Below are 66,649 nucleotides of genomic sequence, written 5' to 3'. Positions count from 1 at the left end.
ATTGTATGTTTACCCTAAAGCATTCATTCGTTTCAATAATGATTTTCAATATTCCATTAAAAAAATCTAAATCATGATTTTAAGGAAAAACTCTCTTTCAAAACATGCTCCAAATTTCTGTCATTGTACCAATAATGATTTAGAATTCCTAAACCTTTAGAAAACTTAAAATTGAAGTTTTGAGGTTTAAAATTCAACTTTAAAACTAAACCTCCTCCTAAACTCCAAGTTAGTCTTCCTTAACCATTCTATTCTTATTTTCATCAAGAAAACTTTACTTATAAATGTATTTCAAAGGGTTCGGAATGGTTAACTTGACTAAACGTGGCTTAATGGACTGAAATAAGATAATTTCAGCCAAAATCAACATTCTTAATCGATTGGTTTCAGCTACCAATCGATTACAACTCTCTGAATCAATTAAAGTTGAGTTTCAATCGATTATCGCAGTGCTAATCGATTAGTACCTTTTAATTGATCACTTGATCGATTATGTGAGTCTCTGTGCTCGCAAAAATTCACTCCAATCAATTGGAGTGTGGTAATCAATTGATCCCCATAATTGAATTTATGATTTTGATTTCAGATCAAATTTTAAAAATGCATAAATAATTTTACAAAATTTTAAAAATCATGAAACTTTAGGTAAACATTATTTATGTCATATACTATCAGGAAATAATAATTTTCTATGAAAATAAACTTTATTTTCAAAGATTGACACGTAATTGAAAACCATTGAAAACTTCAATGTTTCTCTCAAGTTTGTGTTTAACTATTCAATTATGATTGCTATCAAAAAATAGTCTTCACCAAGATTTTCAAAAATATTTTTAAAATTATTTTTCAAAATCAATTTCCAACCATGATCTTTGGGTTAAATGTACATGACTTGTACACTTACTTTCCCCATAATTGGATAATACATAATCTATGTGTTTTGATGAAACTAAAACTCAAATAGATGCACTAAATCAACATCTTGAGTTTTGTTCAACCTCCTAACATCTCACTTGTATCTATATGTATCAAAACACATACAAGCCAACTTATAGTTCTTGTGAGATGTAGATATTGGTTTTTAATCTAAGGGATCATGCATTACTAACTAGGTATTTTAAATTTTGATCATCCACCTAGGATGTCATTTAATAATTAATGTCATTGTCCTTAATTACAAGAAATTAAAACAATACATGAATATGATCATGACTTATATCACATGCATACTTTCGACAAATGCACTCTAAATGCATCATAAATGAAATGATGCATGTATGAGATGTATCAAAAATATGATGGTATTTTTCATAATAAAATATGAATATCAAATATGATGTTATGATAGCATGACATGTGATAGGGCAAATAAAGCATAAAAATTTAGCATAAATAAGAATACCTAGATTTTCATCTAAGTTTTGCCCTTGATCTATTTTTGCTAAGTTAAACCTAATTTGGCCTAAAAGCCTCCTTTTTCTTTAAATGTGCCAAAATCCCAACTTAGCACATTTTGCCTTCTATCCTAGTTGTGTCAATTTAATTAACCTCAATTCATCAAATATTTTAATTGACACATTTACTCTTCAAAAGTAAAAATATTAAAATTTTACTTTCAAAGTGTCACAATATCTTGAAAATGTCCTAAGATGTCAACTTTTTCATGGTTATATTAACTACTCTTACAATTAGTGTTGACATCCTCTAAACACATCCAGGGTGTAGAGAACATACTCTTATGAACCCAAAATCTATTGGTGTTCCTTGGACGTTCTAGATACTCATTAAAGATAACTTCCCTAGACACTTTCCTAATGACTCTCCTAAGCTTCTTAGAAGTCTTAGTCACACTAGTCTCCTCAAAGTCAATTCCAGGGATATTTTCCCTTATATAACTTTGACTTGAATTCTATACCTAGGCTTAGTTCCATAGCTAAATGAAACTCTATGATAAGTAGACACATCCTTCTTGGCATTAGATTTGTATCTCAAACCCCTACAACCATTGGATGAATCTTATCTATTTTAACCTAGGTTTTTGTTCTTTGACCTTTTTTCTTCATTTGTCATTTTCTTAAGAGTCCTCTCTAACTTATCAAGTCTTGACATTAAGACTTGATTTTCTCTCCTTAAGTCTTCAAATTTAGATTTTTCTTTAAATCCTTAGACATTTTCTTTTTAAGCAAATATCTATTTTTCTTAGATTTCTTGCCTAAGTCATTTTGTACCTTTCTATCCTTAGGTAGAGTTATTCTAGTATGATACGCTACATAATTTTTCTTAACCTTATCATTCTTCCTATTTTCATGATAAATAACATTGAAATGATAAATATTATTTTTAGTATGCTTTTTATCATTTCTTAAAGGCATTATATCAATAAATGATACATTGGGTTTGCTCTTAAGAGCTCCCCCTTAAATTGAGCTTTCTCCTTGGCTCTTGATTGAAATCCTTCCCCTTAGATTGATTCTGGTAGTGACCCTTTTGATTGTAAGAGAATAATCCAATATGCTCATTGTCTTTACACACCAATGCTTGTGTCTTCTTTGACTTCTCCTTTGCCTTGGGTGTCACTTGAGCCTTCTTCTTAGCCAATTTAGGACACTTACTCTTGTAATGTCCTTTTTCCCTACACTCAAAGTAATAATATGATTTTTATTATTATAATTTGAAATTTTTAAACCTTCACATGTAGGGGTTGCACTTTCTTCATTCGATTCGGATGTAGAGGCTTCTTCTTACTCCAATACCAATGATCTACACTCCCTCTCAATCTTTGAAGTGGATATCTCTTTATCTTCATCCTCATATGTTGAGCATCTCTAATCCTCCGAATCTTCATGTAGATGAAACAAAGAGTTTCTCTCTTTGCCTTTGTCATTGCTCTCAATTGAGGATGGATCTTCATGGAGCTTCTGTTGGAACCTCATGGTAGTTCTGATGTGATCAATTAGGTTAAGTTAGGTTCTGTTGTGTTTGACTTTTGTGTCTAAGTGTGCAGGAGCTTAGGAACACAGGAAGTCGAGAGAAAGACGCAGTTAGTGAGAAGGATGACACGGGAAGGGAGTCGACGGACTCGGTGCATCCGAGGGACGAGGTGTTGCGGAAGAGTACACTGATGGACGAGAAGGTCATGCGTGATGTTTCGAGGGACGAAAAGCCAGAGCGGAAGCTTTCTCGAGGAGAAGGCTAGAAAATGGGTCCAGGTGAACCCTACTTCGGATGGTCGCGATCACCCAAACAATCGGAGCAGTAGAAGAGCGAAAGGAAGCTGAAATTGTTGCTAGAGGCGCCTTCAAAGTGAATTGAAGGCGCCTCTGCACCTTCACTATGGAAAGCTTCTTCGATGAACAATATGAAGGCGCCTTCTAATCCTATGGAAGGTGCCTTCGACTAGGCTAATTTTATTATTGCCAAGGGATAAAGCTTTATCCTTTGGCGCCTCGCTGGAAGCGCCTTCTAGCCTATTGGAGGCACCTTCCGCCCACGAATAGAGTTTCTTAGGAGCTATAAAAAGGCTTTTGGAGCAAGGAAATAAAAAAAACAACTTTGGCATCAATTCTTGTAATCATTTCTTAGCAATTGTCTGAGCTTTTCAACGAGTTTAAGAGGCTTTTCCGCCTTCAACGAAAGAGATTTTTATTGTGCTTTCACTTGCCTTAGATTAACAACCATCTAGGTTGTAACTGAGTAAACCTTGTGCCTCTTCTTTCTAGTCGCTATTTTAATTTATCATTATTGTTGCTTTTAATTAGAGTTGAAAGAACGGAAAAGGTATTATTTTCTTTTTCAAGTAATCCACTCCTTCAAGCCGGTCGCCAAGGGTCCCAATAAGTGGTATCAGAGCCCAACCGCTTCAAAAGAACTAACCACTGACTGAAGTACTGAAACGATGACCGGAATGACAATCTACCCGCCAAAATTGGAGGGAGAATTTACGTCTTGGAAGAAACACAGGGAGGTATTTTTTAAAATTGATTTTGATTTATCGTTAATATTAAAATATGGATTTGTAGCACCGAAAGATAAAGAGGAGTAATAATGGACCAAAAAGGAGCAAGCAAATTTCATGGCAAATGGACGAGCCAAATTTCATCTACTGAGCGTGCTACCTCCACAAGAAGTCAACAGAATCAGCGCCTACGAATCAGCAAAGGAACTTTGAGAGAAGTTCCTAGAACTACATGAAAGTACGTCCGAAGACAAACTCGTAAAACGAGATCTACTCCTGAACTAAATCAGCAATCTCCGAATGGAAGAAGGCGAATCGGTTGCTCAACTACACGGAATAATCAAGGAGCTAATCACCAGCCTAACAAACCTTAGAGAAATGGTAACCAATCAGGACACACTAATGTATGCTTTAAATGTGTTCCCGAGAACACCGGAATGGACATCTATAATAGACTCTTACTATATCTCCAAAGATCTCGAGGTGAGTACTTTAGAAAATCTTTTCTTCACTTTCGAATTACATGAATCTCGGTATGCAAGACAAAGAAAAGGATCGAGCTAGAACATTGCTCTAAAGGCAAAAATGGACGATCTAGACTCCGGCGAGTCAATTCATGGAGACGAAGCCACTCCAATGGTAAGAAAATTTAGTAAATACATTAAATCTAATAAATTTAATAAGTCACAGCAAAGAAGCACCTTCCGAGTACAAGAAAGGTCCGAGGCTACAACTGCCAAGGGGAAGGGCACATCAAAGATGAATGCCCTAAGCTAAAGAAGAAGAAGAAAGACAAGGGCAACAGACCAAAGCACAAGAACTTGAAGGCTACATAGGATGAATCATCATCCTCTGAGTCCGAGATCGAGGCATTCTCCGGACTAGCCCTACTGGCCAACCACTAAGAAGAAGATGAAAGTAGTTCAAAAATGAGTATCAATGAAGGGGGAGAATTATCAGAAGAAAGCTGTGATGAAGGGGAAGCATCAGAACATGAGGTAAGTGAGGTACGTGTACTATCTCCCAAGTAGTCATTTAATTGCATTAAGATTTTTTCCAAGGATTTGATAAAATTAGAAAAAGAGAACATTGATTTAAAAAGGCAATTAGATAGTTTAAAATTAGAAAATGATAAATTGAAAATACAAATGGAAACTTTGGAAAAAGAACATGCATGTTTGAAATTAAGTAACTTTCAAAAATAAAAAATAAGAAATCATGATAGGATAAATTGATATTTACGATTTCACAGGGGTCAAATTATAAAGATCCCCAGAAGTTATATACCTCCAAAATTTTTTATTAATCCAGTAGATAGGACCCTATATTGGGTTCCAAAATCATGCTTAGACTAAAATTTTAAAAACAGGGTTATAATATCAGAAAGAAAATTAAATATTAATTTCTTTAAAAAGGTTTTGTCTAAGAAAGTTGTTGTTATTTCAATATCCAAAAATGCCTAATGTCTCGTCACAGCCTGGAAGCCAATTATTGAATTTAATATTTAATTGACTAACTGTTAAACGATTTACTATATAATTTAACAAGTTAAAAAAAAAAATTGAATTAGTCAAGTTTTTATAATTGACAAAATATTTTCTTTAAAATTCTTTCTTGTTAAATACAAAGTATGACTTTATTAAAATCTTTTTAAGCCCCCTAAAATTTATTCAAACTTTCTAACTTTTTATGTTTTTTTTTTCTATTTTTTTTATGTGATCAAAGAGGGAGGAATAGGTACAAGTTTAGGGGGAGATTTTGAATTTTGCAACATTATAAAATTTTGAATTTTACAACATTATACTTAATGTTCCTAAAATGTTATTATTGCAATTTCTTTACAATACTTTTATTGCATTGTTTTTACTCTAACTTTGTTAGGGTCGAAATATGCTAGGGGAATGAGGGGAGTGAATAGCTCGTCGTTGCTTGCTTGCTTCTTGGTGATGAAATGCAGCGGAAAATACAAGAAACAAAAATACAACGCTAACACGAAGAATTTACTTGATATTCACCTCAAGAAGAGGTGACTAATCCAAGAATTCACATACTCTCCACTATGAAGACATTCTTTTACGGTAACTACCGAAGGCGGAGAAGCCTGTACAAGATTCACACACAAAGCTACACAAGAAGAACAAAATGCAAGATGATAAAATAGTAAACCTTACAAGATTTACACGGTAGAACCCTAGCTTGCCTTTCTTCTTGCTTGTTGTTGCTGTAGGATCGAAAAGAATTTAGATATCTCCACAATGACATGATATTGTCCACTTTAGGCCTAAGCCCTCATGGTTTTGTTCTTGGGCTCTACCCAAAAGGCCTCATGTCAAATGGAGATATCTTTCTCTTATAAACTCATGATCTTTCCCATATGTTTTCAATGTGGGACTATGTTTGCAATCTTGCAACCCCAACAATCCCCCCCTCAAACAAAGAACCACAGACTTCCCATGTCCGATCCTCGACCCACCAGGTCTTCCTGCCCCTCAGTCCACCCGACCTACTAGGACTTCATGCCTGATGTCTGGTCCTCTTGATCCAAACATAGGAGCCCCTACTTTCTTTGTTCGAGGTCAATATTGTACCCACATGGCTCAATCAAATCATAGCTCTTGTACACAGTCGGCGGTTAAACCTTCTGGCAGCCCGGGCTCTGATACCAATTGTAGGATTGAAAAGAATTTAGATATCTCTACAATTGTATGATATTGTCCACTTTGGGCCTAAGCCCTCATGGTTTTGCTCTTGGGTTCTACCCAAAAGGTCTCATACCAATGGAGATATCTTTTCTCTTATAAGCCCATGATCTTTTCCATGTGTTTCAATATGGGACTATGTTTGCAACCTTGCAACCCCAACAATCCCCCCTCAAACAAAGGACCATAGGCTTCCCACGTCCGATCCTCGACCCACCAGGTCTTCCTGCCCCTCGACCCACCCGACCTACTAGGACTTCCTTGCCTAGTCGCAACTATGACTTCCTACCTGGTATCTGGTCTTCTTGATCCGAATATAGGAGCCCCCACTTTCTTTATTTGAGGTCAATATTGTACCCACATGGCTCAATCAGATCATAGCTCTTGTGCACAGTCGGCGGTTAAACCTTCTGACAGTCCGGGCTCTGATACCAATTGTAGGATTGAAAAGAATTTAGATATCTCCACAATGACATGATATTATCTACTTTAGGCCTAAGCCCTCATGGTTTTTCTCTTGGGCTCTACCCAAAAGGCCTCATGCCAAATGGAGATATTTTTCTCTTATAAACCCATGATCTTTCCATGTGTTTTCAATATGGGACTATGTTTGCAACCTTGCAACTCTAACAGTTGCCTCTTGAACCTTGGAAGTGAACTAACAATTATTTCCAAGAGCCTCCAAGAATTGGTTGTGAGCTATGGAGAAATCGCTGTGAAGATCGGAGAAGAATCGCAGCGCTGTGAAATGAAGCCGTGCAAGAACGCTCGCTAACGGATATAACCTGCACCAATGGTCGAATCTCATCGATTAAATTGCTCTCAATCAATTGGGGAGGCTTTGGATTGATCAACCAGTTGATCGATCCAGAGCGCCTCTGTGCTCTCTGGAACTCGCTTGAATCGATTACCCGATCGATTCACTAACCCTCGCGTGATTCATGCTTCCCAATCGATCACCCTATCGATTGGGAGCCTCCAATCGATCAGGTGATCGATTTGGAGGTGTTCTGTGCGCCAGCAATTCTTCCCTAATCGATCACCCAATCGATTAGGAGAAGCTTTTATCGCGGGACTCACCCAATCGATCAACCGATCGATTGGGCATGGTTCAATCGATCGATTGATCGATTCAGCTCACACATGACTTGTCAAATCAAGTCCAAAGTCCCTAAAACTAACATATGGTCAACCATGACCTGTTGGAACATTAAACCTAACATCTAGTCACCCTCGACCTGTTAGGACTGTTGGACCTCATGGTTGTTTTGATGTGATCAACCAAGTTAGTTAGGTCATGCTTGTTATTGATCCCTGTGTCTAAGTGTGCAGGAGCTTAGGAACGTAGGAAGTCGAGCGGAAGACGCAGCTAGCGAGAAGGACGACACGGGAGGGAGTCGACAGGCTCGGTGCATCCGAAGGACGAGAGAGCTGTGGAAGAGTACACCGGTGGGCGAGAAGAACGTGTGAGATGTTCGAGGGACGTAAAGTTAGGACAGAAGACTGCTCGAGGAGAAGGCCAAAAATTGGGTTCGGGTGAGCCCTATTCCGGTTGGCCGAAATCACCCAAGTAAATGGACCTTCGGAAGTCAAAGCAAAGGATAAAGCAAGCTGGAAATGCAGCTTAAGGCGCCTTCATCAAGATTGGAGGCGCCTCCACCTTTGAGGCACCTCAATCAAGCATTGGAGGCACCTCAAACCTTTGAGGCGCCTTCACGCTTGTTTAAGGCGCCTCAGCCCGGGTCAACTCGACCGTTTGTGCGCGGATAGAACTTTATCCGCTTGACTTGGTTGGAGGCGCCTTGAACCTTGTTGGAGGCACCTTGGACCCTCGGGATAGACTTTTCAGGAGCTATATAAAGGCCCCTGGAACTAGGAAATATACATTCATTCAAGCATTCAATTCCTAGCAACTTGTGAACTCGTTTAGTGTGTAAAAAGGCTTCTCCGCTTACAGTGAAGGAGACATTCTAGTAGAGTTGTTCAACCGCCTTGGATTAACAACCGTCTTGGTTGTAACCAAGTTAATTTCTTGTATCTTATTTTTATTCTGCCTTTACTTTAATAGTTGCTATTTATTTTGAGTTGAAAATCTGAGGAGGGTATACTTTTATTTTGGCAGGCAATTCACCCCCCCTCTTGCCGACCCCGCTTCACCAACAAGGACTTCCTCACCAAGTGTCTGGTCAAACCCTTTGACCCGCTTGGACTTTTTCTCCTCGTGTCAAGTGTCCAGTCAACTTTGACCCACTTGGACTTATCAACACCAGATGTCCGATCAGCCTTGACCCACCTGGATTTCCCGTTCCTGGCTTCACTCACCAGGACTTTAAATTCTGCCTAGCTTCACTCACTAGAACTTCCCATCTGCCTGGTTTCACTCACTAGGACTTTCTCCTAGCTTCACTCACTAGGATTTTCATATTACCTAGCTTCACTCACTAGGTCATTCACCTGGCTTCACTCACTAGGATTTCATGCTGCCTAGCTTCACTCACTAGGTCTTTCACCTGGCTTCACTCACCAAGATTTCCCTTCTGCCTGGCTTCACTCACCAGGACTTCCCAGTCAAGTATCCGGTCAATCTTGACTTACTTGACTCTTCTTCACATCAATCTGGTCAAACCCTAACCAGAAGAGAATTGCTCCAGCAATCTCCTCAATCGGATGATTGCACCTGCAATCTCCACATACTGTCAGTCTCTATGTATTGTCAAACATCGAAACCCAAACAACAAGACTCAAACTTGAGTCAATTCAAGTTTGGTCAACCTGATCAACCTTGACCCAAGGGATACTGTACCAACAATCTTCCCCTTTTTGATGTTTGACAATACCTTTAAGTTAGGCTAATCTCATAGTCTCAACTTCCTTCATGTCAACGTATGAATGAGAGTTCCCTTCATTCTCCCCCTTGCCTAGAGGGCAAACTCTCTCTTTAGGTAATGAAGACCTAACTTACCACACATTCTCCCCCTATTGGTATACATCAAAAACTCTCTCCCTGAAGAGTTACTCACCGTCATTCACAACTCCACTTGTTGTGTTCAATATGATAATGAAAGTCTCACACCCTTCATTATCCTTCAATGCTCACCCTTGAGCAGCAACCAATTCAACAATGAAGGTCTCATGCCCTTCATTGTGCTTCGATGTTCACCCTTGAGCATGAACAACCAAACAATGAAGATATATACTCCTCATTGTATTTGAAATGCTCAACCTTGAGCATTTACGCTAAAGAAGGTTGACCACCTTCCAAGGTGTATGAAAAATAGATTTTCATATCCTTAAGGAGTAACTCTCTCTAAAAACATGCCCATAACTTCTGTCATTGCACCAACAATGACTTGGAATCCCTAAATTTTTAGAAAACCCAACTTCTGAGGCTTTGAGGTTCAAAAATTTAACATTTAAGACAAACCTTAACTACTACTTAGTCTCCCTCAACCAATCTATCCTAGTTTTCATCACGAAAACTTTCCCTAAATATATACAAATGTATTTTGAGGGGTTAGGAATGGTTACATAGACTAAAAATAGTTTAAATCGCTGAAAGCAGGCTTTCCCAGCCAAAATTAGTGTGTCAATCGATCAATGGATCGATTCATACAGTGTGGATCGATCGGACGATCGATCCAGTGAGTTTCTGCTTGCGAGAAAACCCCTCTCAATCGATCACCCGATTGATTAAGGCACTCCAATCGATCGGGTGAATGATTGAATGCCTGCTTTTTTGAAGTTTGATTTCAGTGAACTTCAGAAACTCCCCAAAAATTTTACAAAATTCTAAAAATCATGAAAATTCATGTAGACATCACTTAAGGTATACACTATCAAATAAAAATAGTTTTCTAAGAAAATATCTCCTATTTTCAAAGATTGACACAAACTTGAAAACTTGTAAAAAACTTTAGTATTTTCTTCAAGTTTATGTCTAACTTTTCAATGACGATTACTATCAAAAGATAGTCTTCATTAAGGTTTTCCAAAAGTATTTTAAAATGATTTTCAAAACCAATATCCAACCATATTCTTTGAGCTCAATACACATGACTTGTACATTAGCTTTCCTAATAATTGGAATACACATAACTATATGTTTTGATAAACATAAAACTTAAAGAATGCACTAAATCAACATCTTGAGTTTTGTTCATCATCCTAATATCTCATTTGTATCTAATGTGCACTAAACCACATACAAGTCACCTTATAGGTCTTTGTGAGACGTAAGATTTGATTTTACCCTAAACTAGGGATCATGCATATCTACCTAGGCATTTTGAATTATGAGCATCCACCTAGGATATACTTGTTAATAAATGTCATTTGTTCTTAATTGCAAGGAAATTGAACTAATGAGTGATGATTTATGGCATACATCAAAATAAATAATTTTGAAAAGAAAATTTCCTATAACTACATGATGTATGTATGACATGACATGATATTTTTATGTTTTTCATATGTAAAACATGAATGCAATAATATGATGTTATAACATATGATGGACAAACAAAGCATTATAATTTAGCTTAAACAAAGTACCTAGATTATCTATCTAAGTATCTTTAAACCTTATCTAATCTTAAAATTAAATCCTAGATTGCCCAAAATGTCAAATTCCCAATTTTGATATTTCTTTTGCTTTTCCTAATTTGTGCCAATTTAAATTAAGCATAACTCCTCAAGAAAATGTCAAAATCCCAACTTGGCATTTCTTTACACTTGTTTCTTGTGTCAATTAAAATTATATCAAATTTCTCACCTTGTGGCACATTTTACTCTTTTTAAGAGTAAATGAAAATCTACTTCATTTTCAAAGGTTAATAATAATAACCTTGAAAATGTTCTCCGAGTATCAACTTCATCAAGGTTGAGTTAATTACCTTCCAATTTGAGTTGACACTCTCTAACTCATCTAAGGGGTAGAGAAAATGCTCCTAGGAACCCAAAACCTATTGGTGCTCCTTGGATGCTCTAGGTACTCACTAGGGATAACTTCCCTAGATACCTTCCTAATGACCTTGTTAGGCTTCTTAGAAGCCTTGGTCACCTTCTCTAGGTCAACTCTAGGGATTGCTTCCCTTGTGACCTTCTTAGTGACTTTCTTAGACTTCTTAGAAACCTTAGTCACATTTTTTGTTGCAAATTTACTTCTAGGGGCACTTCCCTTGTATCATTGACTTGACCCCTAGACCTAGGGTTAATTCCATAGCTATATGGAACCCTATGATAAAAAGTTACACCCTTCTTAGCCTTAGGTTTGTATCCCAAACCTCTATGGCCATTGGATGACTTTTGTGCTTCTAGACCTAGGTTATACTCTTTTTGCCCTTTTAGGATATTTTCCATCCTTTTAGGGTCTTCTCCATTTTATCAAGCCTTGACCTCAAACCCCTAGAGGTAAGAAATAAAAAATAACTTTAGTATCAACCCTTGTAATCATTTCCTAGCAACTGTCTGAGCTTTTCAACGAGTGTAAGAGGTTTCTCTGTCTTCAACGAAGGAGATTTTTATTGCACTTTCACTTATCTTAGATTAACAACTATCTACGTTGTAACCAAGTAAACCTTGTGCCTCTTCTTTCTAGTCGTTATTTTAATTTATCATTATTATAGCTTTGCACCCTCATCGGGCATATCCCAGCACGTATAAGCTCAAGAACAAGAATATAACTTGAAACAAGGGAACAAACGTAAATACCAATCAAAATATGACTTAGCATTTTGAACCTTGATTTGTTTGAGCTTTTCTTACTTTGGAATGCCTTTTGAAGGTGGGAAATGTAGCAACACTTGTCTCCCCTAAATCTCAAGAATTGGCATCGAAAGCTCTATGGAGAACAGTCATGAAAAACTCTTTTCTAGGGTTACATCAGGCACCTTAATCACTTAAGAATCGCTTAAGCAATCACTATGTCAACAACCTATTCAAAACGGCTATATTTTCAAAACATAATTGATTGGTAAGTCATCCTAATAGATTCAGAGAACCTTATTGATTATCCAATCGATTCCGCAACTCTCTGTTCACTTCTAAAAAGGTCTTAATTGATTAGCACAATTGATTAAGGCTTCTTAGTTGATTGCCTCAATCGATTCCCTCTTCTCGCGATAAAGCACTAACTCATCGATTACCCAATCAATTAAAAGTGGCTGAATCAATTAGGTTAATTGATTCAACCTTATTTTTCATAAATTCCTCTTCGCGAATCTCGTGGCACTAATCGATTGGTCCAATCGATTTGTCTCGGCCTAATAGATTCGAGCCCTTTTTGTGTTCTTGTAAGAACCTCTGAATTGATTTTCTTAGGGTCAATCGATTGCCCCAGTCGATTGCTTAACCCTAACTTGTTTAATCTAATTTTAGGGTTCCTTGCCCAACATTAAGTCAACCATGACTTGTTGGGACTTCTTCATCAAGTGTTCGATCAATCCTTTGACCCACTTTGAGTTTTCTCCTCATGCCAAGTATTCGGTCCTTCATGACCCACTTAGACTTCTTTTCTTATACCAAGTGTTCAGTCCTCCATGACCCACTTAGACTTCTAAACACTAGGTGGCCAGTCCTCCTTTGAGTCACTTGAATTTTCCAATGTCTAACTTCACTCATCAAGATTTTTCACCACCTAGCTTCACTTGCTAGGATTTCCTCACTGCCTAGCTTTACCCACTAAGACTTTCCGTTTGTCTAGCTTCACTCTCCAAGACTTTTCAACTGTCTGATTTTACTTACTAGGATTTTCCATCTGTTTGACTTCATTCACTAAGACTTTTCATCTGCTTGGATTCACTCACCAAGACTTTCCATCTATTTGAATTCATTTACCAGGACTTTCCTCACTGTCCAACTTACTCACCGGGACTTCTCATCTGATTAGCTTCACTCACCAGGACTTTACATTTACCTGACTTCACATACCAAGACTTTTCATCTGTTTGACTTTACTCATCAAGACTTTCCATCTGTCTGGCTTCACTCACTAGGACTTTCCTCACTGCTCGACTTCACTTACAGGACTTCTCATCTATCTAGCTTCACTCACTTGAACTTTTCATCTACTTAGCTTCACTCACTAAGACTTTCCTCACTGCCCGACTTCACTCATCGGGACTTCACACACCAAGTATCCGACCAATATTGACCCACTTGATTTTTCTTCTTCTGCCAATTATCCTATTGGTCTTACCCTTGCTTAACTTCCAGTTAAAACTTTTCCATTCAAATATCTAGTCAACTTTGACCAACTTAACTTCTCTCTCATATCAAACTAGTCAACTTTTGACTAGTGGAGAATTGTATCAACAATCTCTCAAATGGGTAATTACACCTACAATCTTCATATATTGTCAAATATCAAAACTCAACTTTGACCCAAGGACAATTACACCAATAATCTCCCAAATGGATAATTGCACCTACAATTTCTCAAGCATGAGTCAAACTGGTCAATTTTAACCCAGGGACAATTGCACCAACATTGGGCACCCCCATCAAGCTGACGTGGCGTAACCTCAGCAAAATTCTATCCACCAAAATTTATCCATCTCTAGGTGCATGGACTATGGCGTGTATTGGCCAATCAGTGAGTACCACCTCAGCTGCACTCGGGTGCCTGGGTTCAGCCTAGTCTGATCACTTGGACTCAATCCAAGTGCCTAGACGTCTAGGTACTTGGACCCAATTTGAGCAACTGGATGCCCATTTTCTAGCCAATCTTTCAATTTTAATTTCTTGTATCACAAAGTTAGCACAACAAGCAAAATATATTATTTTTAATAAATTTGATAGTCTCGGAACTGTCCGATTCTAACTTTTAGATTTCAACAAAATCTTAGATCGAACTGACGCCTACTGTTCCCTCAACGGGGACTGCATCCTCATCTACTCCTCTCAAAAGAGTTTACTTGATGTCAAACTAGTCCTCCAAACCATTTGGAATTTTACTCAACATTCAAGACTTAAGGATTTTCTGTTGGACGTTCTACAACCCGTCTATTCTTTCACCTGGTGTCCGCGACCTCTAGGACTTTCATTTACTATCCTCGATCTACTAAAACTTCTACCCAATCCCTCGAACCAGGACTTTCTTGTCTACCTGCAATTAGGGCTTTCAACCTGCCTAACATTCACTAGGACTTTTTCCTTACCTAAATTCACTTAGGACTTTCCTGCATACTCAGGCAGACTTATTAGAATCATAATAATCCTTAACTTTGAATCCTTTGCCATTATCAAAACTTGGGTTCGATCATCTGGTACTTTCTACACCGATAAATTATTGTCTGAGCTGCTATCGAAGGCTTGTTTTATATGTCATTCCAAGCACTAGACTAGCTCCAAGCACCTCCACAGAGGTCTATCTGATCCACCTTTGTCGCTGAGTTATCAAACTCTAGGCGCATGGACCATCCTCAAGCGCCTGTATCACTAGCATAGCTATTCTAGGGTGAAGCTCTATCTGAGTTGCATTTATCCCTTCCTAGATGTCTGGACTACTCTTGGGCACTTAGAAGCTATCGTGTGCTAGGATAGGCCATCGTAGTTGTATATATGGCTGAGTTCGAGCAATTCCGAGTGCTTAGATCCATCTAGTCACCCGGACCTTTGAGCGCTTGGATCTCTTCCAGGAGCTTGCATCACAAAATTAGCACAACATGTATAATAATAATGAATAGTTTTGAGAGTCTCGACACTCTCTGGTCTTAACTTTTAGATTTCAGGTGAAACCCTAGGTTGGACTGACGTCTACTATTCCATTCAAGGGAATGCATTTTAACCTATTTCTCTCAGAAGAAGTTATCTGATTTGTCAAACATCTAGTCCTCCAGACTTGTTTGGACTTCCTGCTCAGCTCTAATTCTCCGACCCCTAGGACTTGCTCTCGATGTTCGGTCCTTCAAACCCATCGACCTACTAGACGTCTAGTCCTCTAATCCAGTCTAGACTTCTCGTTTGGTATATTCAATCTGTCAAATCTTTAACTAGTATCCAGTCCAAGAGACCTACTAGGTCTTTGTCTTTGCCTAGTATCCAGTCAACTTGACATATTATAATTTTCTAATTGAACTAGCTACACACTTTATCAATCTCATTAGATCTTAACATAACTTAACTTTAAGGGTGCGTTTGGTTCGGGGTTATTCTTGATAACCTTGGTTATCCATCCAAGGTTATCAACAAAAACCTTGTTTGGTTTAGGTATTCAATGATTCCCAAATAATGTTTCATGCCCGACACGTCAGCAAAAGGGTCATGCAGCCCGGAATCGGAAAACCTCAGAAAACTAAGGTTTTTGTTGATTCCGGGGTTAACGAATTTTTTTTACCAAAAATACCCTCCGATAAGAAAAAACATTAAAAAAAGAGAAAAAATGTAAAAAAATATTAAAAAATGTAAAAAAAATAAAAAAAAAATGTTTTAAAAAATTTAAAAATTAAAATTTTTTTTTAATAAATAATTTTAAAAAAATAAAAATAAAAATAAAAAATAAAAATTTTAAAAATGTTAAAAAATTTTAAAAAAAAGTATAAAATTTTAAAATTTTTTAAAAATTTTAAAAAATTAAAAAAATATATAAAAATTTTAAAAATAAAAATAAAATAAATAAATAAAAATTAAAATTTTAAAAATGTAAAAAAATAAAAAAAATATAAATATAAATAATATAAAAATATAAAAACATTAAAACATTAAAAAATAAAAAAACACATAAAAAGTAAAAAAATATACAAGAAAAAGAAAAGTAAAAAAACATTAAAAAATAAATAAATAAATAATAATAAATAAATAAATAAATAATAATAATAATATTATTATTATTATGTATAGTTGGTTTTGTAACTGAGGGTAATACGGTAAAATATTAAACTAGGGTATTTATTAAAACATTCAAACAAACAAGTTTTTGTTGCATTATCTAAGTTGAACCAAACAATATTTGGTTATGTTTTATTCCCTATAATCTTGGTTATGTGATTACCTGATAATCACATAACCAAGATTATATATGATGACTTAAACCAAACACACCCTAAATATAATCCTTGCCAATATCAAAATTCAAATTTAATTATCTACTGTCAACACTTCAAAGGTCTTACCTCATCACTTCATCACATATAATCATATATTATTATGGAACTAAGAAATGAAAGATTAAAGACTTAATTAAAAATAATAAAATATAATAAAAATGATTTAAATAGGGATGATATATATAATTTAATTGTTATCAGTGTTTTGAGCAAAGAAGATAATATTACTCTCAATAAATAACTAAGTATTATCGGTTCCACGATAACATATCTATATATATCTAGAGTCGTTTTTATCTAGCACATGTGATTAGTATTGTTTCTGCTGGTTCCTCGTTAAATTAAACAAGATATTAATCTTTGCTTTTTTTATTAGTTTGTATATTTATACTAATTAATTTTCTATTCTTGATTTTTAAGTTAATTTAACAGCCATGCTCCCTGATTTAACATATTATTTATTTATTTATTGAATTTTGATAACTATGCCCATCAAATTGTTATCACTATCAATTTTTTGCTAAAAAAATTATGCTAAAATTTCATTTCCTTTCCTAATTCATTCATTAATTTAGTTATTTACTTTAAGAAAGTCAATAAAATTTCGACATAACCAAATAAAAACTCTCCCTAAAATAAAAAAGAGCTAAAAATTATTATTTTTAATTAATAAACAAAAATAAAAAATATTGAAGAATTACTCATAAAATTGATTATTGCACGCTCATTAACCTTCTACTAAAAGGGCTCTTCTTTCTTAAAATATTCTGAGTTTCTATAAAAATTTAAAAATAAAATAACGTATAAATAAAAAAACTCTTAAAATATTTTCCGGCGGATTGATTTTTGAACGTTAGCGGAGCTCCGCTTCGCGATCGTGCTCCGATAATAAACCAACGGGGATGTCGTCGTCACTAGGCGGCCACGACTATGGCTCGAGCGCCTCGTAGCGGCCTAGGCTTCGTCTATAAATATGCCGGTGCCGCAAAGGCCGTCCCCATCTCATTTGCTCCTCTGATTTCTCCTCTGCCTCACTCTGGTAGTGCCCGCGAGCGAAGGGCGGCGAGGGATTCGATCGATCTGGAATAGGGTTCCGGTGGTGTTGGTGCAGGGATCGGTCATTGATCGATCGCGAGAAGACATGGCTGGGGAGAGACCGCCGCCGTTGGAGCTCTGCAAGGCCGTCAATGACCTCGACAAGATCGTGCTCAGGGAACCCCGAGGCTGCTCCGCCGAGGTCCGCCCCCCCTCTCTCTCTCTAGATTCTGCTCTCCGTTTAGATGTGCGTTTATTGCTTGTTTGTAGAAGCGATCTCGATTTGTGTATCATTTTGCGTTGCTTGAATGCAAGTTCCATCCACTGTTGCATTGTTTCCTTGGTTTTTACTGGCAAATCTTCATCTGCCTTTCCTCCTTCCTTCCCCCCAATCCTTGATCTCTCAGTTTGTATGTGCGTTTGTTGCTTGTTCGTGGAAGCGATCCCGATTTGTGGATATTTGGCGTTGATTGAATATGTTCCATCCTCTGTTGCGTTGCTATTCCTTGGTTTTTAATGGCTGTCTTAATCCGCCTCTCCTGCCTCCTCCGCTCCGATTCTTCTCTCGGTTTAGATGCACGTTAATTGCGTTTTCATGGAAGCGATCTCGACTTGTTGATCACTTGTGTTGCTTTAATACGTGACATAAAGTGTTGCATACTTGCATTGTTATTCCAGTTCTTATTAGCAATCTTCCTCAGCTCTCATCCTTATCGCAGTTTAGATGTACGTTTATTGCGTGTTCGTGGAAGCCATCTCGATTTGAGGATCATTTGTGTTCCTTTAATACGCTCCGTACTATGTTACATTGTTATTCCTTTGTTTTTATTTGCAATTTCATCCGCCTCTTCTCCCTCCTCCTGATCCTCCTCTTAGTTTAGATGTACGTCAATTGTGTGTTCGACGAAGCGATCTCGATTTGAGGATCATTTGTGCTGCTTGAAACAGTCTCCAATTGTAATCATTTGGTTATCTGAATATATTCCATCCGCTGTGTCATTGATATATCTTTGTTTTTATTGACCATGTCCATCCTTTCTCTCCCTCTTGTCCATCTCTTAGTCTAGATTTACGCTTATTGCGTATTGGTAGAAGCTAACTTGATTTGTGAATCATTTGCGTTGCTTGAATCCGCTGCATCCGCTGTTGCATTGCTAATCCTTGTTTTTTATTGACCATCTGCCTCTCCTCCTTACTCCGATCCTTCTCTGGAAGCGATATCGATTTGTTTGGATCATTTTGCTTGAATACCTTGTGCCCACTGTTGCACTGCTATTTTTTATTTTTATTGCACTGGTAATACTCGATTCCTTCTAGCCGTCTTCGTTTCCCTCAGATCGTTTAGATGTTTGTGTAATCCCTGTTTGTTGAAGAGATCTTGGATCGTGTGCATTGCTTGAATACGTTCTATCAACTCTTGCATTGTCATTTCTTTGTTTTCGTTTCATTGGTAATTAATGCTCGAACTCTTACACTCCTATTCGTCTCTCTTCGATCCTTTTCTCCGTTTGATGCTTGTTTAATCCTTGTTTCGTCATTTGCATCCCTTGAATAGGTGTTTCCAGTTATTGCATCGTTATTTCTTGACTTCTATAGCATTGTTAATGATGGATCGATTTTAGCCCTCATCTCTCTTGGTAATGATACATGTAGTGTGCTGTTTTAAATTCCTATCTTTCGATTGTGGTTTATTTGACCAAGTGCCAGTTTGGAATAGATGGATCTTGTAGTCCTACAATAAAGAAGGATTAATTGTACAGCTGAAAAGTTTTTTTTTTCATTTTATGCCGACTCTTTCATGTTTTTGCAGTAGAAAAAGATAGTGATATGTGGTTAATTGGCTCTGAGATATTGCATTGCAACAGCCAGCTCGATTTCTAGATTAATCTGCTTGCCATGGTTTTCATTATATTGTTCTTTCTCATCTATCATTATTAATTACCATGTAATCGGTTTTCACATATATAAATATCGTTAAGTTGATCAATTACCACGAAAAGTTTCATGGTGTACACTTATACTCTGTTAATTCTTTTCTTTCGCTTCTTTATCTTGGTACACTGATAGTGTTGGAGTATTCTCAAGAACAGTTCATGTCGTTCTTTGAAGTACTACCTTCTCATTGAAACTATGAAGAGTTGGTGGCCTTCTCCACACCCATTGGCTTATCTAATTTCTTATAAGAAAAGCTAAATTGATTACTATTATAGTGTCTCGATATTTCTTGTACTTGTTCTGAACGAAAACTTGTTGAATCAATTATTCTATATATGGGATGGATGTTAATTGATGCTCTCATTCAATTGTTTTCCGGTTTATAGATATGTTTAAACCATTAATTTCCATCTCTCATTCAGATTGACCTTTTTCTGTTACATGTTTTGGTTACTTAACTTACCCCGATGCTTCAAGTTTATTGATTGTTGATTAATTAATTATGAAGGCACATTGCTAAACAGTTTGTTGCATCTAAGAGCCTAGTCACCCTTATTTTGGAGCCAGATTTGTCTTGTATTGATCAATCATTCTAGAGTCCTAGAAGACTTCTGAAATTAATCAATCATGGCTCTCACCTGACTATCAGTTTTGCCATGTAGTTAAAATGATCATTGTTGCTTTTTAGGCCTGGTTCTTCCATCATCATTTAACAAAGAAATTTACTGAAATTAGTCTTGTCACATATTACTCCCACAATTTACTGAAAGAGTTTTTCTTTGAGCAGAATTTCTTTTACCAACTGCATGCCTAATGCCTTTATCTCAATCTTCCGGAGAAACCTTCGACTGAATATCTCTGTTCTCCAATGGAAGTGAGTGTGAGAAGAAAGAACACATCTATATGAAAGTTGACTACAGTATGCTTTTGCAGGTGTACTTGTTTGGAGGTCAAGTGCTATCCTGGAAAAATAACCGTAGGGAGGAATTGCTTTTTGTTAGCAGTAAGGTAGGCACATTAACTTCTAACTATAAAACAGTTTGACCTATTAACATTTCTTGCTGCTTTTCTAAGAAGAGGCATCCCAACTATCTCTATCGTTATGCTGAGTTTTTGTCATCATACTCTGTCTTAACTAGTTCTTGGATATATTACACCTAAAATTGTTCTCTCCTTACAGGCCGCCTTTAAGCCTCCACAAGCTATCCGTGGCGGCATTCCAATATGTTTTCCTCAAGTATTGGTTCTATTTATTGACCATCAACATCTGTTTTACTTAAAACTTTGTTTCTGGCGCGATGTAATGGCTTTATTTCAATGCAGTTTTCAAGCTCTGGAAATCTGGAACAACATGGATTTGCCAGGAATAAGTTTTGGACTGTAGATACTAATCCACCACCTTTACCAACCAGCTCCTCCGTCAAGAGTTATGTCGACTTAATCCTGAAGCCGACCCAGGATGATCTCAAGAACTGGCCTCACAGGTTCCTTGCTGCTATCTAAACCTACTCATTTACAATTTTCATGTTCTGCCCTTTGGCTGAACAACTTCTCAATCTCCCACAGTTATGAGTTTCGTCTGAGAGTTGGCTTGGTACTCGGAGGCAATCTCCTGTTGACATCACGCATAAGAAACACGAATTCTGATGGAAAACCTTTCTCCTTTACCATTGCCTTCCACACTTACGTTTCACTCTCTGATATCAGGTCAGTTGCCACTTTTGCATTTGTTTCGTAGTCTCGTAGCTGATTCTCTTGTTCGGTTTGAGGATTCAGTGAAGTACGGGTTGAAGGTCTGGAGACATGGGACTACCTCGACAACCTGAAGGAAGGGCAGCGTTTCACTGAACAAGGAGACGCGCTCACATTCGAGTCCGAGGTAGGGAGACTTATCACCCTTGTAAGATTTGCTGAGATCTAACTCTTCCATTGCACTGAGACAAGATCGATAGAGTCTACGTGGGCACACCGACTAAGATTGCAATCATAGACCATGAAAAGAAAAGGACTTTGGTGATGCGTAAAGACGGATTACCTGACGCTGGTAAGAACATATCGTACGATACACTCTTCGCATTGATTCCTTTTCTGATCCGAATGATTCCTCCCACCGCCACTGTACTGTAGTGGTGTGGAACCCTTGGAACAAGAAGGCCAAGTCCATTCCAGACTTCGGAGACGACGACTACAAGCGCACGCTTTGCGTGGGTGCTGCCAACGTTGAGAAACCCATCACTTTGAAGCCCGGCGAGGAATGGACCGGAAGGCTCGAGCTTTCTCTCGTGGCCTCCAGTTACTGCAGCGGCCAGCTCGATCCCCAAAAGGTCCTTCGAGGATTATGATGATGATAATGAACGGCGGTGATTTATTTGTCTACCGACAGTCACATAAATGTACAGAGGTATTATTCTGATCTATATTCTTTTTATAAAAAATACGTGGTTCATGAAAAATCTTGAATTTTGAATTGATTTTAATAATTACTCTAGTTTATTTTATGTATTGTTAAATTTGTTAATAATCGATATTTGGTAAGAGTTTAATTAATGATATTATAATCTTTTCCAATTAGTGTCGATTGAGTTATCATGTTAGTGTAATAAAATGCTCATTTAATTTTCTTTGTTAATGTAATAATTGTTTTCTTTTGTTGTCTGACCTGTTCATATAAAAGATAAAATTATTGTGTTAGGATAAAATATTTTTATGATTTATCCGTATAAGCGATATTTCACTTTTGTGACCCTTTTTCAATTTTACTTTTGATCTGGTGCAGTGGCCTGGTTAAATTGTTCTATAGCTCTCATTAACCTATCATTACAACGATGATGATTTTTAAGTTATTAAAAAAACATAATCCTTTTTATAACTCTTATCATTTAACACAATTTATTTACAGTGATATTCATGGTCTAGTAGGGAACTTCAAGGCATTTTGCCATGAGCAGAGGGAGCAGAAGACACTGACTTCATCACTCCATCATTGAAAAATAGCATCACAAAAGTTTAGAATTGTAAAGGATAGACAACTTATTTGCTGGTCATTTTTGTTTCCCAATTCAATAATTTTACACTGAATTATGAATTTTTTTTAAAAAAATATTTTTTTCACTGGAGTTGATACAATTATTTGTATATTGTAATTGGATTTTACAAATTTATGTTTAGGGTTTAGGTAATAAGGCACTATGATATTTATTCTATATCAATATAAGGTTTCTGCCTAAAAGTTTATGAAATAAAATTAATATTAATAATATAGTATTATTTAATAATATCATTATTAATTTATCAATAAATTTATAGAATTTTAGGAAGAAGCCAAAAGGCCCCTTTTACTTTTATTAACCTTAATAAGGCACCCTATCATATTTTTTATCCTTAAAAAAATGATGATTTCAATTGGCTAACTAAATCATAAACTCTTATAGTAGGAAATCTTAAGTTGATTCTTATATAATACCAAATCCCTAAGAATAATTTTTAATAAAAAAAACTATTAGCTTATATTATTTGAAATAATTGGATTACTTTTTAAAGAAATATCCACAAGTATTTCCATAATAATAAAACAACATGAGTTCAAAAATCCTTTATCTAATAAGTTTTTCGTCAACTAAGAGATAAAAAGAGAGCTTCGGATTAAGATTTATTTTAAAATATCAACAAAATACAGGCTGGGTTTGTCCATTACCCCCTCCCTTTGTCTTCTCGGCCACCAGACCTCTCCAAAGGCCCGGCGATCGAGGGTTTTGGACGCGAGCGAAAAATTGAGACAGAGAGAAAGGGCGAGTCATGGGGAGGCGGCCAGGTGCTTCTCCAGCTTCTCTCGATTTGGATCTAAACAGTCGACTTTGCCGCTGTTCGGCAGCGGCTTTTTCCTGCGGGAACTCGAGATCCACCGGCATCGGAAACACGTGAGTACCCTCTTATCCTCCTCCGGCGCTAGGGTTTGATAACAGCTCGCATGCACTTGTTTTTCTGGTCGCGAAATTGAGGTTTCGATCTGCCCTTTCCCCTTTCTGATTCCATATCGATGTTCTTCGGTTCCATCTTTTTAGATCTCTTTTCGATCGAAGATTTCAGAAGCTAAGATTTTGTTCTAGTTCGTCGGGTGGAATCCGCCGCCTCGATTGATTTGTTGTTCGATCAGAAGTTGGATAAAGGTAAGTATGCGATTAGTGTTTTCTTCATGTTCCATCTCATTCCTTACTTGCTTGGCAGTACCCCTTTTACCGATTTGTAGATGCTATGAATCTTAAAACACGAGGAAAAGAGTTGTTCATAACGTGTAATAAGAATTGTTAGGGTTTGTATTGGATGCGGCGGAAGAGATTCCCGATTACAGAACAAGCAGTTCATTGTTGGATGGAACTGCTCTACCAATAAACCCCAAGTCCTATCATCGTCCATCTATCAAACACCCACCCAAAATAACAACTCCACCCGCCGCTCTAACCGTCCCGCTGCTCCGTCGTCCTCGGAGATCGTTCGTCGTTGTCGTCGGAATCGCTGTCGGTTGAGTCTGAATCGGAATCTGCAATCCGGCAATTGTATGCATTACTTAGAGACGAAGCCACTTGATAAGGTTTCTTTTTTACTTTTCTGGGTTTCAAGAACATACCGCTGGAAGAGGAAGAATCGGAGTCGGAGCTTCCGGAGCTACTGTCGCAACCAGCGTTTTTCTCGATCTCCACCGACGGATAATTTGTGGCCGGCAAGTCATCGCCGATGTCAATTTCCTCGTCCGCAGTGGTTAATTTCTTGCTGCCGGGCCTGGTATCGTCATCGACTGCCATCGGTGACTGCCAAAGAAGAAGATCGCGATTGAGAACGATGGGGGAGATATGGAGAACGATTCACTGCCTATGGATCAAGAATGGTTACCATTTCAGCGTCGGCTGTAGCTGGAAGAGGAGGAGGCGCGGTGGCTTGGCTGTTTGCTGGAGGGATCAGCCCTTTGGCAATCGCCTCGTGCCGCCTCGTCTTGTTGATCATCTTCTTGAAGTTGCACAAGAACCGATCGAGCTCCCAGAGCGTGTCGGCGTCCATCGTATCAAAGTCGAGCTCGATCTCGTCACCGTTCGGCGCCGCGGCGGCATTCCTCTTGGTCACGATGTTGAGAACTTGGGGCATCTTATCCTGAGGCAGGCTCTGCAACCCCTCGCTCAACTTCTGCTTCTCCACAAGGGTCATCGGCCTCTTAACGGGGTCCTTCGCCTTGGGCTTCGGCAGCTTCGCCGGCGTCCTTGCGAGCTGTTGAGGCGGCAAGGTCGGCACCGGCGATGAGCTTGAAGCAGGAGGTGGGCTCCGTGCGTGTACTGGCGCCGCCGCTTGTGATAACGCCGGAGGCGGTGGAGGATCATTTCTGACAACCGCCTCCATGGCTGGAGCTCGATACTTTTGGATTTCCTGCTCCAGAAAAATCCGCTGATTCTCATACTTGTGGTAGGCAGGGGAAAACATCCCCTCAAATTGCAGGAGGTATTGTTCGGCGAACTTGTGCACAACGTGCCCCGGCGGATTGTACATCAAGGCATTGTTGAATGTCAATCGGATGTCCACTGCGAACTCCGCCGGGGAAGGGTAGAGCCCCTTGTTGAGCTTAGTCTTCACCGTCCCCAGGTCCATCGGCGTCTTGATGATCTGGAAGTAGTCGTGGAGGCCCATTCCAACTACGTCAACCGGCGAGTTGAACCATCCGCTCTGTTTGTTCTTCATCAGCTTTGACAAGATCTGACCGCACTTCTTCATTGTGGCGGAGAAAAGCTTATCTAATTCCGCCGTCCGCGCCTGTAGCCTCGGATCTCGCTGGCAATCGAGGAAGAGATCTGACGGCCTCGAAGCCATGGGATCGCGGCTCGGAGCGGAAGAGGTGACCTCCCGGCCACCGCAATAGATCCCCGACGCGCTGAATCCGGCGGACCGGGCGGAGGACTGGATCTCCCTCGACTCGATCCGGCTCATCAAGCTCCGCACTTGGTCGAGCTCCGACATCAGCCGGCGCTTCAGCTCCCTGCGCTCCCCCTTGGAGAACGTCGTGACGCGGAATGACAGGTATCTGCTAGCTCCACCGGCGGCGAGATCCCTGCTATTGTGGCCCCATCCATGCTTGCGATTCAAGGAAGATGAGTCTTCAGACCGAGCAGCGTTACAGTTCGGCATCGCATCATCGTCCTCCATGGCGTGAAATCGAGCCGACGCCGCATGGTCGCCGGCATATAGATTAAGGACGGGCCTAGGGTTAGGGTTAGGGTTGAGATTCTTCCTCATGAAATCCTTTGGTTCTCGCCAGTGCTGCTCATTAGTGCTCGCAAGAATCGCCGACGCCATCAACCGGCAATTATCGGCCTCAGATCGGGCGGGATCCGGCAAGCTCTCTTCCCTCCGTCTCCGGGAGAGGATGTATGGTCATGAGAAGGGGGAAAAGGGGGATAAAGCAGGACCCGTCGGAGAAAGTAGGTCGCCGGCCGGAGAGAGACACGGCGGAGGAGGACAAAGGGGGGAAAAGAACGAAGACGGCGAGAGATTGGGAACCTGAAACGAATCCGATCTCTTCGTCTTGGGCGAGGAGGAAAGGGTGAGGGGGCGTTCTCTCTTAAAGGCGAGGAGATCTGCCCCGCATTGACTCGGGCAGCATCTTCGCCGTTGGTCGGAGGAGAGCGGAGATCGGACGGCGAAAGAGAGTCTCTCCTCCTGACCGGAACGCGGGCTGGCCCGCTCGTAACGGACGAAGGCGATGGCCCTAATCGAGACGCGTGGCGCCGATCTGGACCGTGTCGCTTTCGCTCGTTCATACGTTCCTCCGTGGGGCGACGCTCTATTATGCGCTCGTCCGCATAAACGTCTTTGCGTCGGGCCACGGGTTTTTTATGCGCCAAGTTTTTTTTTTTCCCTAAAACTTTTTCCAATTACTAGTGATATTTTTAGGGGGAAAAACGGCGGGTCCCACTCGAAGAGAAAAGAAGGCAGCGGCGTGGAAAGTGACAGCTGGCGAAGAAGGGCGCAAAAAATTGTTCGTATAAGGCAGTTTCGACCGCCAGCCGGTACCCGTAGACTACCCGCATGGGTCCCAGCGGGCCCTCGGATTCATATTGATTGGGTAAGTTTTTGTGGAAGCTTATGTTGGGTATGAAAGAGGAACATAAATATTCTCCCGCCCAAATTTTACAGCTGGCAGCGTAGGCGGGAAGTACGTCGGTAAGCATACCGATGGATAAATTTACGAGACTGATTCATTCGAACGGTGAAGGAACCGCGGTAAGCTCACCGGGCGTAAGAGCGACTACCGCAATGAACGCAACGAACAGTTGTACTGAAATTATTCAGTTTTATCGACATTTTAACTTCAGCTTTCTCAATTTAACAATTATCAATTACACCCTATTTTACAATTCAGGGCCAAAATGAAAGATAATCAAAAATTCAGTGGGCCTGGCAAGCCATGGCCTGAAAAAGGACTTCTTTAATTGGTGTTGCCAGATTAAATTCAAAAATTCCACGAGATTCCTACCGATTCAAAGCATCTCTCTCAAAAGATTCAGGACGACATTCGTCGGGTGCTGCTCAAAGTCCACGATCCGTTATACCAGAAGGTTCCAAGGAGTCTCCTCTCAAGTTTAGAACAAGAACGCATCGTCGCCTGACTTTTTTCACGAGGTGAAATTGACGCCTTCCCTAATGTGAAGAAAGGTTTTCTTCACATTAGGGATGCATTGATTCCACCGTTGTAATTTGTAAGCTAAGGAAAAACTAAAAAAAAAAAAAACACAGGCAAAAGTGTAATGTTCTCCTGAGGGTTTTATCATGGACAAAAATTAAAAGGTTATTCTCCTTCAATGTGAGGCTGAAATAGTTATAAGGCTGATCAAAATTGAAAGGTTAATCTTAAGTTGGCAAAAGATGACTGTGTTCTTCCCAATATCTCCGTTAATCAGTCTTGGACCTAAACGAAAGAGATAAATCATAAGTGATTATTAACTATTGAAATAATGATTAGCACATGAGGGAGATATTTACTTAAATTATGTTAAGATTTGAATCTTAGATTTCAAATTGACAACACCTTATGCGCTCTAGTTAATCTTAAGAATTTCCTTATGGTTGATCAAAATTAGAAAGGGATAATTGGCACAACAATGGAGTTGTTGAAGTGTGATATAGAAGTTATGAATTTGAATCTCAAAACTAGGCTATTGCAAAACAAAATAAGATTGTATATAATAGATTTTTTTTTTGAAATTTAACATTGACAGAAATTTGTACATCAAACTATCTTCTTTTTTAAAAAAAAAAAAATATTTTTTTTTACAATCTACTCTCCAAGGAAACACAACTCAAATCCACTAATACTATGTTTAGAAGAAAAACTAAAACATTGACGACATATTTATAGGGAAATGATAATCATTAAAATTAAGGAAAATGATGACTGAGATTTGTTACCTACCTATGTTTGGCATTGCTTTCTCCAACAAAAAGAGATAATCTAGGATAGGGTTATAGAATAAGTTTAGTATTCAATTTGATAAAAAATTGTTTATATTTATTTATTACACACAAGATCAATTAAATGAACAAACTTGAACAACTCGTTAAACTAAAAAAAAACTTAAACACATATATTCAACTTATTAATATTCATGAACAATATTCATGAACATCATTAGTGAGCAATATTTATCAATAAAATCCTTATCAACATGATAAATAAATAAAAAAATCAAATAAATAAATAAATTTGTATTATCAAATTCAATAATCAATCAAACAAACTTAAAACATAAAAATTTCAAACAATCAAACAAGTTTAAATTAAGAGCTCGATAATATCTAAACAAATCAAACTCAAGTTAAACTTGAATCAAACTCAAGCTCATAAAAAAATGAAGCTCATCTTGAACAATCATTTCAATAATTTAATTCATTTTAAGCTTTGCTTGGTTATCTTATCAACAAACTTGAATACCACAAAGCTTAACTCTATTTGATTTATTTACCGCCCTAACCTAGGTTGTTTTCGCCATTGGCTGTGCCTATTTGTCAAAAGAAAATAAATTGAAATGGTGCAAAAAAAAAAAAAGGCATACAGATTAATCACCGAGGGAAATAGGTATAGGAAGTGCATCTCACCTTGCCATTTCAACGAAATGGAGCTGGACCGAAATAATACCTATTGACTACCTTGTCCATTGTCGATATGAATCTGAAAATCTTCACCATAATTAGTCAATTGGAGTGTTTTTTTATATTGCAACAAGTTAGGTACCTTAAAGATCTTACACTAAGACTCCTGCCAAAGCTGCTTCGGAAATCTTTCCTTCCTGATCAACTAAGGTAAAAACATATAATAATGAGCTTACTCTGTTGAAGTCCAATTAAGTTTTGGTATCATACTTGCCTTCTCTTCTATCCAAATGCTGAAAAGAAAGGCAAAAGTTCAGAAGATCCATAAGAAGTGATGGTGAAAAATCTTTAGAAGAAAAAAAATGGTTTATTCTACATTCATTGCTGCTATTTCCTTTTCCATGTATCCTCTGACACAATAAGAAGAACCCCATTGAAATAGATTTTTAACAATTCATAAAGAATTTCTATAGATTCAGCATAATAAAATGTTAAAAAGTGGCGAACCAAACACCTAATTTATCAAACAAACACTGCCAAGAGCCTACTTACGCAAATGGATCCTTCCATTGATGCCAAAGTGCAGGTTCACGCCGTGGTCGATGCAAGCTGGAAGAAGGTAGGCCAAAGTCAAAACCTTGTTCTCATGATCATGGCAATAGAATTGGAGAGGCGAAAACCAGCTACATCAATACCTAGATCAAAAACAAACATATAATCTTCTCATCGAACTCGAATCAGAGACCCGTAGACAAAAACCCAGAGCACCATTTTCGAATCCCTGCACTCCCATTTACTTTACGAAATCTCCCCACCCCCTCACATTGTAGTTTCCATCTCCTATCTAACTCCGAAGATGGTATTTCAATAGGCACACATCGCCCAGTGCCGATCTTCGTCGAACAATATCTCGATTGCAAAACTCGCCCGAGAACATCAAAAGGGGGCAAAAGTAAACTCACCGAAAAGGGGATCTGAGTCGAGGAGAGATTCGAGCGATGGAGCAGAGGACTGGAGGAGCAGAGATCGATCCTCCTCCTCCTCCTCCTCAAATCGGCGACCTAGGAAGCAACCTCGACCGATGCAGGCGGAAATGGAGACCGATCAGGAGGTGGATCGAGAAAGAGGGATTTTGTACGGGGAATTTGAGATGGCGATGCACGAGCGCCATTTTAAAGCCTCGAACCCTCGAAATTACAATATCGCCCTGAATAATAGGAACTCGCATAGAAATCTCATGGGTGCGCATAAGGTTGTAAATGAACCAAGCGTTCGTGAACAAACTTGGTGTTTGGCTTGGTAAGAGCTTGTTTATGTTCGTTCAATATACATAAGATTAATTAAACAAACAAGCTTGAACACGTATGTGTTCAGTTCGTTAACGTTCGTGAACAATGTTCGTGAACAACGTTCATGAACAATGTTCACAAGTCATATTCATTAATAAAATTCTTTTCAATATGCTAAATAAATAATAAAATAAAATAAATAAATTTAAATTATCAAGCTCAATATCCAATCAAACAACTAAAACTTTAAACAATCAAACAAGCTTGAATTGAGAGCTTGATAACATCTAATGAACCAAGCTCGAACCAAGCTCAAGTCAAGTTCTAACCAAGCTCAAGCCAAGCTTGAATTGAGAGTTTGATAACATCTAAATGAACCAAGCTCAAGCCAAGGTTCAAACAAGCTCAAGCTCATAAAAAATAAACCAAGCCAAGCTTGAACACTCATTTCAAAAGCTTGGTTCATTTTAAGCTCAGCTCGGCTTGGTTACCTTATCAAACAAGCTTAAACACCCCAAAGCTTGGTTCGGCTCGGCTTGTTTACAACCCTAGGTGCGCAATAGAAAGCTGATTCATGTTTTCCAATGAAATATTATGTAGGAGCACAAACTTTCTCCAATGGAGCTTTCTTATGATCCACATCAAAATATAAAATTTTAATATTCTATCCTCCACTATCAGAAAGAAAAAAAAACTTTCGAATGAAAAAGAAAGTTTTTTCCTTCAAATTTTTTCCCTCAAACCTCTTCAAAATCTTTGATGTCCTGTTGATGGAGATAAAAAAAAATGAGAAAAGTTTTCTGTAAAAAACAGTTTCGTGAAGGATGAATTACACATTTCACTCCTTGTCTCTCCCTCCCTCCACTCTGTCCGGCGCAGTAGCCAGCCATGGGCTCTTTCTCCCTCAACTCAAGATCCGTGACGGCAGTGACGGCACTGCTCGCTTCCGCCGCGCCATCCTCTTCTCCTTCGCCCTCCAGAGAACCGCAGCAACAAGGCCAATAATGCCACCCCTGCTGCTACTTCCTCGTCATCAGATGAGCTTTCCAACGATTACTCCGGGGACTCGGATTCTGACATCGCAACCACCAATTATTCTTTACTGAGGGAGAGGGAAGGTCGGGGTGGAAAACATCGTGAGAATGTTGAGTTCGTTCTGAACGGTGTTGTCGCCACCATCCTCTTCGCTCTCTAACTCATCTCTGAGCACGTCGCCCTCATCGGCAGCGAGATCTGAGTCCTCCTAGCACCGCCGCCAGGCCCACCACAAGATTGAACGCGAACTCGCTGGTGGCTACGACACCTTCGATCCCGCCAAGCCCTCCCTCTCTCTCGATCTCAAGCTTTTCCTTGCTCGCACACTCTTCCCCTAGCCGTGGCACTCTGGCATCACCGAGATTGTCGCTTCTATCGGCCGCGGATCAATTTGGTCAGGGGACTTGACTTTAGCTTTGGAGATCCTTTTCCCCCCTTTCTTTTGCCTCTTTTGTTTTTTTCTCCGTGGATTTTTTTTTTTCCTTAGTTGATTCCTTTCCCTTCTTCGTCCGCCGCTTATTCATAAACCATAAAGAATTGATGATTTGTGAATCTCTTAACAACTCATAAAGATTAATGTTCTCATGTATCATATAAGTGTTTCTATTGAATTATTCTTTGGCAAGGTTTCTTCTCATTTTAAGAAGAGTGAGACAGTTGGGTTACAAAGTCTTAAAGTGGGAGCCCCCGACAAGATTCCTGCCCATTTAAACATCTTTCAAAAGGATTCGGCGGCGGACAGATTCTTTCAAAATCAATGATCCATCGTACCCAAAAGGCCCCAGCAAGTCAACGAACAATAAGGATCTTTCTTCAGTGAAGATTTCTCCTCATTTTAAGACGAGTCATATCTACACAATAAAGTACAAGCTACCCTACCAATAACCCAAATCCTATCGTCAATCTATCTGTCAAACTCCAACAAAAAACAGAGAAGAAGAAAAATACAACTCCGCCCGGTCTAACCTTCCGGTTGCTCCATATTCCTCGGAGATCGTCCATCGTTGTTGTCAGAATCACTGTCGGTTGAGTCAGAATCGGAATCTGCAATCCGGCAAACAAAAATAATTGCATTAGAGATAGCCACTTGATAAGTTTATTTGTTTTGTTTTCTATGTTTAGGTAGATACCGCTGGAAGAAGAAGAATCACTGTCGGAGCTACCGGAGACACTGTCACAACCGGCGTTTTTCTCAATCTCCACCGACGGGTAATTTGTAGCTGGCAAGTCATCGCCGATGTCGATCTCCTCTTCTGCAGTAGTTAATTTCGCCTTCGGTGACTGCAGAATGAGAAGATTGCGATTGACAATAATGCGGGAGACAGAGTAGGATTCACTGCCTATGAATCAAGATTAGTTACCATGTAGGCGCCGCCACCAGCGCCGTCCGTAGCGGGGAGAGGAGGTAGGGTGGCTTGGCCGGTTGCTGGGGGAGGAATGAGCCCCTTTGCCATCGCCTCGTGACGCCTCATCTTGTTGACCGTCTTCTTAAAGTTGCACAAGAACCGATCGAGCTCCCAGAGCGTGTCCGTGTCCATCGTATCAAAGTCGAGCTCGACCTCGTCATCATTCTGCGACGTGGCAGCGTTTCGCTTGGTCACGATGTTGAGAACTTGGGGCATCTTATCCTGAGGCAGGCTCTGCAACCCCTCGCTCAACTTCTGTTTCTCCGCAAGGGTCATCGGCCTCTTAATGGGGTCCTTCGCCTTGGGTCTCGGGAGCTTCGCCGGGGTCCTTGTTAGCTGTTGAGGTGGCGCTAGCAAAGGGCTCAAAGCAGGGGGTGAGCTCGGTGCTTGCACTGGGGACGCTTGTGACAATGCCGGCGGTGGTGGTGGATCATTTCTGACAATCATCTCCATGGCTGGAGATTGATACTTCTGCATTTCCTGCTCCAGAGCAATCCGCTGATTCTCATACTTGTTGAAGGCCGGTGCAAATAGCCCCTCAAATTGCAGGAGGAATTGTTCGGCAAACTTGTGCACCACGTGCCCTGGCGGATTGTACAGCAAGGCATTGTTAAAGGTCAATCGAATGTCTGCTGCAAACTCCGCCGGGGAAGGGTAGAGCCCCTTGTTGAGCTTCTTCTTCACCGTCCCCAGGTCCATTGGCATCTTGATGATCTGGAAGTAATCATGGAGGCCCATTCCATCAACGTCTACAGGCGAGTTGAACCATCCGCTCTGTTTGTTCTTCATCAGCTTTGACAAGATCTGGCCGCACTTTTTCATTGTGGAGGAGAGGAGCTTACCTAATTCCGCTGACCGCGCCTGTAGCCTCAGATCTCGGTGAGAATTGAGGAAGAGCTCTGAAGGCTTCGAAATCATGGGATCGCGGATTGATGCGGAGGAGGTGACCTCCCGGCCACCACAATAGATTCCCGACGCGCTAAATCCGGCGGATCGGGCGGAGGACTGGATCTCCCTTGACTCGATCCGGCTCTTCAAGCTCCGCACTTGGTCGAGCTCCGATATCAGCCTGCGCTTCAGCTCCCTGCGCTCCCCCTTGGATAACATCGAGAGGTGGAAAGACGCGTATCTGCTGGCTCCAGAAGCGACGAGATCCCTGCTGTTGAGACCCCTGACGAGCTTCCGATTTAAGGAAGAGGAGTCTTCCGACCGAGCAGCATAACAGTTCGGCATCGCCTCGTCGCCCTCCATGGCGTGGAATCGAGCCGCCGCCGCATGGTCGCCGGCGTAGAAATTAAGGACGGACCTAGGGTTAGGGTTAGGGTTTGAAATGGGATTCTTCCTCATGTAATCATTCGGTTCTCGCCAGTGCTGCTCATTACTGCTCGCCAGAATCGCCGACGCCATCAACCGGCAATTATCGGCCTAAGATCGGGCGGGATCCGGCAAGGTCTCTTCCCTCTGTTACCCGGAGAGGATCTACGATAATCTGAAATGGGAAAAGGGGATAAAGCAAGACTCGCCGGAGAGAGGCGGACGCCGGCCGGAGAGAGACGGCGGAGGGGGAGGAGGAGAAAGGAGGAGGAATCAAAACGTCGAGGGTTTCGAGACGCGAAACGAAGCCAATCTCTTCGCCTGGTGCGAGGAGGAAAGGGCAGCGGTGCGAGGCCTCTTAAAGGCGAGGAGGCCTACCCCGCATCGACTCGGGCAGCATCCTCGCCGTTGGTCGTCGCAGAGCGTAGATCGCAGGGCAACAATGAGTCTCTCCTCCTGACCGAAACGCGGGTTGGCCCGCCCGTAACGGACGGAGCGGATGGTCCTAATTGAGACGCGTGGCGCGGATCTGGACTGTGTCGCTTTCGCTCGTCCATACATCTCCTTCAATGTGAGGCAAAGCAAACCAATCTGGACCGTGCATCTACACATCTGTAAGCCAAACCAAACACATTATAAATCATTTTATATTATTATAGTTCCCACTAGAAGCTTAAGAGCCTAAAATTAAATCATGAAAATAAATTTCTGCAACTAAAATCTTAGAGGAGCAAGGCAAAGCTCACCATTTTCAGGTAGAGCTGGTAATCAACCTGCAGCTAAAGATCAGCAACATGGGCTCGCTTTTTCTTTCTTGATCGTCGGTGTCGGTCACACCATCCTAAATAGGAACAACAAAACCATAAGGACATCTTGATAAAAAATAGTTCCTCACTGAACATTGCTAGCTAGATATCAAGCAGCTGATACGACAATAAGTACAAATTTAGAAAGAAGAGTGTACATTAGTTGAGCTCATAGAATGAAGTACCTTGTTTCTGTTTTGTGAATAAGAATGATATGATGCAAGAACAAGTTATGTTGTAGCAAGGCGAACTACCTGAAAGCATTTCGAAGATGACAAAATGAAAAATGGCTTTCGAATTAACCAAACTATATAACATTTGCACTTTGTTCACATGGAGCACACTGCTTCTAAAGATTCAAGCAGTTGATACGACGATGAGTGCAAGTTTAGAAAGAAGAATGTACATTACTTGAGCTCATAAGAATGATATGATTCAAGAAGGCAAGTAAAAAGCCAAGTTTTGTTGTAGCAAGGCAACTAACTGAACTTATTTCGAAGATGACGAAAACAAAAATGGCTTTCAAATAAACCAATCTATATAACATTTGCACTTTGTTCACTTGGGCCACACTCTATTTCTAAGATTCAAGCAGTTGATATGATGGTAAATGCAAGTTTAGAAAGAAAAATGTACATTAGTTGAGCTCATAAGAATGATCTGACTCAAGATGGCAAGTGGAAAGCCAAGTTATATTGTAGCGAGGCAACTAATTGAACTTATTTTGAAGATGATGAAAACAAAAAATGGCATTCTAATAAACCAATCAATGACATTTGCACTTTGTTCACTTGGGCCACACTATTTCTAAAGCTTCAAGCAGTTGATACAACGACAAATGCAAGTTTAGAAAGAAGAATGTACGTTAGTTGAGCTTATAAGAATGATATGATTCAAGATGGCAAGTGGAGAGCCAAGTTATGTTGTAGCAAGGTAACTAACTAAACTTATTTCGAAGATGACGAAAACAAAAAATGGCTTTCAAATAAACCAATCTATATAACATTTGCTCTTTGTTCACATGTGCCACACTCTATTTCTAAAGATTCATCACCTGGTTGTTCAGATCCGCTTGCTCCTCCAAGAATTTGATTTGTTTTTGCAGCCTTATGACATGAAATTGGTGTCCCAGCTAAAATAGGAATAAAACACAGAAGAAAGTATTTCAGATGTTATAATGCTGAGGGATTACGCTATCAACAGGTGGATTTTCTTATAATCTTTTTCGATAAGCATGTGCATAATTGAGGTGAGTAAAATGGAAAGGAAGAAGAATAGAAACTTGATATGTGTATCTTAAAATGCTACAAACTAAAACTCATTTGCTAACACTTATTCCAAACAATTGCTTAGACATTGAGATCTAAAAGAATTGTTGCGTAACATAAAGCATGTAGACAAATTTCACCTGAAGATTGCCTACAGGATTTTGACTAGAAAACAGTTAAGTAGTAAAAGACGAGGAAAAAAAGGAAAATGGTAATTGAAGCTTCTTGACAGAACACTGTTGAAGTAGAAATGTTAACAAATGCACTTAAAATACTATTTCATAATTGGTTCCAGACATAATATTTCCTATTCTGATGACTTTCTTTGATTGCAAACTTGAGAATCTGATGAAACAAATGAAGATTACATAAATCTCAATTCAAGTTGCTATTATAGTTAACCAAATTTTGGAACAATATTCCAAAGATAGAATATAAAAATTAAAAATTTAATTGCTGAGATTTGAATAATGTAATTCGATTTAAAACATTCATTTTCTTCTTACTGTTCTTACCCTCTCAGATGTCACTCGCAGGACTACAATGTTTTTCCAATCAATGATGCAGTTTTTCTACCATCATAATTTGTAAACTCAAGATGTGCTACAGAGTAAGAGTGTTCCGCAGAGATTTCCATGGAGAAAAAAGAATGGCAAGACCGCAAGAGGAACCAATGAGAGCGATGGAGATAAACAAAGGATCAAAGCACGAATACCAAAAATCAGCGACTGTGATTCCATCTGTATGTGTTTGGCCGTCGGATTCTGAGACCAAGTCTGGTCCGGCCATCCCATCCGGCTTCGTTTCACACCAAAAAGAGGCAACGGCGGGATCGATCGAATCAGCTCCGATGGGCGAAATCTCGTAAAATTGCGGATCCATCAAAGAGAGAGAAAGAGAGTAAATCAACTCACCCAGCCGAAACCCAGGGCGGCGGGGAGGAGTAGCTCCTCCAGGGAAAGCGAAGGGGAGCTCCGATCGTCGCCGTGGTGATGAAATAACGCCTCCAGGACCAACTCCGACGCGCTCCGCTTCATTCCACCGTCACCACCAGTCTTCTTCTTCTTCTTCTTCTTCTTCTTCTTCGCTTGATGCGCTCCAAAGCGGCGTCGCGTAGAGAAGGAAATAAAATGATTTGAAAAAATAGAAAGCAAAGGGTTAAAGGCCATAGACGATGCCATGGAGGCACTGGAGAATATGCTTCATCTTCTCATAATTATAATAATGCCCTCATTAATGTAATATGGTAGTGCATAAAATGTATGACAAGGAGGGGTAATTTGGGTATTTCAAATATAGTTAATGGTTTACCTAACATTGTGTGATTTTAAGATTGTTTGACCAGTAACCTGAGTCTCTTCCTATTGTCCATATGTTCTCCGGGGCTATGGTGTAGTGGTAGATATTTAAATTATCATCTAGGTATTTATGATTCGAGTCTTAGTTATCATGAATTTATAGGAATTTTTCTTTCAAATAGAGCACGCAACTAAAGGATGTTGAGCTCCTGGATTGTCTGTTGTAAATGTTTTCTGATTTATTCTGGTGGTCGGTAAAAAAATTTTGTGAGACTAGATCGATCATCTTAAGCTCAATATTACCCAACCTGATTAATTTTTTTTTAATTGTCCATCTGTTTCAAAATGTCACTCCTTCCTTAACATTGTATTCCATATGGTGGGATTGGAGAGGAAAAAGAGGTTTTTTCATAAATTAAGCTAAATAAATATGATAATGATCTTACTCTGTAAAAATCCAAGCAAGTTTTGGTATCATACTCGCATTCTCTTCTCTCCAAATAATGAAAAGTAAGGCAAAACTTCAGAAGATCCAAAAAAAAAAAAATCATGGAAAATGGTTTAATTCTACCTTCATTGCTGCTATTTCCTTTTCCATGTCTCCTCTCACACAATACAATAAGCAGAACTCACTGATATAGATTCAACAATTTGAAAAAAAAATTGTAAAGATTCAGCATAATAAAGTTGTTAGGTATTCAGCCCATATAGATCATATTCGCACATAAATTAACTTGATTCAGTGCAATAGATAGAACCCTACTGATATAGATTTAACCATTTGAAAAGAATTTATAGAGATTCAGCATAATAAAGTTGTTAAAAATGGCGAATTAAACACCTATCACGGGTACACTGTCAATCAAGAGATTCACGACAAAAGAGGAGGGAGAACGTAGACGGAGAGCTTCAGTTTTTTTTTGTCTGTGAAATGCCAACATTTTAGTCGGTTGTTTACATTCTGCCCTGACTAGTTCGACATTCGGTTTGTGTAAGTTGTACTCGCACACGATTCAACTTTCAATCCGAGCCTTGGATTTGCATCCCCTGTGCATCCACATGTGAGAGAGAGTCTATCCCTATACATTTATTTACATCATCAATATATGTGTAAATCAAACAAATATGCCATGAAACTCTCAATGTGAGACTAAAGTCTCATTCACAATAAAACTTATTTCCTTTCCACATCTTCTGCATTCACATATATCCAACAAATGGCTCCTTCCATGGGTTCCAAAGTGCAAGTTCTCGCAGGCTTCTCCAATGTACCCCTGCGGTCAATGCAAGTTGGGAGAAGGTAGGCCAAAGTCAAAACTGTTACTATATGCATTTATGTGCCAAGACACTTCTTATATATTTTGTGGATAATTTTTTTATAAAGGTAAGTATTTATCGTTAATTATTTATTTTTCTGTACGTATACTATTAATGATAAAGTTTCATGAATTAATGAGCATATTAATCTTAAAATAGTCTTTGATCGAATAGATATCTAGAGAGAAAATAGATATTTAGATCAGCGCTGAGTATGACTAGGTCGAAATAAATCGAGGGATAGATATCCAAGTTGTACTTGGAGATATCTTAAGTTTAGAGATACAATGGACACAATCCGCTTAAGAGGAAACCACATGTTAAATATCATTGATCATTCCTCTTATAAATGAGTGTAACTGATTTTTTGACTTGAACTTTTCATTTATTCTATGTGTGGAGTTATGTATTTTGACATTGTTAAAAGCAGTTTTTAATCAAATTGTGATTAATATGATAGTTGGGTGTATGGTAAAGCGTAGAAAGAATAATGTTCAGTCAATAAAGAATTCATCGCTATTTTGGATTAAGAGTTAACATCCTTGTCGCTTGATAGAGATATTGACTTGAAATCTATGGTCATGGGAGAAATGATTTTATCATTCAAGAGAAGTCTATTATATCTTGAAAATCAAGTAAAATAATTAATTTGATAATGATGCATAATATACCAAATTAATTTGGATGTAAGCTAGATGAAGAGATTGAATTATATAGTAATCGGTTCATGATGATTTATAGTTTAAGACTAATATTAATTTTATCACTTTGGGTGACTAAAAACTATCGCTAAATGGTTCCCTTAGTTTGTGTATGAATTTACACTGTCTTCGTGCATAAAATCTAGAGAGTCGCACACATAATACGTAGACATGAACATTATATATAATTGATTATTTTAGTGGATACTAAAAATAATCAATAAGAATTAATTAGATTATTAATTAATTTTAAAATATTGAAAGTTAATACGAGTCAAGATAAAATATGGTTTTATTTGATTCAAATAATAGGGAGTAGAGATTTTGGATAGATACAATCATGATGATCCTTAGAAAATTTAAAGAGTCATTAGCTCTTCATCTTCCTTGAAGAATTAATGGAGGTCATAACTTTTCATCTTCCTAATTAATGGAGGACATAATTCTACTTAAATGAAGAATTAATGGAGACCTTAACTCTTCATCTTCCTTGGAGACTATAAATAGTCACTCTTGGAAAAGTTGGATGGATGAGCTCTTTTTAACTTCTCTGTTTCTTCCATCAAAAAGAATCGATAGTGCTTCCAAAAGATTTTGTCGATCCAAGAGGCTAGTACCTAACGAATGATATCAAGCTCATGATCTAGTACGCATGGATACCGCTAAAGGAATCACACGTGGGACTTTTATTTGTTTGTGATATCATTCACGTCTATCGAGAACTTGAGGTATGTTTTTATGTTATTTTGTTTAAAACTATATGTACCACAAATAGATCCATGATTCAAGAGAAAATTTAATTTTAATCTATGTATTCTGCTGCGCTCTAAATCCAACAAAAACCTTATCTCAGGATCATAGAAAATCAGCTGCATCCATACTTAGATCGAAAACATGCCTGTAATCCTTGATGAAACCAACAATCTGTTGGTATCTGGTTGTGGTACAATCTGAACGCGAGTAGAATGGTGTCTAACACCGCTTTGGCAAAGTCAAGGCTAGAGTTAGACTCTATCTCTTTAAGACGAATTTTATCCACACACGATGCTCACAGAATATCGTAATCGTCTTCTAAGATACAACGACTTTATCTTGTGATAACAACACTGCAAATCGCAAGATCTCCAAACTGAAGAAGCTTTTTGAACTCTCCAATACAAGTATGGAATGCAATACTTTCTTTGCTTGAAAGAAATTAAGTGATTGAAATGAGGATGTGAGGGATCTTATTTATAAGAAGGGGTATAATAACCTCTTAGTTCAATTAGATCACATCCATCCATTTTGAATTGGATGATGTAGATCATATCACTTTCAAAGAGACGCGCTACCTCTTCATTAGATGCCACCCTTTAGAAATCAATGAATGAGATTAAGTCATCCAAAGGGTACTTAAACCTTTTAAATTGGATGAACAAGATTTGTCAATCTTGATTCAATGATCTAAATTTAATTTCTCATTTAAATTTGTAACAATCCCCTACATGAATGGAAATTGATACATGCATATTATCATCTAAGGAGAGTTCAATCGAAAGATTATTGCATCAGAAGAGGTAGTTTATGACTTTGAACCTTCCATAGTAAAGTATCATCGGATTTACTAGGTTGCATAGTTAACGTGATGTCTCGAACTACTTAGCAATTCATATAAACCAAGACAATGATACATATACAATAATATTTCTCACTTTTTTATAGTTCTCACTGTTTTGTCCATTTTGGCCACAGACAATATCTTGGATTCATAATTATTCCATTGAGACGACCCATCTTCATACTTATATAGGTGACCTCCTATAAAGAGTATTCTATCATACTCTATTTTTTCAAGTATAGGAGTCATTAAAAGTTTATAACTTAACTTCACTATATATCGTAGGTAGCACTTTTCTATCCTAGGAATGAGAGGGGAACTAGTCCAAATGCTCACATGAACGTTCATAATTTCGTTGTCCAATTGAACCAAGATCTTGGGATCTCCGATCAACAAGGTTGGGTTACCATTATGAATATTCTTGTTTGTAGATTTTTAATCTCATTTCTCTTTATGTGTAGTATATTTGATATATATTCAAACCTTTGTAAACGGATCTGCTAAGTTATATTTCGATTTAACATAATTGACATAGATAACTCCGTTAAAGATCAACTGTCTAATGATACCATGTTGTCAACGAATATGTTGTGACTTACTATTATATAAGATATTTTGTGCCCTTGCAATTGTCGATTGATTATCACAATGTATCATCACGGTAGACACTAGTTGTCCCCAACATAGGATATCTTTTAAAAGGTTACGAATCCATTTAGCTTCTTCTGCTGCTTTATCTAAGGCTATAAACTATGATTCCATAGTTGATCGAGGTATGTAAGTTTATTTCATGAATTTCCATGACACTACTCCACCACCAATGGTAAATACATATCCACGGGTATATTTAGAGTATTTTGTATCAGATATCCAATTTGCATTACAATAGCCTTTTAGTACCGCTGAATATCTCGTATAATGTAATTCATGCTCTAAAGTGTATCTTAAATATTTAAGGACTCTTATTAATGCCTTTCAATGGTCATCATTTGGATTACTTGAAAATCTACTTAATTTGTTGACCGCATATGCAATATCCGAATGTGTACAGTTAGTGATACACATCAAACTACCAATTATCCTCAAATATTTTAATTAGGATACAAGTTCACCATGATTCTTAGCCAAGTGCAAGCTTAAGTTCGTCGGTATTTTTTAGGGGAAAAATCATAACATTAAATGTCCTTAGTATTGTCTCAATCTAATGAGACTGTGAAAGGATAATTCAATCTAATGTCTTATCGATCTTAATCCCGAGTATAACGTCCTCTATACACATATCTTTCATATCAAAATTTTTAGTCAACATCTTCTTAGTAGTCATAATTATATCATGATTAGTTGTCATGATGAGCATATCATCTACATATAGATAGATAATGGCAAACGGGTCAGGTGTGCCATTGCTATATATGCATTTATCACACTCATTTATTTTAAATCCATTTGACATCATAGTTTTGTCAAATTTCTCGTGCCATTGTTTTGGTGCTTGTTTTAGCCCATATAATGACTTCACGAGTATACACACCTTATTTTCTTATCTTAGAGTCACAAACTCTTCAGGTTGCTCCATATATATTTCTTCTTCTAATTCACCATTTAAAAAAGTTATTTTCATATTCATTTGATGTATCTTAAGGTTATGTATTGCAGCAATAGCAATCATTACTCGAATGGATGTGATCCTTATTACTGGTGAATATATCAAAGAAATCAATGCCTTCCTTTTGTTTGAATCTCTTTGCCACTAGTCTTACCTTGTATTTTTAATAGTTTCATCAGCTTTATATTTCTCTTTTTTTGATCCATTATTTACATCTTAAAAGCTAAATTTTAGGTGGAATATTCACCAATTCTCAAGTATGGTTTTGCATGACGGAATTTATTTTACTATTGATGACTAGGGGTGTAAACGAGTCAAGTTGCTCGTGAGCTATTCGGGTCTCGGTTCAATAAAATGTTCGTTCGAGTTCGTTCGATTAAGTTAATGAGTCGAGCTCAAGCCTGATTTCGAGCTCGAAAATATTATCGAGCAGAGCTCAAGTTTAACAGTATTTGGTTCATGAGCTCGCGAATGTATTCATTAAGAGGCTCAGGAACGTGTTTGTTAAGAGGCTCATTTAAATATTATCTTCCAAACTTAAGAAATTATAAAGATAGAATTTAAATAATGGTTGAGATTGGTCTCCTCTTATCAATCCAATGGATGAGATTCTTTCAAAATCCAACGGATTAAATAGGGCTATATGGGAAATAAAAATCGTTCTATGTTTTGTATCGCCGAAGTGTCAAACCTCCATCTTATTGGACCGATATATACGTGAGAGGGGAGTGAATCACGTGATTTTCAGAAACTCTTCTTATCTTTTTAAAATTTAAAGTATATGAACATAGCAGAAAAGAAACAAACAACACAAAAAAAACACAAGCGGTTTACTTGATTAGGAGCTTTGGCGACTCCTACTCCAAGACCCAGGTCTCGTAGATCTATCGATGGGTAATTCACTATCAGCCTCTTCCGATACCTCCGGAAGAGGGAATCGAGTACAAGAATATGGATAGTATAACAACCTACACTTCCCTTTTAAAGGAGTAGAAAAAAATGCAACACTAATAACAGGTAACCAACAAGTTGGAGAGTTTGTGTGTTGTTGTTGGTCTGCCGGAGATAATCGAAGGTCCCGAAAGTGTAGTTTGAAGGTAGACAGACTTTCTAGAATTGCAGCAGGAAGCAGAAATAGTCGGAAGCCCAATCGAATGCGTCGTAGTTCATATATCTGTTCTATGTTGAAGCCTTCTCGAGACCCACTTGTATAAGGCATGGAAGGCGCCTTCCATAGGTGTGGAAGGCGCCTCCAACCGATGAAACTTGATCCCGAACAGCTCGACACTCATCCACGGTGAAGTCAAAAATTTATCTTGGGGAAGGCACCTTCTATAGCCATGGAAGGCGCCTTCTATGAACAGTACGAAGGCGCCTTCGGACACTGTTCATCCGAAGACAATTTTGCTCTTTTTTTATGCAAGATAATGTTAGTCCAAATAATCTGCAACACAAGTATTAGGAGAATAATTAATAATAAAAAGTGGTAATCAGTTCCTGTCCTCCCAAGACTATGAACTAGTCAAGGTCTCAGTTTACGAACCCCAAATGGACCTAAACTGGACCGGCGCCTAATATTCCCTCAACTGGGATGCGTCTTTACTTAGTCACTCTCTTTCAGTGACTTACCTTAATTTACCAAACATCCGATCAACCCGTCGACTTGTCTGGATTTCATGCTAACTATCCTATCGGTCTGTTGACCTAGCTAGACTTTATAGTTCCAAAAGAGATTTAAATATCTCCACAATGACATGATATTGTCTACTTTGGCCTAAGCTTTCAAGGTTTTACTCTTGGGCTCTACCCAAAAGGTCTCATGCCAATGGAGATATATTTTTCTTATAAATCCATGTATTTTCAATGTGAGACTATGTTTGCAACCTTGCAAATCCAACAATCCCCCCTTAAACAAAGGACCACAAGATCTCCCTTAAGTATCAGGTCACTCTTGACCTGCCCTCAAGCATCGGGTCACTCTTGACCTGCTTAGGATTCTCTTAAGCATGGGTCACTGACCTGCTCAGGGCCTCTCCTAATTCGTTCAAGGTTTCATCCACATGGTTCGATCTTGGATCAACTCGTGCTTCTTTCGGAGGTTAGTCCGGTGAAGAGCGATCTCGCTATGATACCAATTATAGGACCAAAAGGGATTTAAATATCTCCACAATGACATGATATTGTTCACTTTGGGCCTAAGCCCTCATGACTCTTGGGCTCTACCCAAAATGTCTCATGCCAATGAAGATATTTTTTTCTTATAAACTCATGATATTTCCCATGTATTTTCAATATGGGACTATGTTTGCAATCTTGCAAACTCAATAGACTTCTCGCCAGATATCCGGTCAGCCCATTGACATATTTGGACTTCGTACCAGCTATCCGGTGGACCTGTTATCTAGCTGAATTTCCTGCCAGATATTTGATCAACCTGTCGACCTATCTAGACTTCTCCTGTACACTTAATCAAGTGGTTAGATCACAACAAAACTTAACTTACTTGTTATTTATCAAAATCTGAGTTAGACCGTTAGTGCAAACTGCACCAACACATCCGTCACCTCGCTGATGCTGCCACCAACCCCAATGCCGCTAACCCTCAGAAGATCGGCAGTCTCCTGAGAAACTCTTGTCGCCTCTATTGGTTGGTCCTAGGAAGATCGTATCGGTTCCACTGTACAAAAATTTTGTACAAGTCCTGAACCTTTCTTAACAACCTATTGTGTTCTTTAGAAATTAAATTCGAAATCGCAAACGAAACTTAACATTATTGATTCCAAATTTAACTTATCTGTTCATAATGGTTTAGACTTGGATCGCAAACAATGCTTAACATTATTGATCCAAATCCACCTATGCTATAAATTCAATTAAATATTAATTTCTATAATTGGCTTCCAGGACTGCATGGCGAGGCACTAGGCCTTCTTGGATATGAGATCATCCACCACCGCCTAGACAAAGCCTTTTAAAGAAACCTAATATTTAATTTCCTTATATAACTCTAGGTTTAACCAAAAGGAACAATCGAATCACAAATTCGAAAAAACAAAACAAAAGAAACATAACTTTGAATATCTAATCTGAATATCTAGAATCACTAGCCTCTTGTGTTTGAAATTTATACAAAGAAAACTAGTATGATGCGAAAACAATTACTAGTTATACCTTTCTTTGTAAGCAATAACCTCTTGATCTTCTACCGTATTCCTCTTCTTATCTCGGACATTGTGTGGGCAACAATCTACCGAGATGAGAACCACCAAGCCTCCTTTCTTCTAGCAAGATTCAACCACCAACCAATGAGCTCCAAGGGATGCAAGAGTCAAGCCTCCTTTCTCTCATTCTTCTTCAAGCTAGAACCGACCACCAAAAATCCCTCTAGTGTTGATGCCACTGGCCACCAAGGAAAAAGAGAAAAGGAGAAGAGCAAGGACTAGCGCCGGCCACCACCAAGGAAGAAAGAGAGGAAAATCGAATAGAGTTGTCTCTCATGAAGACACCCTCTCTCTCTCTTTTAGAATTCTTGGTCTTGGCAAATAAGAAAAATTTAAATAAAACTTCCTTATTTTCTTTGTCATCTTTTGTATCACTCTACCAAGACCAACAATGTTGGAAGTTGCAGAATTACCCATGATTAGTTTTCTCCCATGAATAGGGGTATAAGTTGAAAATTGTGCCTTATCAGAGTAAATGTGTCGTGTGCCACCAGTATTAACCCACCACTACCTTTGATTGTCCACCAAGTTAGCTTCAAATACAATGGCAATCAGGCCTAATTCTAACAAGTATATTGGTACTGACTTGTCTTTAGTTATGTGCACTTGAGTGACTTTTTTTGGACGTCGACAGTCTTTGGCCTTGTGATTCGTTTTATCATAGTTGTAGCATGTTCCTTGTGTTGGAGCAATCTCAATGGTCCGTGTGACCATGTGTTTTGGTGTTTGGACAAAGAGTTTAAGTTAGATTCACCCTTGTATTTGATACGTATATATGAGTGTGCAGGTTTGCATGATACATATATGACTCAACTTTATGACTTCGGGTCCGTGAAGGATGGAACATCCGAGGGACCGTGGACAAGGCAGCAAGGACAAGGGTAGAGGGAAGAAACTTCGAGACATACGCAAAGGATGACATTGGAGACGAGTCGAGGGCTTGGATGCATCCGAGGGACGAGAGCCAAAGGAAGTAGGCTTGAAGGCAAGAGGTCAAAGCTGTGAAGAAGAGTCAAGTGAGTCGTGAGGGTCCGAGTGCGAGAGGAATGTACTCGGAAAGGGGAACCCTAGGTTTAGGGTTGTACCAGTCAACTGGTGTATGTATCAGTCACTGGCAGTCAAGCTGGAGAGAACATAATACTTCTATTCTCTCAACCGAAGTGGAGCAATCGACTGGTCTTAACACCAGTCGACTGGTATCGAGCTGTTGGAGCTGTAATGGTTGAATTCCACAAAAGTCCAGTTGACTGGTGTTAACACCAGTCGACTGGTAATGGTAGTTTTAGGTTGACTATTTTCCTAAGCTCTATATAATAGAGCTTGGGATGACAGACCTTGGTTGACGAAATTAAACTTGGTTAAAGTCTAATTAGAGTCTCCAAGCCTACGTTGCAATCCGTGTGTTCTTGGTCGAGTTGTGGTGAGGTTTCTCCACCGATAAGGAGGATTGTATTAGCCAAAGTTTCTGGGGACTAATCCACCGATGGATAGGGATCGTCTACCTTCCGGGTAGTCGTGGAGTAGGAGCTCTAATCTTTGAACCACATAAATTAGTGTGTTATGATTTGCATTTCCTTTCTCTAGTTTAACTTTCTACTTGCTTTATTTGTATTTTCGTTTGCGCACTAACTTTGTAGAAAGAATCGATCAATTGGGGGCAAGGTCTATTCAACCCCCCTTTTATCCGGACATAAGATCCCTAACACCTTGGAACTTTTTGTCCCTCCCTTGGCTCTGCCCCTTTGTCGGGATACTTTTTTTCTTGTTAGTGTTTTGTTCCATCATATTTGCCTTTGCAAATATAGGTATTTTTATTGATTCTGATTGTTTGTGATTGTCTTCTTCAATTCACAGTCTTATAATCAGATCCTCAAGTCTCATCTCTTTTTGCTTGTGCTTTAGATAATTTTTGAATTCTCTTTACGAAGGTGAAAGTTTCTCGATTATTGTGGCAACTTGAAAGGACTCATTCATTATCATGCCCTCGACATACAAAGTATGTAGGATCAACTGCAACTCTTGAACTTGAGTTGTAACAATTTTGGAATCAATCATCTTGAAGTTTAAGAATTTTCCAACGATGAATTTCTTTAGTCCGACATTTTCTGTTTTGTACTTCCTTTCGAGAAATTCTTATAACTCCTTTGCAGTTGTCATTGAAATATACACGTTGTATAACGTGTTGTCCAAGTCATTGAGGATATAGTTTCAACATAAGAAATCAATATGCCCCCAAGCATCATATGCCACCCTCTTATATTTATCAGTCTCGCCTTGAAATATGGAGGGTGCATCTTTACGTATAAACCTCACAAGGTTTAATGTAGTTAGGTAAAATAATATCTTTTGTTGCCATCTCTTGAAATCCATACTTGTAAACTTATATGGTTTCTCGCCATGCACCGGTGGAATAAGAGCCGTCAATGATTAATCAACTAAGATTGCACGAAAAAACTAGTCTTAAAATTGTTGGTATGTGGCCGTGGTGCAATATGAGCGCGGGCAGAATGATGGTATAACACCGCTTTGGTAAAGTCGAGGCTAGAGTTAGACTCTATCTCTTTAAAATAAATTTGCCTCGTACATAGTGCTAACGGAACACGACTATCATCTCCCAAGATACAACGACTTTATCTTGCGATAGCAGCACTGCAAATCGCAAGACCTCCGAACCGAAGAAGCTTCTCAAACTCTCTAATGCAAGTATGAAATGTAATGTTTGCTTTGCTTGAAAGGAATTGAGCGATTGAAATGCAATGTTTGCTTTGCTTGAAAGGAATTGAGTGATTAAAATGAGCATGTGAGAGATCTTATTTATACTAAATGAAGAGGTATAAAAACCTATAGTTCAACTATATCTCATCTATCCATTTTGAATTGGATGATATAGATCACATTCTTTTCTAAGAGACACACTACCTCTTCATTAGATACCATTTTTAGAAATCAATGAATAAGATTGAGACATCCAAAGAGCACTTGTCTCTCAAATTGGATGGACAAGATTTGTCAAACTTGATCCAATGATCTAGATTTAATTTCTCATTTAAATTTCCAACACAATCTTCTCATCAAACTTGAATCCAGGGTTCCAAATCAGAGACTCGTAGCCAAAAACCCAGAGCACCATTTTCGAATCCCTGCATTCCGATTCCAAAAGAGAATAAACTTACTTTCTGAGACATTGTAGTTTCGTTCTCCTATCTAACTCCAAAGTTTGACATTTTTCAATAGACACCATCACCTAATGCTGAATCTTTGACGAACAACATTCCAATTGCAAAACTTGGTTAATCCTCGCCCCCTTTTATCAGATTTGCTAAACTTTTGGGTCGTCCGTCACTAGTGCTTCCCGATTTATCCTGACGGTCGGTGGAAAACTTTCATGGGACCGGACAAACCATCTCAGGCTCAACGTTACCTATCTTGATTAATTTTTTCCATGATATGAACATATTAGTGATGGATTTATATATGTTTGATTGGACCTGTTTAAGGTCCTTTGCTCATTGAGGCTGCTCCAGATATGTTAAAATATTATCGAAATAATAGGTTCTAAACTATAACATGAGTCTGATATGGAATCATATCAGTTCTAAGTTAGGTCTAATATTAAATCATATCAGATCCATGTTGAACCTGATATAAATCCCAATCATGCGCAATGTAGCTCCTGATATGATTTTATATCAGGCTCAACATGAACTACATTGGGGTTTAGAGCTGATTATTTAAATAACATTTTAACATCTCCAAAAAGTCGAAATAAGTAATAGAGGGCATTGTTGGACTTGTACCGTCTAAAAAATCCAAATGATTTGAAATATATCTAATTAGACTTGTCTAGGTCTATCAATGAATTTTGATCAAAATTCACTGACGAATCTAAACAAGAGTGATTTCACTCATTTCAAGCCCTTTGAATTTTTTAGACAGTAAGTAGTCCAACAATTATACCAGGTTCAACGTGACCCTGATATAGATTCACGTGGATTGATATGGATTATGTGCCCAACATAGCGGTGAATAAAATTTTATAAAATTGAATTAACTGAACCGAACCGATTAAATTTAGAAATTTAGTTTGGTTAATTCAATTCTCTATTTTTTAAAAAGAAATAGTTAATTCGATTCATTTTAATTTAAAATTTTATAATTTGGTTAAATAGAATAAGAATATTAGTTTATTTTTTAAAATAATTAATTAAACAAAATCTCTGTTTTTTTAGTTAAACCCATATAAGGTTTTTAAAAATTTTGGTTAACTCAGTTGATTCAGTAGAAAATCGAATTAATTGATATTTTATCAGTTCATATAGTTTGCTTTTCCTAGGGGAATTCTGTTTGTTCGGTTGATTTGAACTTTTTTTTTGATTTGTTTGGTTTTCGATTTATTTGGTTCAATCGCTTCGATTATGACCAAATACTCAACCCTAGGTCCACGTTAGAGTTTAGAGTTGATTCTTCCTTATTATATTTTAATATCCCCGGAGAAGTCGAAATAAGTATTAAAGAACACCGTTTGACTCCTAATAATCTCAAAAATTTACTGGACCTTAAATATATCCAATAGGACATGTTTATGTTGATCATTAGGTTTTGACCTGAAATGGGCTCGATATGTGTCCATACATAAGAAAGAGGAAAGTTGAAAGAGGAAAGAGAAAGAGAAAATAGAAAAAAAAAATCAAATTTGGTAGGAGTGGTAAAATGGAAAGAGTACATAATTAAGTGCACCTTTTGATCAACTCGGAAACCTACGATGCTCTTTGGTAGATTGTGGTTAATTCAAATTCACATGAAAATTCTATATCCACCCCAATCTTTAACTAGCTTGACATGACGACTTTTGAGCCAAAGAAATGGTGACCAATAAAGTTAACAAAGTTAACTAGCTCAATATAACATTGGCCAACATTGCAGGCAAGATCGTGGTAGCGGCCCCGGGGGGGGGTGGGGGGGGGGGTTCGCGAGCAACTTGGCCTTGACATGCCAAGCTTTGGTTATGAAATAAAAGAGGAGAGGGTGTTGTTCCGAGTACATGGTGCTGGAGACGAGTTCACGTGCGGGAGGATGAGGAGGACACCGATAATTGAAGGAAAAGAAAGAAACACGCACCAAACCAAATTAGGATTTGCTAACCACCTATGGAATTAGGAGCCCATCATATCGTTGATTCCCGACAAGATCATGATTTCATATGTGTTTAACATCGGGTTTATTTTTAAGTCGTTAATCACTGATAGAGTCAAGAGTTTATTGTTGATTCCCAATATAGGACAAAAAAGATGATTCACTTGGCTCCAGCGCCACTACCAACCTACAATATGGAGGAGGTAAATCATGGATGACTACTAGCCATCAATGCAGATGACCAAGGCATAGGGGAACGTTTACTTAGACACGACGAGTTTTGATCCCAAGACTTCATCTGATAATATCTTATGTGATCCTGTCCGAGCGTAGAGTCGATGGACGCTGGGGACGTGGCGCTCTCCGCTGTCCTCTGATGATGGTGTAGACCTCCGATGAACTTGCAAAGAAGCCGAGCCGGGAGGGGTTTCCCGGCGACGACCCTCCGACGCTCAAGTCAAGCAGTGAAGAAGAAGAGAAACGAAGTAACGCTACTATGCTACAGTGATGAGAATCGCATACCTCCGTCGAAGTCTGGGGGTCCTTATATAGGACCCCGGGGAGGCATGTGCACGCTTCTTGATCCGTGCACACTTCCCCAAACATACCTCAGTAGAGTTGTGTCAGAAAAGCATGTCTGACGCCATTCCGCAATCGTCCGAGCATATCCTGGGTGTGACGGTGGAAACTTCCACCGTACGATACTCTGTGCGCTCCGGCCGCCGACCATGATATTTGTCGGCGGCAGGTGTCTCGAGGACGAAGTTACCAGTTGCCCTTTTGGTCTCCTAGCGCTATTACCTGTTCCCGGGCCGAGCGGACCAGCCGCTCGGCGCTCATGGCCTCCGGGAATGCGCATACCTCGGCTCGGGCGGGGAAGCCCTGCTCATGTGCTCGGATGGAATTGCGCCTCATTGTCCTACGGCTCGGCCGAGCGGCCTGTCCGCCCGGCCCATAGACTCTTTTACCTGAGCATCGGAAACCCGACCCCTGGTCGGGCTGTCTTTCGTCCGGTCCAGGAAACCCTTGGCCGGATGTCCGGTCGACCCGCTACTCCGCTCGGCATGACATTTGTACGCTCGGCACGACCTTGGGATTGACCCTCTTGACCATTGACCTCCACGTGTCGTTGACCTCCCGCCAACGAGGGTCCCCCGTCCTTACCACCGGATCACTATGTATTAACCACCGCACCACCCCGAGGTTAATTTCCAATAGAATCATGATTTCACGATTAGGTCCCCTCGGGATGGTCTAGTGGATAGCACATGAGGATTTGTCACCATGAAGTATGGGGTTCGAATCTTGACAAAGTCAAGGTAAATACCTCTCTTATGTGCTAGTCACTATTCCAAAGGCTAGTAGCCGCCTGTGATTTACCTCCTACGTGTTGACCTTAGGATGGACTAGCGGGGGCGCTGGAGGCGAGCGTATTCGTCTTTTTGCTACCATGATTTCACGATTAGTCTTAATGACTAATAGTCATCCATGATTTACCTTTTTCGTGTTAATTTAGGGGTGAATTGATGAGAACGTTGAAAGTGAGCGGATCACCTTTTGTCATATGATTCCATAGTTAGTTTATTGTTATTTTGTGTTAGTTTCGTAGTGATAGAAACGGTTGGTAGGAAATGATTGCGTATAAGGGTCTCCTGATTTATTAAACGTATTCGATCATATGATTTATTATTCTATAAGTAATTGTCTACATCATTTATTAAATTAAATAAGTATATGCATGTCGTTTACATTTTTTTATTAAATCAAAATCAAAATAAAAAGGACGTTCTCTATTTAACGAACAGTCCATTATGGACGTTCTTGTTTTTTTTTTAAAATATTAAATAGATGATTTCTCATATATTTTATCTCAAAATTATCTTTTATTTTTATATTATAATAGTTATGAGTCATTATTATAATGGGTAACGTCTACTACTAACACTTACTATGACATTGTATTAATATCAAGGACGGTGTATAATAAAATATTTAAATTATCATTCAACTATTAATGATTTATAATAAAAAGGATGAGTATTTTTTGATTTATCATGATTATCGATAAAAAAATTTTATAAGATAGATCATCATCTTAGACTAATTAATAAGATTAACTGAGTTTAATATTTTTTTTACTGTGACACTGTAATAACTCTTATTTATAGAGTTATTATAATATTTACCAAATACTATATTATATAGTAAGTCATATAATAGCTACTAATTAGAGTTTTATATTTATTTTAAAATGATTTAAAGCCTCCTTCAAGTTTTATAATTTAAAATTCATGTGCAATTGTGTAACTGTTTTGTTCAGGTGGCTATTACAATTATTTTCAATTGATTTTATCCGACAAATTAATTTTAAGTAAATTGATAAAAAATATTTTAATATAATAATATTTTATATATAATAATTTTGATTAAAATGTAATAATTAAAATTTTATATTATAATAATTACCGAGTTCATTACAATAATATTTGAATAAGAAATATTTTTTATATAAAATATCAGCATCTTTTTTATTTTTCCTTAAAGGACATCCTTATTATATAATTGGAGAGTCCTTTCTAATTTTTGTCAAAAATAATAATAATAAATAAATGGAAAAGGTGATTGGTCACATGTGGAAGTTGGAACATTACATAAAAGTCCCCTGAATTATTTAAAAATAATTTTAATGAAATGGTCAAAGTGAGTTAAGTAAGCAATGATCTCATCACCACGACAATTTGTCTCTTATAATTTAAACAAATAATATAATAATAATAAAATGAAAGACAAATAAATAAGAAGGATAATTAAATTAAATAAAATAGTTTTTTCTTTGTATAATAAAATTTGAGTTTCTTATCTTCATTTGTCTGCGTCGCATCGTTATTTTTTATTTCCAAGAATAAAAATGACAGAGCAATTAAATGAATAATTTCATCCAACTAAATATTTTAAATAAAAAATAAATTATATTATAATTATTTCTTATTTATTATTAAAACTAAACAATATCACTTAACAAATAAAAAAATTAGATTACATGATCATTTTTAAATGTTTTTTAATTTACTTTTATTGATTACAAATATATATATTGTTTTATCAAAGCTAGTAAGCTACTACAATTACGTCGGAAAAAAATTAGGATAAAAAATAAAATAATCAAATATTAAATTGTAATAAATCAGCACTTTTTTTAAAAAAATTATTATTGATAGATAAATTTGCACAATTTTAGATCCGATGACGTATTATTACAAAAATGCCAAGAAAAACAATAATCTGACAAACGCAATGACGTCATTTGTCAGGCGAAGAAGACTACAAATTTGGAGAAATATCAATTTAATCCTCTGTTTTTTCTCCATTTTCAGTATTATACTCCTTAGCATAATCCAAATCTTTAAAAGCTGAAAAAAGTAAAATAAATATTTGAAAATTGACTTAACTTAATTGCTTAAATTATTAGAGATGAGTACTTAATAATTGTTTTGATATGTCAAATACAATTTAATATAAATTTCATATTTATATAACATTAAGCATTATGTATATTTAAGAATATTTTAAATATTTGTTTATATCATTGAAAATGCTATGATTTATTTATTTATGACTTGATTAGTGGGACATAAAGGATTATAAATTCTAAGGGCAAACATAAAATTACCCAAAATTTTGTAGATCGTATTGTAAAAGATGTCTTCTCTTATCCCGCTATAATAAGGAACCGTGGAGAACTAGCGGTCGTCCGTGGATCTCGCGCTCTCAGAATCCATCGCGTTTCTCCAATTCGATTCGTGGATTAGAAAAAAAGGAGGAATCCGTGGGAAAAAAGGGTAAACAATTAATCCAAGTCTTACTTTTTCCGCCGCTCCTAGAAGATCGATCATAGTATAGAAGGCGACTGCGGTGAGGCGGATCACAGTTCCAAGACATATCGCAGTCTCTGACTTCCCGCCCAAGCGGCCAAGCCTGTTCGGCGCGGCGGTGTGCTGCAACTACAAGGTATTCGGCGGAAGGTCTGGATCGCTCCTATTTTGTCGTATGCTCGATTTTGGGATTGTTCGTGTTTTACTCCGATCACTCCTATTTTGTCATTGCTTTGTCTTCGGAAAGGGTTTTGTTGTTTTCTGTACTATAGTTCCTACTTTGATCTGTGCGAGATCACCTCTTTAATTCTCTTAGTTTTGAGAAGTTTTTCTGTATGGTCCCGGAAGAGTAGAAAGCTCAGATTTTTCGTTTGTGCAAGTTCCGGTTCTGACTGACAAGCGGTTTCTAGTTCTTTGGTTTTGAGATGCTTTGGTGGATGGGTCCTGAAGAATCTGTCCTTTTCCCCGGCTAAGCATAAAATGATGGTTTCTTAAAAGGCCCTTTTTTTCGAAAGAGCAGAAAGAAAGTTCATTTTTGAGTTTATGCGAATTTCGCATCTGATAAATGAGTGATTATTATCTTTCTGTGGATTTTGATAGTGCAAGTGGCTAGCTTTTTTGATTCTATGATCAATGGGCGAACCTTTCGCGGATATGCTTTGTGGTGGTTGAAACCTTTTTGCGTGCTTTTCTCAACTATTGCATCAACCTAAAAATGATCCTTTATTTTGTTTGCTTTAAGGGAGGAAAAATCTACGATAAAGAGGAAACTGAGCGAGGGATTGGAGCTTGAGGCTCTTTGGAGCCATGGGTTTCGAGCCGTTGGTATGGTACTGCAGACCAGTGAAGAATGGAGCATGGTCGACGGTGGTCGAGAATGCTTTTGGTGCCTACACGCCTTGTGGCATGGTGAGCTTGGTAGTCTGCATATCTCATTTGGCCCTTTTTGCTGTCTGCTTCTACCGGATATGGAGGACTAGGGGAGACCTCACCGTCAAGCGCTACCGTCTAAAGTCTCCATATTACAACTATTTGCTGGGGCTACTCACGTTGTTCTGCATAGCAGAGCCATTGTTTAGGCTGGTAATGGGTCTGTCAATTACAAATTTGGATGGGCAAACAAGCCTAGCTCCCTTTGAGGTGCGCACATAAATTACCTTTCTTTTCTTTGATGTGTTGTTTCTAATAGTTAGTTTCATTCCGCAATGACAGAATGTCTGTTTAGTTGCTGAAGTGTGCTCTTAGATGAGTGAGTTGATGCATGCCAGCTGGTTGCTGTTCCACGTCATCACCATGCTCTTCCCCCTATTAATCTAATAATTTCCATGCTCCTATTTTATTTTATTTTTCCTACTTGCTCAAGTCAGTTTCTACTGTGCGCATTGATTTTTAGTAGCAATTGTTACCTAGCGAATTGCTTAATATCTGTCAATATGTTTACATGCGGAAAGAATTTAATTATGCACATCAATTTCTCCTCAGCTTCTATGTAAATTTGATGTGGCATTCTTAATTTGAACAAAGCAAGGGCAATATAACAAAATGTTGTTCCTTATGAAAGGAAATTTTCAGGCATTCTTCTCCATGCTTTCTTGTTATTAAGTAGTTTTTTTAATCATCCTCAACATTTTGGAAAATGGAAGAGAGTTGGATTGAAGCATTTTGTGTCGATCTTATTTGATTTGTAGTCCCTATTATATCTTGAAAGCCTCTTAGCCACTAAATTTGTTGTCCGACTATGATGGTCAATGATTGCATATTTAACAAACCGCCATTGCCTTTTGTCTTGCAATTAGTTTTACTCTATTTTATTTCGTAGCATGAGAGCTTAAATTCACTAGATACCAATATGCGATCTGCATTTACTTTCAGGTTGTTTCACTGCTAATTGAGTCTGCAGCTTGGTGCTGTGTGCTTGTGATGGTAGGATTGGAGACAAAAATCTATATTTGTGAATTCCGGTGGTACATCCGTTTTGTAATGGTCTATGTTCTAGTGGGAGAGATTTCCATGTACAACCTGGTGCTCTCAGTGAGAAACGACTATGACAAGTAAGTTGCTTGAATTGTTATTGTTATTACTTTTCATCAGTTGCACTGGCATACCCCTTTTAGCTGTCTGCCAGCATGCATTAAGGTACCTTATTGCCGAAACTCAGCATTTAAGCCATAGGTATGAAATGATTTGTTTTTTAATGCATGAAATAAGGATCTTGGTGTTGTCGCAAATGCAAAGCTACCTTGCTTACATCTCATTAACAAGTCATGAAGTAGCATGCAATGCACAAATCTCATCAGGCCTTATTCTAATATAGAGTAAACATTTTTGACTTCTAAAACCAAGCAAGAGTTTTTAGAATATTGATACTGTCAAAGAAAATTTATAACTCCCTTTGTCTCTGTGAAAAGGCTGTTTTTTTTTGTTTTTGTTTTTTGGAAGAAGTAATTTAAGAACTGTGAACATTTTTTTTTTGTTAATGTTTTTGATATAAAGGCGTTTTACATTATGCATATTGAACTTAACCTAAACCATTCATAACTCTTTATCCATTAAATTTTTTTCTACCTCAGATATCAAATACATCTAGAAATTCCTTGTTATCATACCTTGGCTACTTTAATGTTCGCCAGACCACATTTTTTTATACTCCTAGAAACAAAACTAGTCCTTGATTACCTTTTTTTCCCTTATGTGCAGATCAGTTTTGTTTCTATATACCAGCGAGATTGCAGCCCAGGTTTGTACCTTTTCATCCACATACCTTACTGATAGCACACCATCATGATTAGGCTGCATTTGTTTCAATCAACTAAAAGAATCTTATCTCTTCAACTGATAGTACATGCACATTATTCCTTGAGATGATCTTTCATGGATGAGATCACTTCCTCATAAGTTTTTTTGTGCATTTGATGCCTACTCGTATGAATATTTGATCAAAATGTAATTTCCTCCATCATTTGTCTATTGGCATGGTGATTTTGAGTTTTTTGTTCTTTTTGTAAAAGCACTAAAGATTATTGGTTTCCCACATGCAGTTCTTGTTTGGTATCCTTTTGCTGGTCTATATTCCCAGTTTAGATCCTTATCCTGGATACACACCCATCAGATCTGATACATCTATTGATGATATGGACTACGAACCACTTCCTGGAGGAGAGCAGATTTGCCCTGAAAGGAAAGCCAATTTAATTTCGCGTGAGTACAATGAAGGAATGAACTTTTTAGGGGCGACATAAGCATAGATTCCATAGACCACCTGGAATTCTGACTTTTCTTATTTTTCAGAAATTTTCTTTTCATGGATGACTCCTCTGATGCAGCAAGGCTTTAAGAGGCCCATTACTGAGAAAGATGTTTGGAAATTAGATTCTTGGGACCAGACAGAAACATTGAACAGCAGGTTTATGGCTCTATTCCCCTAGTGTAGTTTCTCAAGAACTTCTAAATATTCAGTTTTCCATATTTTAACTCAATTATTGCTTATTCTTATCTTTTTACTCCATTTTGTTTCAGATTCCAGCAATGTTGGGCTGAAGAATCTAGGAAACCTAAACCTTGGTTGTTGAGAGCACTCCATCGCAGCCTTGGAGGAAGGTCTATTCTGAAAACATATATATATATATATATATATCCTTAACATGCTGTTAATATTTTCTTATGTTAATACTTCAATGTCTTCACTTTTTGTGCAGATTTTGGCTAGGTGGCTTTTTCAAGGTATCACAACAAGTCTTCTATCGAAATTGATGTTTAGCGTTGTTTCTTTTTGTCAAATTCGTTGTCTTTGATTTAATAATTCCATTTGATGTTATGACAACCTTCTGAAACCCTTCACAAAGTTGTATGGTTAAAGTTTGCAAGCAGTGTAGTCATTCTTGGTATATTTGTAGGTAGGGCTATTAAAGAAGTACAACTGTCAATATGTTTTATTTTTTGAACATTTGTGGTCTCATAGGAAGTACAAGTAAAATGAAATTGATTCATGTCTCTATTTGATCTAAATGTGTTTTTCAGTTCCAAAACACAAAGTTTGACTAATTTTTATTGGAAAATTTCATTCTTCTTATGTGTCATCTTTCCTGTTTGGTTCAGATTGGTAATGATGCGTCGCAGTTCGTTGGTCCTCTAATATTAAACCGTCTTTTACTGGTATGTAATCTTCTTACACCAATTATGTACGTAATGTTCCTTCTGTATATGCCGGTGACATTCTTATTCCTCTTTATGTGTTTGTTTAGGGGAATGTTTCTTTGTTGAATTTCAAATTTTCTATTTACTTTGCATTGCTCTCAAGATAAAAATTAATGTAATCAATTACATGTTTGCAGTCAATGCAACAAGAAGAGCCAGCATGGCATGGCTACATTTATGCTTTCTCAATTTTTGCAGGGGTGGTATGTGATTCTAACTTGCACACTATCAATTTGTTTCACCCCTTGATTCTTGCCAACTTCATGTTTCCAAATAGCCAAATGGATTTCTTGAGATGTAGATGCCCAGAGATACTAGTGTGAAATTATACATTTAAGTAGAACCCAACATCAAAGTAAGGTCTAGTATAAATAAAGTGGTCATGTGACGAGACCAAGCTTTTCCAAAAGTTATATCATTGCTCAAATTGGAAGCAATTGTAGAATTGGTTAATAATGAGGCAATTGATTCATGAACTTTCTATGTTTTCGGAGTGAAATGACTGCATATCAAACTGTTGGAGGGGAAGAACTAGCAATGTTGCATGAGATAAAAATGAATAGAATATCATAACTTGATAATATTGAGGTGAATATTGTGCAGTTGAATTAGAAATGCCAAAGGATGAAGGAAAAAGAACAAATGTTGCAATTGGGCTTCTGTAACTTCCTACAACTGCAAGCTGATGTACTATACCATTGCACATCTGTACCTCCTGCGTGATGTGATTTCACTCTCACAGGCTGAGACGGAATATTATCTCCTTCAAGTAGCTTAGTATTTATATTAACTAGAAAGAACTTTAGGAGCAGATGAAAGAATACAATATTGGTGCTCTTGAACTCTGTCAAACAAAACCAACTCCACGATCATGCTATATCTGTTACCAAACCTCTGACAGAAATATATTTTTTTTTTCCTTTCTGTTTTTGCAGATAGATTCATCAGTTTGTACCTTTCCCTTTTCTTCTGACATCAACAAGTAGAAGATTATGTTGTCAGCAGTCTTTTTTTTAATTGTGAATTTCTGGGTTTCAGGCATTGGGAGTATTAGCAGAAGCACAATACTTTCAGAATGTTATGCGAGTTGGTTTTAGATTGAGAGCTACTTTGGTATGCTACACTTTTCTTTCCATTAGCTAAGTTATATTCAAATTTTATTCTTGATGTACTACCATTTGTTCATGTTATGACACCATCATCCTTTCCCAGCCATGTTTGTCCCAATTATTTAGGGTTGGTTATATATATTGTATTCCTCTATTCAATTTTATACAAGGATGCAGGGCTTACTAATAATCTATTTTTTGATTGCATAGTAGATGTGGATTGAAGGGGAGTCTTGGTCCATGTTAAAGTTGTTGCTGTGTGATCTAGAGGTTATGGGTTTTAGTCTTGGAAATAGGGGTGATTCGATGTTGCCTGTACAGGCAGTGCCCCCTCTCTCTATCTCTCTCCTCCCCACCTCCTTCTCTCTCTCATCCACGTAGGAGAGATAGAGAGAGGTGAGGGCACTGCCATTGAATCAATTCAGAATAGCTTCTTGCAAAGCAGGGTAAGATTTTGTACAATAGACCCTTCTCCGGGACCCGCATTGGCGGGAGTTTCATATACCGGGCTGCCCTTTATAGTAGATGTGGATTCTACTGCAACTCTTGCATAATATTTGCATACACACATACACTTATTGATTGCATAGTAGATGTGTCGCTTGGCCAGGCTGGTCATGCAGCTAGGCCGGCGTTTGGCCACTCGACCAAGCCACTCAACTGGCCAGGCTGCAGCTGTTGTCGGCACAGGAGAGTTTTTTTAATATGTTTTTAAGGAAATTGATATTTTGGGAAAGAAGTGTACCTGTTGGTAAATGCCAAAGTGTGATGCGCCCTTTGGTAATTTCCGAAATTTGTGCGTGCCCTTTGGTAAAATGCCCTTTAGCCTAGGACCAACATGACTTCTATATAAGATTCCATGGGCTCCTCTCAATTTTGACCACTCATTCGTTAATCTATTATTGGTATTAATATCCTTTTCTTATTGAATAATAAATCCAAGATATCTAAAACTTTGCTTACAAGGGATTTCAGGTTCGCAAGATATATCTTCTGTGTTGCTAGTCAGTGTACTAGTCAGTAGTCACTAATATTCAGTGTATACTGCCTTTCCATGTGTTATATCAACTAGCATTCATAGACATTGTTATGAGCAGTCTGCTTATGTACTAATACAGATTGTTTTTCAAGTTCTTGCAATTGAGTACAAGCTCTGGTTTAACAAAAGGCCCAAACTCCAGAATGTTTGTGAAATTTAATATTTCAATCATTATAGTGAATTGCTTTAGCACCATTTGCTGCAGTAGCCATGGAATGGACCTACTCTTATGAAGTGCAAGGGTATTGACTCCTTATCGTGATCAAATATTGCTGTAACTCATGTTTTTACTGGATGTTTTTGGAGTTGGGACTGTTATTAGATTGACAATAGTATGATACTCAGTTGCTATATATGTTTCTCACCATGCCTCCATAATTTTATGGACTGCTATTGTTTTGGAATTTCATTTAGTTTGTTTATTTGTGTTTTATGTTTACTTTGGTTCCATCGCTGGTTGGAAGGAATTATTTGATTGTTCTTTTGATTACAGGTTGCAGCTGTGTTTCGGAAATCACTAAGACTGACTCATGAGAGCCGTAGCAAATTTCAATCAGGAAAAATAACCAACTTGATGACAACTGATGCAGAAACACTTCAGGTTCTTACTAAATCTACTTATATAAATGAGATTATGCTGAAGAAATCAGCCCATCATAACTGCTAATATTGCTAACAAATCATGTACTAAATTTTTTATAGTCAGATGGAAAATTAGAAAGTGTTTCTGTAGGCTTATACCTAATGACCAAGTTCTGTTCTTAAGAACATTTTTATGAACAAGGATACTGCACCATGCTTTCCTAGTTCCATCAACTAATTTACTATGTGATGTTACCTTAAGCTGTGGCATAACTGAACCGTCATGTCTTTCCACCCTCTTGCAGCAAGTGTGCCAACAGCTTCACAGTCTGTGGTCAGCTCCTTTTCGGATTATCATTTCAGTTCTTCTTCTGTATCAGCAGCTGGGTGTTGCATCTCTTGTCGGTTCATTGGTGCTGGTTCTTTTGTTTCCTATACAGGTAATTGACATTATGAACTGTTCATCTTTCAGTTTATTCCTTGTGGATGGATTGAATTGATATAGAAAGGAGGTAAAGTCTCAATGCAAGTCATCATGGAACAAGAATGTAGACGTTTACCCTGTTTTCACCTTGAAATTATCTGGGCAAAAACAAACTAAGATATTTATAAATTAGTTTTAAAATACTCTACTTGCGTGTCTCCTGATATAAGTTTGTCTTCCCAATCTGTCTTTTTTTTTTTTTCCGAATGTATGGTTTAAGCATCTAGTATAATAAATTTTTCAACACCAAGGCTATATTTTTGTTTGCAAAGTATGCTTATTAATACTTCTTTTTGGTTTTACTTTGGATATTGTTATTGGTAGAGGTTAATATAATGGAGAATGGAGACACACTGGTTAGTTAGTTAATGTGTTATAATGCCTGCTTGGACTAAGGAGCATAAGACCCTGTCCTTAAGCATGTGCTCAGCAAAACACTGGTTTATTGGTAGGATCCTTTAATATTGATACTACTGTTATTAATAGAACCAATACAATCAAAATGCTGTTAGGAACGGTTACAAGGGTTAGTGCATGGAACAAGGTGATATTGATCCTACTGTTATTAATAGAACCAATACAATCAAAATGCTATTAGGAACGGTTACAAGGGTTAGTCCATGGAACAAGGTGTGTGTCACTTATTCAGTGTGGAATTGTAACTACTACTTACTGGTCTACCAATATAGTTCAACATTGTTTTATATCTCATTCTGAGCTAGTCGGTATGGTGAATTTTCCATTCCGGCTACTGACCCCATTATGCAAGAACTCATGATACTCCTGGGTACATGAATAATCTTCTATGTGCATAAGTCCCAAATCTTGAGAGATTGGGGTTTGAGTATTCCATGAGTGTCTTCCATGAGTTGCATGCCTGCTCAAGTTTTCCATGAGTGGTACATCTCCTCTGCTACCTCATTCTCCTCTTCTACAATTGCAATCATCTTCCACGAGCTTTGTGCCTACTCAAGTCTTCTGAAATGCTAATATCCCATCCTTGGCCTCCTTTTTTACGGTGTAATTGTCTTTCACGAGCTGCATGCCTGTGCAAGTTTCTCAGAGCTGTACATCTCCCTTGTCTCATTCTCCCCTTCCATCTTGTCCTCCTCATCTACTTCTTTGTCCTTGTCCATCTTTTTTCCTCATATACCTAGGTTTCATGCTTGACTCACTCATCAACATTTATGATCTATTGACCTGCGTGCCTTCTGGAGTGGTATGCCTCCTCTGTTTCTTTCTCCACCCGACACAACTGATGACCGGAACTTTAAACATAGGTCAAAATTTTAAACCTTGGTTAATTTTTGTTACTCCCTCTTATTCACAAAAAGAGGTTGTAGGGAGAAAAAATAGCTTCATATTATTTGTGGTTCTCATATACCATGGTAACTGAAGTTCTTGTTTTCCAATTTGTTGTCCAATAAATAAAGATAATCTAGTGTGTCTTAAACATATGTTGCTTGTTCATTTTTGTATGGCGGCTCTTCAAATTTTTTTTAAAGAATGACGGTAATTTAGGTGTTTTTTTTTTGTCGAAAAGTAAATGTTTATTGAGTTTCTTAAGAACTGTGCAAAAGTTTAGAATGACTCTCTTTGTGAAACAGAGTAATATATTAGTCACAATGATTTTACTATTCAGTGGTTCACTTGAATATCTATATTTGTTTTGTTTAAAGTCAGCTTTAGATTCCACATGTAGATCAATATCTTGTTTAATTGGAATTTTCCTGATCTTTACATATTCCAAGAATTTGTTAAATGATACAAAAAATGTCCCTGATCTTGCATGTTAATTTGAATGCAGCCAACTACTATTCATATACATGTTTTGTAATTGTAATTTAGTGCATGGAATTAGTCCTTTTAATTTATATGCATTTTGTAGCATACCATTTCTTAACTCGATGGAAAATTGTTTTATTTGCAAATTGTTCTGTGGAAGGATGCATCAGCCTACAGGATAACTTCTGAGAATGCTAGTACTGCAACTCTTTTCATGTTGGCCAGCAGCTTTCCTATAGTATTTCCACCTTGCTTATCTTTTTTAGTTTAATGTTGTGTCAGACGTTGGTGATAAGCAGAATGCAAAAACTTTCTAAGGAAGGTCTGCAACGTACAGACAAGAGGATTAGTCTCATGAATGAAATATTGGCAGCTATGGACACTGTGAAGTATGTTTCAGTTGGATAACTATTTGAGGAAATCTATTATTGTGGGAATGATTTCTTAAACATTTGGCATGTAGATGTTATGCATGGGAGCAGAGTTTCCAGTCAAAGGTCCAGACCGTCCGCAATGATGAGTTGTCATGGTTTCGTAGTGCTCAGCTATTAGCAGCGGTAAGACCAAAGCAAAATTGTTACTCTTTCTCATGGAATCATAGAATCCACTTTTTGTGCAGGATTATGATTTTATAGCATTTTCTTCTAGATTCCATTTGTTCTTATGGCTTACATGTTTTTTTTTTTTTGCAGTTCAATAGTTTCCTTTTGAACAGCATTCCAGTTTTCGTTACAGTTGCCTCATTTGGGGTCTATTCACTTTTAGGAGGAGATTTAACACCTGCAAAGGCATTTACATCACTTTCTCTGTTTGCTGTGTTAAGATTTCCTCTCTTCATGCTGCCAAATTTGATAACTCAGGTGCAATACTCTCTTGCAGGCTTTAAATCCATTTCTTTTGGTGTGATTAAAAAGTTCTGAAAACTTTTGATACTTCTTAAAATATATTCCTTGGACTTGGTATTGAGTATCCAGGACATGGATCTAGGTGTTTGATACAACTTTATATAGGTTTTTTGCACGTGATCAATGGGTTTGTAACTCGTTAGGGATGGAGCCAATATCTGACATGGGTTCAATGGAGTTGAAACGAGTCTAAGCATCAATACTTCTTATTTTGAAAAATTACATTACTGATCTTGCAAGTCTATGTAGATGTTGGGTACTCAAGTTTTTTAAGGGCTAATTTTATCACCAAGTAATGTTCCTACTATTTGATTTTAGTTAAGGGATATGGTTATAGAAGGGATCTCTTTACTACCAGTTTGGTGGGTTATGAAGCATATAATCTTCATTATCAATGACGATTGCTGATGGGCTTTTATATTTATACACTAGTATTATTAGTGAGATCAACAGTCAGTCCTTTTATCCTTTGATTTTCTCGAAACATTGTTGAATCAATACTATGTGAGAGTGCAATCTCCTTTCTTAGATAGTACAATTGATTGAGATCTCAGTATTTTTAGTGGTCTTGATTTATGGCCATACAAGTGATTCTGTAACTGTCAAGGTGTAAAAATCAGTCATCAGCAGTTGATGAGGGCTAATACATGAATCACCCATTTTTGGCGATTCAGCAATACCCAGTATATTTATATTTATTGCCACACGTTACCCTTGAGGAGATGTGGAAAGACAAGAGGATTACGGGATAATTTCTCAGCATGTCTTTGATAGAGAAATATCTTATACTATTTTCTTGTACCTGGCCTATTTAAAGTCAACAGAAAATGTACTATCGCAGAATAATCGAATAATCTTCCACTGTGATGGTTCCTTAGGAGCACTCACGAATATGCAGTCTGAATGCTTGATTTTGTACTGATCCTATCCTTCAGAAGCCATGCTCCATTGGCTAATTTCCATAATTTTATCTTTCAATTCAACTACAGTATTTTTCTGCATCATGAATTAAGATAAAATTACAGGAATAGCTTAGCATTTACCAATCATATTATGCATTATGATTCCTAAAAGCTATTTATTTTTTTTCAGGTTGTGAATTGCAATGTGTCACTCAAACGTTTAGAGGACCTACTTCTAGCTGAAGAGAGGATTCTTTTGCCAAATCCACCTATTGAAGCAGATCTGCCTGCCATCACAATTAAGAATGGAAACTTCTCTTGGGATTCAAAGGTTCTAATATTATCATCATGCCTTCTTTAGTTAAGTTGGTATATGAGATAAACTTTACATAAAAGCACACTAAACACAATTTTAGTTGAAACCTTGTTAATTGTTTAATAAAACCAACAAACCAAGAGCATAAAAGCTACACTAGTATTAGTTTCTGTATTTTGTTTGTTTCATAATTGAAGTACCTACTTGGCCATTTTGTCCCAACTTTTGGCATCATCTACTCTGCTTTCCTGAAACTATTTGGAGAAAAAAAATTGTGTACAGGGATGAAATAAAAATAGGACGGGACATGTTTTTAGTAAGTTGATTATCTATTAATTTTAAAAAAAAAATTCTTAAAACATATGTTCTAGGACGATTTAGCTGACCTCATTTAGTGGGATAAGTCTTGGTTGTTGTTGTTATATGTTCTAGGACGATTAACTATATACTATACTATCTTCCTTTGACATTCCATGTGATAGATATTGAATCCTTTAAACCTGATTATAGGATGTCATTGACATGCTTTTTTGTGAAAACCAACATATTCTCTAGCTTATAACTTGGATATAACTATGCAATCATATCAACATGGTTTGCTTTATAACTTGTATGATTTATGTTTATTGTTAGGAAAGCAATATATAAATTAAATGTTTTCATTTTTCATTTGGTAT

The 66,649-nt window shown here is 37.9% G+C and overlaps 4 protein-coding genes and 1 pseudogene across 17 annotated transcripts in view; 3 read left to right on the top strand and 2 right to left on the bottom strand.

Moving 5' to 3' along the window:
- The first annotated feature begins 20,984 nt into the window (after positions 1-20,984).
- Positions 20,985-22,009, top strand: LOC122047663 (annotated as a pseudogene).
- Positions 22,010-23,334: 1,325 nt separating this feature from the next.
- Positions 23,335-27,562, top strand: LOC122047662. Of its 5 annotated transcripts, none has more exons than XR_006130629.1 (4): positions 23,335-23,833; positions 26,598-26,769; positions 26,841-26,927; positions 27,067-27,562. XR_006130629.1 is itself a non-coding variant. In XM_042609088.1 (3 exons), exons 1-3 carry the CDS (start codon positions 23,463-23,465, stop codon positions 26,850-26,852), a joined length of 306 nt encoding a protein of 101 aa, XP_042465022.1. In that variant the 5' UTR covers positions 23,335-23,462; the 3' UTR covers positions 26,853-27,061. The 5 variants fall into 5 exon arrangements, 2 of the variants coding, with proteins under 2 accessions (XP_042465022.1, XP_042465021.1); XR_006130627.1 differs by having other exon boundaries at positions 26,841-26,979; positions 27,067-27,561; XR_006130628.1 differs by lacking the exon at positions 27,067-27,562 and having other exon boundaries at positions 23,335-23,584; positions 23,729-23,833; positions 26,841-27,061.
- On the bottom strand, positions 23,960-26,545 carry LOC122047661 (transcription factor GTE7-like). The gene is made up of 3 exons (XM_042609086.1): positions 24,555-26,545; positions 24,292-24,472; positions 23,960-24,204 (listed from the first exon to the last, which is right to left on the bottom strand). The coding sequence occupies exons 1-3, from the start codon at positions 25,998-26,000 to the stop codon at positions 24,122-24,124; spliced, it is 1,710 nt and encodes a 569-aa protein (XP_042465020.1). The 5' UTR covers positions 26,001-26,545; the 3' UTR covers positions 23,960-24,121.
- Positions 27,563-28,818: 1,256 nt separating the features above from the next.
- LOC122047660 (transcription factor GTE7-like) lies at positions 28,819-37,031 on the bottom strand. 8 transcript variants are annotated; one of them, XM_042609078.1, is made up of 10 exons: positions 36,627-37,031; positions 35,698-35,775; positions 34,829-34,897; positions 34,584-34,678; positions 32,479-34,449; positions 32,248-32,398; positions 32,084-32,161; positions 29,346-29,402; positions 28,950-29,086; positions 28,819-28,872 (listed from the first exon to the last, which is right to left on the bottom strand). In XM_042609078.1, exons 5-9 carry the CDS (start codon positions 33,928-33,930, stop codon positions 29,076-29,078), a joined length of 1,749 nt encoding a protein of 582 aa, XP_042465012.1. In that variant the 5' UTR covers positions 33,931-34,449; positions 34,584-34,678; positions 34,829-34,897; positions 35,698-35,775; positions 36,627-37,031; the 3' UTR covers positions 28,819-28,872; positions 28,950-29,075. The 8 variants fall into 8 exon arrangements, with proteins under 8 accessions (XP_042465012.1, XP_042465013.1, XP_042465011.1 ...); XM_042609079.1 differs by having other exon boundaries at positions 36,826-37,031; XM_042609077.1 differs by having other exon boundaries at positions 35,698-37,031.
- Positions 37,032-54,518: 17,487 nt separating this feature from the next.
- Positions 54,519-66,649, top strand: part of LOC122047658 (ABC transporter C family member 2-like) — a 20,575-nt gene continuing 8,444 nt past the window's right edge. The window contains exons 1-17 of one of the 3 annotated variants that reach the window (XM_042609076.1): positions 54,519-54,806; positions 55,399-55,796; positions 56,529-56,707; positions 57,354-57,393; positions 57,695-57,854; positions 57,945-58,059; positions 58,173-58,253; positions 58,352-58,376; positions 58,752-58,808; positions 58,988-59,053; positions 59,889-59,963; positions 61,492-61,599; positions 61,886-62,020; positions 64,132-64,238; positions 64,313-64,406; positions 64,542-64,709; positions 65,847-65,987. In XM_042609076.1, the coding sequence (XP_042465010.1) occupies positions 55,464-55,796; positions 56,529-56,707; positions 57,354-57,393; positions 57,695-57,854; positions 57,945-58,059; positions 58,173-58,253; positions 58,352-58,376; positions 58,752-58,808; positions 58,988-59,053; positions 59,889-59,963; positions 61,492-61,599; positions 61,886-62,020; positions 64,132-64,238; positions 64,313-64,406; positions 64,542-64,709; positions 65,847-65,987 (1,884 nt within the window). In that variant the 5' untranslated portion in view covers positions 54,519-54,806; positions 55,399-55,463. The remainder of the gene's footprint in view (positions 54,807-55,398; positions 55,797-56,528; positions 56,708-57,353; positions 57,394-57,694; positions 57,855-57,944; positions 58,060-58,172; positions 58,254-58,351; positions 58,377-58,751; positions 58,809-58,987; positions 59,054-59,888; positions 59,964-61,491; positions 61,600-61,885; positions 62,021-64,131; positions 64,239-64,312; positions 64,407-64,541; positions 64,710-65,846; positions 65,988-66,649) is intronic. The other 2 variants (XM_042609075.1, XM_042609074.1) reach the window with 2 other exon arrangements.

Source organism: Zingiber officinale, chromosome 2B (assembly GCF_018446385.1).
Source record: "Zingiber officinale cultivar Zhangliang chromosome 2B, Zo_v1.1, whole genome shotgun sequence".
NCBI classification, from domain to species: Eukaryota; Viridiplantae; Streptophyta; class Magnoliopsida; order Zingiberales; family Zingiberaceae; genus Zingiber; species Zingiber officinale.
This window is presented reverse-complemented; position numbering and strand designations above follow the sequence as displayed.

Excerpts from the sequence above, each read along its gene's own strand:
- LOC122047662 (XM_042609087.1), top strand. The coding sequence starts at position 23,463 with ATGGGGAGGCGGCCAGGTGCTTCTCCAGCTTCTCTCGATTTGGATCTA. Across the intron at positions 23,585-26,585 it reads TCCACCGGCATCGGAAACAC|TGATATTTTTAGGGGGAAAA; the intron begins GTGAGTACCCTC and ends TCCAATTACTAG.
- LOC122047661 (XM_042609086.1), bottom strand. The coding sequence starts at position 26,000 with ATGGCGTCGGCGATTCTTGCGAGCACTAATGAGCAGCACTGGCGAGAA. Across the intron at positions 24,473-24,554 it reads CTACAGCCGACGCTGAAATG|TCACCGATGGCAGTCGATGA; the intron begins GTAACCATTCTT and ends CTTCTTTGGCAG. Across the intron at positions 24,205-24,291 it reads CGATTCTTCCTCTTCCAGCG|ATTCCGATTCAGACTCAACC; the intron begins GTATGTTCTTGA and ends GCCGGATTGCAG.
- LOC122047660 (XM_042609077.1), bottom strand. The coding sequence starts at position 33,930 with ATGGCGTCGGCGATTCTGGCGAGCAGTAATGAGCAGCACTGGCGAGAA. Across the intron at positions 32,162-32,247 it reads TGATTCTTCTTCTTCCAGCG|ATTCCGATTCTGACTCAACC; the intron begins GTATCTACCTAA and ends GCCGGATTGCAG. Across the intron at positions 29,403-32,083 it reads GAATATGGAGCAACCGGAAG|CTTGCATCGACCACGGCGTG; the intron begins GTTAGACCGGGC and ends ACCTTCTTCCAG.